The sequence below is a fragment of the Plutella xylostella genome, chromosome 22 (assembly GCF_932276165.1).
Source record: "Plutella xylostella chromosome 22, ilPluXylo3.1, whole genome shotgun sequence".
NCBI lineage: Eukaryota > Metazoa > Arthropoda > Insecta > Lepidoptera > Plutellidae > Plutella > Plutella xylostella.
Window position 1 is genome coordinate 11610557 of NC_064002.1, and position 72089 is coordinate 11682645.

A 72089-nucleotide genomic window follows, 5' to 3' on the forward strand; every position below is an offset into this window, starting at 1 on the left:
AATAATATTTAAAGTATTTTGTTAATAAATAATAAATTAAGATCGTATTTCGTGGCCCGCTTCCCGCCCCATCCATCCTGCGATTGCTTACTACTGCGGGGGTAGATTGAATAACGCCCTGTTTATTTTTGCTCCGTCAATCTGAACGCAAACAATACCTCGTCTTAACAGGGTTTTTTCTAGCTTGACAAAAACGAAAAAGAGCTTTGATGCAATTTGTACTGCATCAAGATAGAGTTGTGTTTAAAGCTTCGAACGTTTTTCGTAAGATAGATTGAACCCAGACTAAGATTAAAACGTACAATGCACACGACGCGTTGGCGCGGTTAGTAATCGTGCTAAATAATATAAGGTATAATTTCGAATCCATAAATACATACAGAGCTAGGGAATCAATATGATATGAATAAGATCAGATAATTAGTGTGTGTATCTGTTTTATAACTTAATTAACTTTATTACACTACATGAGTAGTTAGTGTATACTCTAAGGGTTCTAGAATAACTCAATTAAAAGCAATTTCAAATTAGTTTCAACATAATAAGCAACTTAATCATAATAATATTTCTCAGCGAATACATTAATAACTAATCCCAAGCCACAGAAATTAGCAATCAAACTCTTTTGAAAGGGGAGACCATTAATCAGAAAACTGTAAATTGTAGCTACAAACGTACAGACTTCCTTTTTGATCCCTTTTCGCGGTGTGTTCATTTATATTCCTATTCATAGACAGCGGTGTGACTCAGTAAGCGCACGCACTGGGTTGAAAACTCGTGGCGTTTTTTGGAGAAGACTGTAGCAATTTTTCAGAGCATTGTTACTACCCTACATTGGGCTCCATATTAGAGTTAAGTATGTCTCCCCGCCAGTAGAAGAATTTTATAGAATGTTGGTGATAAACATTAAACCTAGGCTTGTGTTGACACAGATGAGAGGTGTAAAGATTATCTAGTTAGCAGATTTAATAAAGATACAAGTGCAGAAAAATAGAGATAAAAGGTCGTGACAAACTGGCTTTGATGTACAAAACCATAAAAAACAACTAACCAAAAATTGTATTTGAATTAATAGTTATTGTATAAAAACCGTCGCGTTTTTTCCAAACCCGGGCGTGTGAACCATGAAGTGCGTTAAGAAAATCCTTAATAATATGTTCGTTTTACGGAGAAAATTGCAGGCTACATCACCGACTCACCGCCCGCTTTAGAGGAAATGAGGGGGGATGCGGACGTCTACTTGGAAATATAGCTTTTACATTTTGTTTGTGTTATTATTATTATTCAGTATATTATTATTATCCTTGTGGGGAGTGTAACTGGGGGTGCAATACATTCTAAGTTTGTGATTTGATGATTTGACGAACTATATGTAACTTACATATAGCGTATTGTGCAACTTAGGCTAAAATTGGACGGAGTGCACCACAACAAGTGCAATCATGAAAAAGACTCTAATGTTATATATAAATTTTTATATTAAGGCCTAGTTTCACCATAGTCTGTTAAATCATTAACATAGATGTTACATTGAAAGTGTCATAAAAAATAAAATTTTCATATTGAATTCTTGAAATGTGTCAAAACATAAGTAAACAAATAATCCCGTGTATGTAGAAGGGGTGTTAATGATCAAACAGACTAAGGTGAAACTAGGCAGTAGGCATAAGCACTGTAGTGCCTGTCCATTTATCAGATGCTTTAAGAAAGTTTGAAACTTGCTCTACCCGTTAACAACAGTCAAACAGAACTATTCTACTGTGAATAACAACTTAGCTGATACTTTACAGTAAGCTACGTGACCTGAAATAATGGGATTTGTTCGTTTTTTTACTCTAAAATATATTTTTTCCAAAATTAACTCCATTAGGGAATGAACTTTCTTCTATACACAAAATTCTACAGTTAGTTTGATCATTATTTGTATGGGGAGGCTACTATACGTTTTTTGTGAATGTAATTTTGTGTATTCAGTTAATTTTATGGTTATTTTATTTCAAGTGTTACTAGGTATAACATCTTAGGTAGAGACAATAAAAAACCTATTCTACGAGCAAACGCACTGTAATGTCTGGTAAAGGTGTCACTGTCAATGTTGTTCTTATCAACTTTGTAAGAGTTCTTCCGAACAACTTCATAACCAGCGTTGAATACCTATTGTATGGAGAACCTGACAATAATGCGTGTTTTTACCTCTCTTTGTATCTGCGTCGATAAATTACATACAATGACGGTTCATACAACTGTGTGCATTGTGTGCAAGCTACTGTATTTTTTTTAAACTTTCATTTAATTTACGAATAAAATTATAGATGTGTGAAGTCAGTCTCTAGCCTATAAAGAAAAACTTCAATAGATCGCTAAAAAAACCAAATTTTATATTCAATTCTACAGACAAGAAAAAACTTTAAATCCTTATTTTCTTCGTCACGGTTGTAAACGCAATTAAAACAGTCAACAAAACAGTTCTACGTGTATTTGTTCCTGCAAAAAAAACAGTGCCTTAATAACGTTAGCGCGGGACGCCCGGCGGCGGCGGCCGGCAAGAAAGTTAATTTCCTGAAAGTCACAAGATGTCGTCACACAACGGAAGAATCACGGCTTTATTGGAAACTGACCGTGTAGCCGACGTGTTTACACGGACCGCGTGGTACGTGACATGGGCTTCGTCCGTGATTGTGTTCGCTGTGTCCGACGGTTCGTTGGAACTAGGTCTTAATTTAGACTATACTTACCTATTTAGGTATCAAACAAACAAACATAACTACAAATAATTGGTTTTAACGTAATAGACCATACATAAATATTGTATTTAGGTATATGTTTATGTTCTTATAATGTAACATGGAACGAAAATGCTTCCAGGGCTGAGATTTCCAAAATCATTAAAGATTACCCAATCACAATAAAAGCTACTATTACGTGATAAGAGATAGGTAAGTAATAAAATATTCTAACCTAACATTAAGTATATACCAGATACAGTAATTACTCGTATAATAATAATATAATATGGTAAGGCCCCTTTTTGGTCTCATTTTTTAATAATGCTTAACAGATTATTCAATCCCCAAATATTACAAAGGCGTAATCCCTTAAGTGCTCAAACACCTGAGATTACATAGCAGAAAGCCTCCACCGAACATCATCAACAAACAGTACATTACCGCCGTCACGTATTTATAAACATTTACCACATCTTACACACACACATAAACATTGAATTCACAAAGTAAACTCATTAATGACAAGATTAAGCCGGTTTCTCAAACGCACGTCGACCGTCTTCATAAAAATCTCATAAAATGTTAATTTATGCACAATTCCGCGCTCAAACAAAAGATGGCGCTCCGTTGACATGACGTTTATGACGTCATAAAGGGTTTAAAAGCCGACGTCCGCCGATTGGTGCGTGCTTTGTAGGCACTAGACGCTGGATGTACTTTGTACATTACTATTTTAAAGTAGAAATAAGAATAAAATGTTTGAGAACAACCTAGTTTTGGCCAGCCAACTACATTTTGATTTTAAAGATTTTTACAATGAGATGAAGATAAAAAATGCACACACTTGAAGAGATAAAACAGATAAACAGAAAACACACAAACAATTGCTTCATTAATTATTATTATCGACGACAGCGTACAGTCGCAAACACAACGGGAGAACACATCCGAACGTTTCTATTATCCCACTCTAAACAAGCACTTGTATCGAACAAATACGTATTGTCAGTTGCGAATTCGGAACGTACGAATAGTTGAAACTAGAACAAAGCTAGAAAGGGCACATAAAAGTCAAAAATATAAATTGAGCCCGTATTGTTCCACTGCAAGGCACTTCCGTGGCTGGTAATGATTGGATGCGGAAAGTACTCGTAATAGGACGCATCCAGTGGCGTGCTTTGGGGGAGGCCTACGTCCAGCAGTGGACTGCTATATAAGCTGATGATGAGGGCATGGGCCTCATCCATGGGTTTTTGCCATAATTTCCAATGTCTGGGCAGGTGTGTAGTGAAGCTTTAATAGTGAAGCCAACAAGATACTTGAGTAGAATAGATAGTATTATAAAGTTATGAACATAATAAAAAAAAATTATTGAGGGGACATGTTTTTTTTGTTATGTTTATGCTTGTACCTCTTACATAATATACTTATTAGTAATAATAAATCAATTAGGTGTACATATGTGAGTTTAAAACTGGAATCCCAAAAAATATAACAAAACCTTAGCAGCTGTATAACAGTGGCAATGGGTAAGGAGTCGGTCACACTTTCAGCCAAGATTTAAACTGGTTGGCGCTTCTAAGGGATTCCGTACTCTGGTCATGAAATACGTTCTCAATTACAAACAGAACGCGCGCAAATAGTGCCCAAACGCAAATGACATCATTTCCGTAGCGGGAATAGTGGAAACAATATTTATAGACGCTTTGACGTTTTGATTGTGGTTGTACAGTTATGGTGTATGGCCTCCTGTCTTATGAAGTTCATATTTAGGTACCTAGGTTTATAAAAGCGATATTTTTTATACCTGACAGTAAGAATACCTAAACCTTCTTTAAGATTCAACATATATTTTTTTATAATCAAAGTCAATATATTTTTATTAAAATCAGCAATTGATATCAAAGATGGTATAAGTATACGTAATCTGTTTGTAATATTTATCATAGCGAGAAGGTAAGAATAAAAAGGGTTATACCTCGATAACGTTTTTACAAAGTTCATTCGAAAATAGTTTTTTATCAAATACACAAACTTAAAAACATTACCTATTGATCCTTCTAAAACAAATTTTAAACAAACCACTGACAATATTCTGTTTCATACAAGTTCAAGGGTCACTATATAAATAAAGGATGGTTATTAAAGTACCCTAATTAATTATCATGATACAATTTCAGGCCTCTGAAACGTAGCCTACTAAGCACCGACACTACGCACTAACTCTGACCCGACGGCTGAATGGCAGCTTATTACCACTGTGCTAGTTAGTCGCAAAATGGACGGCGAAGCGCGAGCGACCAACACTTATTTGGTATTCAAATATTAGCCTGATGAAGTGCTCTTCTGATATGCCCGAACATTAGGTTTGCTCTACTTTTCTGAAGTCAGCTGACGAACGATCTTAAAGCTCCTTGTTCAGATACATAGTTACCTAACTATATGCGAAGTTAAACTTGTAAGATTTTAACATTATATACTTACAAAAACTAAAGCAACTTCAAAGATCATTAAAATTGATATTAGACCGTTGTGGTTTCAGCTGAAAGAAAATGACACACCATGTTTCCGATTGACGACAGTCATGTTTTAGATTCGTATAGTGCCACTTTAACAAATATACTATTTCTGTTAAGCCTTTTTAATCTATATGACTGAACGTACTTTATTCTAGAAATTGCGCCCAGTTAAAACCAAATAAATCCATAGGTACTTTATTATGTTCATTTGCGATTTTATCACAAAACTTTTTTTTAATTTGCATTTTTTGAGATATTTTATTCAACCCGAACACATAACGTGGGTAACTAGCAATCAAATCAAGGCAATACAATCGATGTTATTGAATCGAGATCTCGATTCAATCGAATGCTATACCGATTCCCATGAGCACTGGGGGATTACTCTATACTGGAGAAAAACGAATGAACGAGAGCTGTCGTGCAATCGGCACGTTTAATACAACGAGATAGCGTCGTGGCTCGCGCAGCAGCGCTCTGAAACTTTATTTTTAATCATATAGAGTGACCCCCTTGGAATCGAACCCCGACAGTCCCATGTTTCACCGTTTGTGACACGTTTGTGAGTATTGCTCGATACGAGACAACTGCCATAGCTAAAAGCACCTATGATGATGACTGTTATACATACATATCTGGTCTTATAACGTTAGACTGAAATAGAGGTGTTATTTATATTAATAGAGTATACCAAGTCGAAAGGGGGTGACTCAAGCGGTAATTCTGAAGATTTTTTATTCTACGAGTTTGGACAAAATTACGAAAAAAAACGTCACGTGACTTTTATGTACTATGGAGAACATTTTTTCCCCAATTTTCCAAAACTCGTAGAACAAACTTTGTTTACAATGACCCCGGTTTAGTATACTCTTCAAGCTACACCCTGTTCAAAACTATTTAAGTTTAAGTACCTACCTACACCTACTTAGTATTTATCTCTATAGCTGGAAGTGGGTATAACGTATAACACCACTAAGTGCCCCAATATCCCAACTTCGCCGACACTGCCGTATGCAGCTCGCAAATCGCTCCATAAACCGTAGAATGTGGCAATACGCCGCTGCAACTCGATAATAACCGAGCCGGGAATCAAAGCCGCAACCTGCGGGCCGAGTCCGCTAATTTAAAGCTAGCGCCACGCCACTACAACGACACCGACACTTCTACTAGAAACGCTTGGCATTTGTGAAATGATCGTAGGGTTTTGTGGCCGAATGGAATAAAAGTATTTGAAGTTTTTTTTACACCTGCTACACGATTCGCTATAAATATGGCACTCTGATTGGTGGAACGCGCATTAAAATAAATTGTAGACGTTGATAACGGGTACCGGCCGCAGAAAGTCTTGGAAAGAATTTTAACCCTGAAGGGTGTCAGCCATCAACTTATAAAATTATAGTACCTATCACTTTAATATCTTTAGTTCTACGATATATGGTCGATTTGAAAAAAAAGAGAAGTTCTGAAGTCTATTTATTAAAGGTTTTGCTTTGGATGCTTATAATACATCGTTTATACAATATCATAAAAGATATATTATAAGCATCCAAAGCATCATAATCATGGCAAGACTTACATAGATTACATAGCATGTGCTGCTTGTATTTAGCAGACTCGTAGCCGAGAACCGAACCGGGTACCCGCAATCTGCAAGACAAGGCCCGTGGGACCGCGCATGCTAGGAATTGTCAGACGCTGCCGGAGCGCTAAGATGCTGCTCAGGTATTCTGATAATTTATTTTATTTTATTTTATTTTATTTTATTGAACAATATGGTACACAAAACAGCAATTAATCGTAACATGAGAAGAGGTATTCATATATAAAATTAAGAACTAGATTAACTACCTAGGTATGTATACACATCATGAAAATCTTAAGCTAACACAAGTTTATAAGTATACAGCAGCAATGCTTATACAAAATTAAATAATAGTAAATCTATATTATACAAGTAATTATTCAAGTTTTAAGCTTCGAACTAGCGTTTTAAATTTATATACTCTTGGATCGAAGACATCAACATCACAATCTTTAGAGCAGGCAAAGTCATTATACAGACGGCACATTCTTACAATTGGATTGAAAAAAGATATATTATTGTTACAACTTTGGATATGGAATGGTTTAGGATGACGGAGGTTGGGTTTTGCGTTAAATCTTATTAAGGAGATCAAGTTGGGAGAGTTTATAAAGGAATGTATAATTTTGTGAAGGTTTATTATATCATGCTGTTTCCGACGAATATAAAGGGGCGTTACATTAAATGTTGTCATTCTTTCATTATAGGATGACAAGCTACGGCCATAGCCCGATTTGTGACTTACAATCCTTAGCATTTTTCTTTGCACACCTTCAATCCTTTTGGAGTGTATCTCGTAATTTGGTGACCATATAGTAGAGCCATACTCAAGCGTGCTGCGGACAATGGCATTGTAGAGATAGATGAAGCTGTGAGGATTTTTAAAGCCTTTTGACGACCTAACTATGAACCCCAGCATACTATACGCTTTGTTAATTATGTAGTCATAGTGATCTCTAAATGTAAGTTTATTGTCAAAAAGGATTCCAAGATCCTTCACGACAGTTTTACGTTCCAAAGTCTGGCCCTCTATCGCGTAATCATATTTGATGTGACTTTTTTTATTAGTAAATGTTATAATGCAACATTTACGCACATTGAGGTGCATAAAGTTTGCATTACACCATTCTGATATCGTATCAGCGTCATTTTGTAGCAGGGTACAGTCAAAGTCTGTTTTGATGCTATGAAATACTTTTAGGTCATCTGCATACAAGAGACACCTACACGATAACCTATCTATGAGATCGTTAATAAAAATTACGAAAAATAAGGGGCCTAAATGAGATCCTTGTGGAACCCCGGAATCTATTAAAACGGGTGAGGATTTGTAACCCCCCAGAGCAACCAACTGGCTTCTTTTGTGTAGATATGATTTCACCCAACGGAGAAGGCTACCATGGACTCCATAACACGACAATTTGACACAGAGCAAAGAATGATTAACTTTATCAAATGCTTTTTTAAAATCGGTGTATATGGAGTCCACTTGTCCTCTTTCATTAAACGCTGAAGACAGGTAGTCTCTATACTCCAGGAGATTACTCAAAATGGATTTACCTTTAACAAAACCATGCTGCTGTTCATGCAAGTAAGGCTTAACGTGACTAAAGAATATATCATATACGAGCGATTCAAATAACTTGGCGATGCAGGATAAAATACTAATTGGTCTGTAGTTTTCACAATTGGTGCTATCGCCAGCCTTGTGTATAGGCACAACATGAGCCAACTTCCAGCATGATGGAAAAACTCCAATTTTAAGCGAGCGGTTAAATAGTAAGGTAAGGGGATAAGACAACTGATCACAGCAATTTACAATGAATTTAGAAGGAATGCCGTCGGGCCCTGCGCCTTTATTAGGATCTAGAGTTTTGATTTTATTAATGACTTCAAATTCACATAATTTAATTGTAGATAAAGTGTCGTTTATAATTGTTTTCAGCTGAAATTGCGGAATAGGTAAGTCTGTTTTTTCAAAGACAGATGTAAAGTATTCGGATAAGAGTTCAGTAATACCCTGGCTATCTGACGCAGTTTTATCACCAAGATGCATACTAGGAGGTAAAGTCTTTTTACCTTTTCTATTGTTAATGAACCTCCAAAAAGACTTAATGTTGTTTTCTAAGGAAGCTTCTGTAGAATCAATAAATTGTTTGTAACATGATTTAATTAATGTTTTAGCCCTGGTACGGAGCAAAGAATACGTATCATAGTCCCTTGGATTGCCGTACTTTTTATACAGCCTGTGGTATTTAAGTTTTTCATTCAAGCAGTGTTTCAGAGAAGGACTAAACCAGACTGGATATATGTGAGAGTCATCTTTGCTAAGGGGCGTATATTTGATAATGGTGTTATGTATTACTTCGTAAAAAGATTCTACGGCTGAATCAATGTCATCATCAGACAGTACGTCATTCCAGTCAATCGTTGCTAGTTCAGAACGTATTTTATTATAGTCTGCTTTTTCAAAATTTAAGCGAAATCGTTTTTTAGGTTTAATGCCTTTAGGGGGTAATGAGATATGATTTAATTCGATTAAAAGAGGGGGGTGGTGTCTATCTACTTTGGAGATTGGATCCGTTTCAGTGACTGTAACAGACTCTTCATTAGACAGAACCAGATCAAGCCATCGGCCATTTTTGTTGGATATGTTATTGAATTGGAACAAATTACAAAGAGATAAAGTACTAAGTAGAAGATTAGATCTAAAATCAGAAGGACTTGAGGGGTTTAATACATTTGAAGAATTTGACGCTGAATTTATTGATGATAGCAGCGAAACTCTAGTACGGAAAACCGTTAAGATGTGTCAGCTATGATGTTCGGAATTTCCTAGTTTTTTTTAATTCTAATGGCAGAATAATATTATCCTAATAGGTCCAAAGATTTTTTTGGCATATCCGAGACCCGAGAACAAATTTCAAAAACATCTATCTATTAAATAAAAAGATTCAAACCTGGGGCTTCATGTATAGGTTACAAGCTTTAGTTCTTATGAGTACTTTCACTTTCGTTCTGCGAAAATGTGTGAATTTTATATCTTTACTGCCGTGAAAATCTTAATGCTTCTGTCGTCGTTTGCTGCAGCTATATGTGATGTGAAAGTTGAAATAATGGAATAGTTTACGGTACTTACTCGGAAGATAATCTTTTATGTTTTCTTGCTATAATTTTCTACCCAGTTAAGTAACAGTAAACATTATTTGATTAATGGCTTTAATACTGATACAAACTTACATTATTTTATTTTAAAGACTATAACTTAAAACTTAATGACTTCCAAAACCTTCATCTTGTAATAATCTAGCACCATTTTAGCGCCCCAAACAACTGTATGTCCGTTTGTCGCTAGACTCGCTAGGTTTCAGCATCCGCGGTGGGCATTCAGCTTCAGTCGACGAGCCAATCCTTGCTATTTCGAATATCTGTTACTTACCCTGTAGATATATCTAGCTCAGTATGAATACTCCAGACCCCTTTCGTCTACGGTGAAGGATAATCGGTACTTAGTAGCAAAAGTACGACTTACGAGTTCAACTTTAATAAGTAGGTACTTTTTGCGACAGTTATAAAAAACGATATTGCTTTTCCATATTTATTTTATGAAATCTTTTTTATTTGTTACTCACGTGAATAGAATTTTAGGCAAGTAATTAAGTAGGTATTTCATAATTTTCAGTTTAGTTTTAATTTTTATGTGCACGTTACATACTAATTAGTACAGGTACATAACTAGTAATGCTAAATAGCAAATACACCTAAGTAAGTGTATGTAATACATATTTCTATTCATATTGTCTAGCGACACATAATGGTCATACATAACCTCACGACTATTGCCAACATTTGAGCACCGACATGGTTCAAGAGGCGGATTCCAGATTATTGAATGAAATGTTTGATAGTCTTGAGCCCTATTAAATAACCTAACTCATAAGTATACCCCCTTAAATCAATAGCTAAACTGTTCAATAACAGTTTTGTCCCCCTCTGTCAAGAACAAATTGTTCTCTGTCAGAGAGTGACAAAACAGTTCAATAGCTAAAGGTTCCAGTATTTTTTTTTATGAATAAGGGGGATAATGTTTAAAGTTTTTCACGAAACCTAGTTACCATTGGAAGCTATTTTCCCATTCATTCGGTCCCGCGGTTAGGTTCTTTAGCGTGGCTTTGACAAAATCTACGAAATCTAAAAAGTTCCATAAACAATAGTACCGAATTACTCTAAATGGAAAAGACTAGGTTTTAGGTTATTGACATCGTCTGCAATATCGAAGTACATTTAACAGGGCAGAAAACTAACTAACACCATAAATATTTTGATAAAAATATAAATTAGCCCCCAAATTCATAGAGCTTTTTGACACTTTACAATAGGTTTTAAATTGACGTTATGATATACGTATTTCATCTTTTTGACTGATGTAAATGGTCAAAATTCGTGTGATTCAATGTAAATTTTAACCTTGTTGTAAATTTAAAATACGGTGTATGAATTTGAGGCTAAATGTTTTGATAAATTATAGGGTAGTTTCGTGGTGACATTTTATAAGTGGAACTATTTGAATGCTATTTGACTGTAGTTCTTCAGAATGGATTTGTCCACGTTGAATCGGGACACTCCCGGACCACAGTGTAATATGGCCATCCAGAACAATTAGCTGATTAATATGCAGGCACGCGGTCCGTCTGTCTGTGTGTCTGCAAATACTTGCCTCGTCTAGAGCAGGCTGCGGACGCGAACAATGTCGGATATGTGACTTGCTTGCGCGATATGAGTGGAACCATCCGAGTCCGCGTTGTTCTATGAGTGAACTATTGACGTCGATTCTGGAGGCATTAAAATTTAATTTTACAATGTTAACGTTTTACTTTAGGTGGTACGTGGATACGATTAAAAAAGATACTTGAACAATTTGCATATCTTCCAATTCTAATACACCGATATCTTGACTGTTAGTACCGACGAATGATGATGATGTCGTGTTGATTCTAGGGTCTAATGATAAAGTGAAGGTCTAATACTTAGTTTACTTTGGAGGACACTACTAAATTCAATATACCTACATATTCGTATATTTATTTACTACTGACTCTTTTAGCCAAAGGGCGTTACATAATTAATAAGCTAACCCGTGTTTATCAGCGCTTGTTTTCAGATTCCCTAGTAGCAAGCTATTCCTACGTTATGTATATTACTCTTACGTTACTTTTAAATATAATAAGGACATAGTGACTGAAGTAAGTAAACTTTGTCTTAGCTATATCAGCAACATTAGTATACACTAATCTTACCTGCTACTATTATATAACATCTAATTACTAGTCCAGTTTGTTTGTGTTTATGTGGATCAGGCACACAATATATTGACAGCTAACTAAACGCATTTCACTAATGCAACCACTCAACGGCCGCACTGTTCCGTTCTCATAACACGCCACAAACACACACACACACATACACACACACACAGAGACACACAGCATACAGCCTGTAGGGAGTTCGATCAATCAATTAGCAAATTACGTAGACACTTACCGCCGACATCTCGGGACAATCAGGTTAGTAGCTAGGGGTCACTCTATATTATGACGAAAAACAAAATTTCGGAGCGCTACGCGAGCCACGTCTCTATCTCGATGTATTAAACGTGCCGATGGCACGACAGATCTCGTTCGTTCGTTTCTGTTAGTATAGAGTAACCCTCCTGCAGTGGTGTACATAGGTAGTCAGGTACTGGATTCGCTTTACCTTTTAGGTAGGGATTTGTGGGTGCTTACGCTTATTTGTGGTCAAAGATGGTTGGCAAAATTGCTATTATAAGTAAGTACTTATACGCTTTTTTCTCTCAGTATATCGCATTACCTATCACTACCTCCATAACGCCCTAAGTTAACTGGAAGTGAATGCTATTAGTATTAAGTTTACCTGAGTACAAATTATGTGCAATAAAGAATTTAATAATAAAAGTGGTGCAGTGATGGATTTCTGCCTACACAGCAATGCGTACCAAGTTAGTACCAAAGCGTAAGTATTTCTTTCCGTTATTATTTAAAATATAACATTGAGTTCAAAAATACTCTCCTCTATCAGATCCACTAAGTACTCAAATTAATCAGATAGCTTTTAATTAGAAAAGTTCATTAAAAACAAACTTAGACACAAAACTCCCATCACAGTTTTAAAGCTCACGATAAATAAGTCAAAAGATTACAATGATCTCATAAAATAAAGAGTTGATGATGATCCAAGGAGTTCACGTTCCAAATGCGGATGATATGTGGAAGGAGGTCTAAATGGTTCTAATTAGAAGAGGAGAGAGACAAATGTCCCCGTATTGGAAGAAAACTTTGAAGCGTGCGACGTGGCGGTGGTGCAAGCTGAGAGACATGAGTTGAAAAATATACCTATTTGAAAGAAAAGAAAGAAAGAAATACATTTATTCATAAAGTTCATTATGATATTTATAAAGTTTATGTTTCTCAACTTAATATATTATTACAGTTATTAACTATACTTAACTATATTTCGGGGTCCGCCAGAGGGCGCATACAAGTAAACAAAGCATCGTAAACATTTTTTATTTAAAAATAGTAAAAGTGCTTACATATCAGTTAAAGTGACATATATACAACTATAATGGCTTAAATATCGTGACATATCGTTATACGCCAAAAATTCAGCGAACTATAGAAAATTAAGGGATTTTAGTGAGTGGATCTTATTTTTCATAAAAAGTGATAAATTCATTTACAACTAAAACGTTCAATGTGCTCCAAACATAACGGAACCTGTGTGTAAAAAACTGAAAATAAGAGTTTTCAATAAAGCAGCCTTTAATGTGTTAAAATTTCAAATATTATTCTTTAACGGACAAAAAGTGTAGTGATCCGGACTTTAAAAATATCAGTGGTGACATCTGTTATTTTATATAGAAACTACCAGCCACCTAATTCGATCAAGTAACTCACCGACTGAGGTTTATATTGTACTGGCTTTTCGCTTAAACTTGCACAGCTTAAGTGGCGCACTGGCTAAGAGCGCATACTCACACCCAAGAGACCCTGGTTCAATTCCTTGACGATCACATTCTTTTTTTTTTTTTTTTTTTTATGTGCTATATTATATTCATTTGTGGTATAAAGAAATAGCTACAATGAATAACTCTTGTGATAATATCACTATAAGAAGGACACAAGTAAATAATACAACGGTTAATAGAAATGAATCCTTACTTGACATTAGCTATCAGAGCTTGCCCGAAACTGTGGGATATGACGACAAAGAACATTCGGATTTGATAGAAAAAAATGGTATCTTGACTATGAAACTAGAAACTGCAAATGGAGAAATTGATAATTTAAATTTGGAAAATTCATTGCTGAAGAAAGAAATAACTGATTGCCAAAATAAACTTAAAATATATAAATCATTGGGAATAGATGATCTAAACAGTTCCACCCCTACAAAATATTTATCACCGCAGTATAGAAGAATAAGACCGACAAATGTGCAATCCGGAATCCCTAGAACGTCACCGAATCAATTCACGTGCCGATCTGCAAAGTTCCTAACGGATTGTCGAGCGGCAACTGCGACAAACAACCATATCTTACAGGAATCATTTAAGACAAGTTCTCCTAAAGATAAACAGATGCCTACTCACAACAATAAAGTTTATCGGCCCGAAGATGACGTGGCCACTATCCGTCTAACAGAATCGCCTACACTGGACCCAAAACCTGATACAAGGCAAAGAGTTGCTCTGTTCTCTGATGCGGAGGGGAGAGGTATGCGACCATGTCTACAAAATCTGCTAGGAGGAGGATTCAAGGTGTGCTCATTCCTCAAACCAAATGCTACTCTGGACCAAATCATGGAAGGTTGTGACCACAATTGTAGAGACTTTACTAAAAAAGATTATATTATAATCATCACGAAATCAATTGACAAAAACCCTTTGAAACTTCAGTCCTTTCTGTATTACTACCTCAACATGCTTCAACATACAAATGTTATCTTTGGTCAAATATGTACTAGTAAGTTTTTAAATGAAGCTAAGCTCAACAGCGTCATAAATTTAATATGTAACAACTTCAACCACGCCACCTTTGTCGACTTCCAGGCTGCTGGTATCCGGAATAATAGTAAATTGATAAAATGTAGAGTATTGTTACGAGAAATCCTCAAACAATGTTATCATCACAATTACACAGAATTTAAATCAGCTAGTAATGTAAGTAGTGCAGATAAAGGTACTCAAACTGTTAACAACGCTCTAAGCTTAGATGACTGCAATTGCAATGAGATTGTTGAAAGTGCTAATGACAATGGTGATAAGCTTTTTCGCTAGTACTTGCACTACTGAGCCGATGATTAACGTTAAAAAATGTTCTAAAGAGTTACATAGAGAAGTTCACATTTTTCATCAAAATGTTTGTAGTATATCTAATAAAAAGGATGATTTTGAATTATATATTAGCGGTCTAGACAAGCAACCTATGTATGTATGTATGACTGAACACTTTTTAAATAAATTCTCGGCACCGCTTTTTAACATGAACCATTACTATATGGCCGCATGCAATACTAGAGGGATTAAGTCTAGAGGTGGCTCTCTCATATTAGCTCACCAAAATTGTAAATGTGAAGAGCTAGAAATCTGTAAAAAGATGTACAAAATTGACAGTTTTGAATTATGTGGTGTAAAAGATAATGATACAAACTTAATTATTTTGTGCTTGTACCGCACACCTACTGAAAAAAACTTTGTTGAGTTTATTACTAAACTGGAATCACTGCTGGAACACTTTTTCAGCAAGAAGGTTATTCTTGTGGGTGATTTTAACGTAGACCTACTGACAAATAATAGATACAAAAACGATTTTTTAAATATTTTGACATGTTATAATTTTCGACCACTATTTGACGAAGCAACGTTCATTCGAAATAATTCACTATCATGTATTGATAATTTTTTGACTAATTTACCCACTGATGACATAACTAATATTGAAATTGACCACAATAATCTAGCTGATAGACATGCAGGTATTTCTGGCACCTACAAAACTACACTCGTGTCATCAAACAATAGTAAATTTAGTAATAATCAGGGTATTTACAAAGAACAAAGAAATTATTGTAAAAAAAACAAATACACTTTCAGAGACAACATTTTAAACCAAAACTGGCATGCATTAGGTGTAAATGGCTTTCTATGTAAATTCACTGAAATATTCCATTGCAGCTTCCCAAAACGTAAAAGAAAAATAAACTCAAATATTGAGAACAAAAATCGTTGGATATCAAAAGGCATAAGGGTCTACAGTAAAATGAAGCGTTTTTTAAGTTCTGGAAATAAATCCAATACCGACGCTTCTATTTTGGTTTACAAGCATAATTATATTTCCCAATACCGTAAAGTTATTAGAAGTCTAAAACGGAATACTGTCATAAAAGAACTTGTAAAAACTGAATTTTCATCGAAATCAATATGGGTGAATTTCCCGCAGCCAAAAATTGCGTGGCATCAATGAAATCGGTACTAAAAAACCAAGTTATAATTTTCTAATATTTTTTTCCAATTAAGTGAAATAGTTATCTATGTGTAGCACTAAATATTGTATTAAAAGGATTAATGGATATTTAAAAAAAAAAGATTAAAGCTCCAAATCTTTCATTGCCGTGTCTGTCCCCACGTCACCACGTTTTGTATTATTCTTCATTGATGAAAAAATATTGAGTATTGATAGTTAAACTTAGTTTCATTTGATACATTAATAGTTAAAGTATTGTCACGGAATAAATTTATTGAAATATATAAAGAATATAACGAATGGTAAGTGAAAATTCATGTGTCCCAGAACTTTTGTTCATCGCCGTGTCCTAAACATGATCAAGGATATTGTTTTACCTATGAACGTGGGTGCCCCCCTCAGTGCGCTAATCGTTTCTTACAAGTGTCGCCTAACTGCTCGACGTGGAAGGAGGTACATCGGTGCCCGCGTTTTTGCGCTACAGTGAAAATCAGTAAAAATTTTGGGGACTGGACATTTTTTCTTTCATTGCCGTGGATAGATATAACTTCTTTAAAATTAAGTTTGTCTTCTAGAGTAAGCATTCAAAAGAAAGCTTTTTGAAAATATTTACCTTATAAAGTGTTTATTTCTTCGAATAGTTAATACTTTTTTAGTTATTTATATTTAATGCCTTAGTTTTCATCGCCATGCTTTCATTTCCGTGGCTTCCGTGGCCAATATTTGCTATGGCAATGAAAAAAAAGCCACGGCAATGAAAAAAAAATCATTGCCATGTCTTGTAAAATAATTTGTATTCATTGCCGTGGTTAGGTTATTCATTTCCGTGGCCAGGTTATTCATTTCCGTGACTTATGTTTTCATCGCCGTAGTATGGATGATTAGGCAAAGTAACATATCTTTACCATCTTTTACCTGTAATACAGGTAATACCGATCACTGACATATTACCTACAGGACTAGTCAAATTACCTCTTTTTGCAGTGCGTTAAAACGGGTGCGTATCGCGATGTATAAAAACGAAATATATAATATAACATTAATAATAACAATCACAACATAAATTATAATGAACGTTATGTATAAATAAGATCGGTGGTAGCTCAGTCGGGTAAGCGCCCGCTTCCCACGCCAGTGATGCGGGTGCGAATTCCGGCGCTGACATGTACCAATGTGTTCCTTTGAATTTTAATACAATGTATACCATCGCTCTTACGGTGAAGGAAAACATCGTGATGAATCCTGCATATCTAACTATTGATTTAGCACATCTAGATAATATGTGAACCCACCAACCCCCTGTGGACCAGTGCAGCGTGGTGGAAAATGGTCCAAGCTTAGAAAGGCAGCTTAGACCTTGGAATAGAATATTCACATTGCACAAAGGTCCCATTCGAGAGAGCCAGGTGCAGGTACTTACACCTCCCACAGATAGTAGAATAGAATATAATAGAACATACATCTCTGCAGGAACTCAGCTGGATGCTAAGTGACCTTAATGCTGCTTGCAACGTGTAGGCCTCCGTATGAACTTGGGCAAGACAAAAGTCATGTAGAATGTTCACATAAAACTGGAGCCGGTGATCGTTCGTGAGACAACTATCGAAGTTGTGCAATAATATGACTACCGGAGGCAGACTATTCGGCTAGGCAGAAGCATAGAATAAGGAGACTAGCACTTGTACTTGTTATTCTATGGCAGAAACAACTTCGACAAGGAGGCTGAATGGCGCATCCAACAGTCTTCAACCATTGCGCCCTGCCAGTTATGAAATATGGTGCAGAGACATGGACACTGATGGTGGGACTGGTCCACCGATTTAAAGTCACTCAGCGTGCTATGGAGAGAGCTATGCTTGGGGTTTCTCTAATGGATGGTACCTATCAGAAAAGAGGTTATACGTCAGAGGACTAAGGTTACCAACATAGCTGTCAAAATATGCAAGCTTAGGCAGGTAGCCGGTAGTGGCTGGATTCGGAAGACCGAGGACCGAGTGTTGTGGCGCTCCTTGGGAGAGGCCTATGTCCAGCATTGGATGATTATAGGCTGATGATGATAACATGTACATTTCATATTATTATACCAATTAAAATATACTATGATTTAGCATAAAGTTCATAAAATATTCTATCATATCACATAATCTGTGTTAAATTACACAACACCATCAAAACCTCTAGCACCACAACCTAAAGATAGGTGCGATGACGAGAAAAGCGAGGAGGAGCGGTTAAGTGCACATGTTCATCAAAAGCGAAGCGGGGCTACATGGGGAGACGCTCTATGTTTAGGTTTTGGTGCAAGGAGTTTTAACTGCGTTATTATTATTGGCGCTATGTAGGGGGACGCTTAGCTGACCAACATGTGCACTTAACCGCACCTATCTTTATATTTTGGTGCTAGGTGTTTTGCCGGTTGTGTTATTCTGCACAGATTACGAGTATGTCATATGTATATTTTATGAATTTTACATTAAATAAACAGTATACAAATTGGATATTATACCTTATGAAAATATAGATGTTATAGGTAAGGTTTATGATCAAGGTTTGTGAACGTTGTTAGTGTGAAATGAAACATTTTGTTTTATACGTCGCAATACGGACCCCACAATGCTACCTAGAGAATTCCATACTATATTCTTATTTTTTATACATACTGTCGTTCTTTCTTTCGTCCCAATATCTATCCAAATATTTCTGCCATACATACCTGTCTAAGTTTGCGTTTCCCTCACAGTCTTTTTAAAAAATTGCAGTGGATTGATTCTTTCATTTCCATTGTATACAGTTCTTTCATTGCCGTGGAAGTTTGTTTCATTGCCGTGGCCCTTTGTTTCATTGCCGTGGACGCTTGTTTCATTGCCGTGAACGCATGTTTCATCGCCGTGGCACGAAATTTTTAATCATCCGTATCTCGTTAAGTTTTTAACTTATCTGCTACCCATTTAGTAAGAACACTAACATTAACAAAAACTTTAATAAAAGCGTTTTTCTAATATAAAAAACCTTAAGATAAAAAAGTCCACGGAAATGAAGATTTTTTAGGACTTGTTGAAATCCACCCATATGGAACGTGGTTAACAAACATCGTAACAAAAAAAAATGTAAACATGAAAAAAAGCTGACATTAAAACTTGAAAATAGAATTACTGATGACCCAAGACTTGTAGTGGACACATTTTCGAAACTTTTTAATCATAGCGAAATTGCTACCACAGAAAATTTTAACGCAGCTCATACTATATTGACAACCAACACGGTAAGAACAGAAGACTGTATGTATCTTAAAGCTGTTACACCGGCAGAGTTAGTAAAATTAGTAGCTAGCATGAAAAATAAGAAATCGTTTGGATTTGATGAAATCCCAATCAATATTGTGAAAGAAAATATCGATGTATTGGCAGAACCATTGTCATTTTTCTTTAATAACTGCATGGAACATACAATTTTCCCAGAACAGCTAAAAATTGCGAAAATATTACCGGTTTTAAAAAAGGGATCAAAAACTGACCCCAAGAAGTATAGGCCTATTTCGCTACTACCAACCTTATCAAAGATTTATGAAAAACTTCTGAAAAGCAGACTGACTGTTCACCTTAACTTGAACAAAGTATTAAATGACAGACAATTTGGCTACCAAAAAGGTGTAGGTACAAGTGATGCCATTGACTCTCTAGTAGATGACATCGTCAAAAAACTCAATGACAAGAAAAAGGTTGTTGGCCTATTCCTTGATCTGAGTGCCGCTTTTGACACAGTGGATCACACAATATTGCTCGACAAACTAGATCACTATGGAGTTAGAGGACAAGCTCTTGAGATATTTAAAAGTTACCTTCAAAACAGATATCAATTTGTTGAAATAAAATTTGAAGAAACTGGCGAGGAAAAGGTATTTAAATCAAACATGAGTAAGGTGACAAGAGGTGTTCCACAAGGATCAATTCTGGGACCACTCTTTTTTATAACTTTCACAAACGATCTGATAACCTACATACACAACAATATACCAAATATAGAACTGGTGGTATTTGCGGATGACACTAATGCTGTTCTATATGCTGACGATATTGAAACCCTAAACCAAAACGTTACTGCTGCTCTAAATGCGTTCAAGATGTGGTTTAGTTGCAATAAACTCCATCTTAACCCAAGTAAGACTAGTGCTATGCTCTTTAGAAACACCGCTAGGAATGAAGACACCCTTAATATTCATTTTGACGGAGATCAGATAGGTTTAGTGGAGACAGTTAGGTTCTTAGGTATAAATATAGATTCGTTTTTAAACTGGAAGCAGGAACTTACCGCAATAGAGGGTTCAATCAGCTCAGCATGCTATGCTCTCAGAACTTTAAGAGACGAGCTGACTTTGGAAAACCTTAAAATGGTATATTACGCATTAGTTGAATCCAGGTTGAGGTACAGCATCATGTTTTGGGGTCAGAGTCATGACTACAACATGAAAAAAGCATTTACCATCCAGAAACGGGCCATCCGTACAATGGTTCGGATTCCACCCTGGGACTCGTGTAGGGAACACTTTGTGAGGTTAGGAATATTAACTGCCCCTTCCTTGTATATTTTTGTACTACTCACAAAGTTATCAAAAAATCTACCCAGATACGAATCAGCAGATCTTAAGGAAGCGCGAAATAAAACAAGGAGGAGAGATATTCGCATTAATTCTCTGAGCGCCAGACTCAAAATTGCGGAACATAGTGCGCGATATCAGGCTGTGTTCTTATACAATAAACTACCAATTGACTTGAAACAAATTGACAAAATAACTTTATTTAAGAATTCTTTACGTGCCTTCTTGTTGGAAAAGTGCTTCTACTCAGTTGACGAATTTATTAACTTGCATGTGCATGACCTATTTTGAATTGTTTTTTTTTTTTATTATTTGTATTATTTTAGTATTTTGTTTTGTATTGCATTATTTTAATCATTGTGTAATTTTATTGTGTGACATTCAAATACAATGTATTATTGTGAAAGAATAAATGAAATGAATGAAATGAAATGAAATATAAGTATATGAATCATTTTCGAAGAATTATTATGTCATATTTTAGTTAATATTCCCTTCCATTGTTGCAGTTGAAATATTTGTAAATTTTCTTAGTTTTAGGAACTCTATCTAATTTTATTATAGGTTAGGTAACGTGTATAAGTATTTATTTGGTTAAATAATCAAACATTTAACTTTGTCTTTAACCGCTCTTTAACTTTAACGCTCCCGCTCATTCCTTGACCCATCCAACCAAACCGTTCGCGTTAACTAATGAGTAGATACCGAAATAACATCGTCTTTGATTTGTTACATGCCCTGTAATGAGATATGTGGATGCTGTTATTTGATGTTAAAAGGGTTAAGGAATTTATGGACATTGGGTGGTCGGCCCTTTAACTGCTCTTATTTCAATATCTCCCTTTTAACGAAATCGGGGATTTGATATCTTTGAGTGCTTTAAACAAAGATACTTTTATATTACAACGATGGAATTATTTATCAACTATACTACACGTGAGTACAAGATCCAGTAATTTTATGGTAAGATTATTTGTAGAGATTGATAAAATAATACAACAAATAGTTCAATAGTACATTTATTACTAGAATTATTAAAATATAAAATATCACAGTCTATCTTATCAGCTACATTAAATATTAATGTTAATAATAATTTAGGTAAAAGCTAGAATAAATCGAAATGTTAGTGAACACATTATTAGTCTTCTAAACCGGCAATTTACAAAGTTTAAATGGGTGAAAATACTTATTATAGAAAACAAAAAAATCGAGGTTTGTGTGATTGAATTTCAAAAACAACAGGTTTTTGTACCTGTTTGTCATAAAAACTCCAAAACTCTGTTTTTGAGTTGTGTCTTCTGGCTCAAAGTTTGGGATCGTTTCCAAAGGTAAACATTTCTTGTGGAAATATTTTTTTGTAACAGTCGATCGATATTCAACAGTCGTTTTTTTACAAGTTTGAGGAATTTTAAAACAAACAAACATGAACGCAGTAAAATGCCATAAGAGATACCTGAATAAAATTTTAGCTGGATAATTTGAGCCTGTATGTAGAGTCGTAGACAGTAAGATCAGTCAGTCACCAAACGTGACGAAGCACAAAAAGGCCACTTTAATAAATACATACTGGGGGTCACTCTACAGGATGTTGCAAAAAGGGTATACTAAGCCGAAAGCTACATGTGCAGCATGGTATATCTAAGCCCGAAACTGAAATCAGAATTTCAAAATTCGCGAAAAAAAATATATCATAGAAACTTAGTTGGTCACGTGACTTTTTACTATATGGAGAATGAATATTTTTTTTCGCGCACCCACTTGTGCACTATAATATGATCTGCGTATCGGACTGCTTCTGGATAACGGACTCGGAATCGACAAGACCTGCGGCGATGAGCAAAAGTAGAGAGGTTCGGTTGTGATGCACACCGGGCTTTGTCCGATGCTTGCACGTAGGCGGCTCAGAGAGAGTGGTCGCTTTTGCGCTGATTGAGGTGACAGCGTGAGCTCGGCAGCACTCTGAGTGTCCAAGCAGCCCTATTCAGGGAAGCACTGCTTGCCCCACACGGGGACGGGACTAGAAAAGGTGTCCTAAAAATTGCTCGCCTCAAAACTACAGGGAGGTAGTAACCACGGCTGCCTGAGCATCCCTCCAATCGTGGTCGAAAACGAGCACATTATAACACGACATCAAAAATGACATTTGCTGCATGGAACGTACGCACACTGATTGATCGCGATACCAACATTTGCCCTGAAAGAAAAACCGCTATAGTGGCACGTGAACTTCGTCGCTATAATGTGGATGTAGCCGCAATCAGCGAGACCCACCTGGCCGACGAAGGAGAACTAGTGGAGCACGGTGGCGAGTATACTTTTTACTGGAAGGGGACTCCTGCATCCGAGCCAAGACGCTCAGGAGTCGGGTTTGCGATCAAAAGCGCTATTCAAAAATCAAAAATCAAAAAATCAAAAATGTTTATTTACATAACACTTAGCCTAATTTTGACAAGTGCGTGCGGTATCCCCATTTAAGCTAGAAGGCCTGTGTTTGGAGATACCGCTCTTCCATAATAATAGGTTACTTAATAACTAAGAATGGCCGAATGGCATACATAGCATAATCTTAAGAAAAGAAAAGAAAAGAAAAGAAATTTAATTATTGATAAAGGTAACTAAAGGTATACATAGTCAAGTTAAAGAGCTATGCGTATCTATGTTTACTAGTGCGTGTATTTATTTGCATGTGTAGTTAGTTTGGTTGGTGTGTGTGTGTTTGCGTGTGACTGTGTGTGTATGTGTGTGTGTGTGTGAGTGTGAGTGTGTGTGTGCGCGTATGTGTGAGTGTGAGTGTGTGTATTTTGTGTTGTGTGTGGGTGTATGTAGTGTGTAAGCTTGCGTGGGCATGTGTGAGTCTACTTATTCGCGAATGTATTTGTATGTTTAGGTGTTACATATAAGTAAATTCTCTGTTTCGTCATAGGTCAAAGTCTGAATGAATTTTATCACCAAGTTTTTGCACTCTCTGAAGTTTTTATTATATATATAGGTTTGTTTATTTAATTTATTATATAGATATGCCGACCGTGTGTTGTATTGTATACTGGCAAATGTAGTTCTGACAGTTGGAAGTTTCAATATTATGTCTTTTCTTCGTTTTTTTAACAGAGTAGGGTCAAATGGAAGACATTTATGAGTTTTGAGTATAACAGATAGAATGTATAGTTTGCGAACTGAAAGTAGGTTGCTAATGTTGTAAAGCTTGTCAGTGGAGAAAAGTCTCTTTTTGAAGTACATGGTCTTTATGAGGTTTCGCTGTGATCTCTCTATGTTTAGGAACTGGGTCTTTGCCGCGCCACCCCATATTGATATGCAGTAAGTGATAACTGATTGGGCCAAGGTTACATATATTTGGTTAAGCAAAAGTTTTGGAGAATCGTTAGGGTTGGCAGGTGTATCAGGTATCACATGTCGAAGTGTTTTAAACAGCCATGTGAGTTTTCTTATTCTGTTACCAACATGCTCCAACTGAGAATACCATGATAGTCGCTGGTCCACGAAAACGCCTAAGTATTTGACTTTGGAAACTTTATTTATGGTTGGACAATCACAAATACCTATACTGCGATTTACGTCGTCACAACCTTCGCTATGGATTTTCATAGTGAAGTCGCCCTGTGGTTGCGAACTATTGTAAATACCAAAGCAAATATAGTTGGTCTTACTTGTGTTTAACGTAAGTAAATTATGTGTAAGCCAAAGGGAAACCTGGGCCAAACCCCGCTCAGCGCATACTTTTACTTCGGACCAGGATGTACCAGCAAAAGTGATAGCAGTGTCGTCCGCATACGACAGGATTTGGGCGTTGTTGATCTTTATTCCGCAGAGGTCATTAATATATATAAGGAACAACGTTGGGCCTAGCACACTACCCTGTGGTACACCGTAAGACACCAGCTCCTCTCCACTGATACAACCCGGTAATTTAACTCTTTGCTTCCGCTCAGACAAGTAGTCAGTGAAAAGTGAAAGTGGGACCCCTCTTATTCCAATCCTTTCAAGCTTGCGTATTAAGATTGGAATGGACACCGTATCAAACGCTTTTTTCAGGTCAAGGAAGACCGATAAGCATTTGCGGCCACTATCAAGCTGTTGTGTTACAAAGGAGCTTAGCTCATGGACTGCGTCTTCAGTCGATCTTCCTTGCCTGAAACCATATTGAGCTGGGGATAGAATGTCGAATTTATTGAGGTAGTTCATAAGTCTGACATTGATTAGTTTTTCTAATATTTTTGTTGCTGAGAACTTAACTCTATTTATTTTTAACATGAGGTGGTCTAAGCAGTTTCGTTCCCTTGTTGGAAAGGTATGACCTGCCAGAATACCGTAGGCTGATAACATATTTAAGTAGCTCATTCTATTTTTATATTCATTTGAAGGCTCTATTAGTTTAGGTCGAATATTTATATTTATATCACCTGCAACTATTATACTGGAGTGAGAAGGATAATTATCTAAGTGGGCACCTAAGGAGTTAATAAAATGTTCTGCGTTTGAGTTAGACGGTGATCTGTAAATGCCGAGGATTGTATTGTTTAATACATTGACCTCCAGACAAGAAGCATGAGTAAGATTAATTTCCTTTACTGTATGTCTAAGAGATTTTTTCACATACGCTACTACACCATCATTTTGATTAAGGAGATGCTCGGTACGGTATGAGGCGTAGTTGGGTAGTTCAGGTATGGGTTTATTTGGGTCAAGTCGGCACTCTGTTAGGACAATGACATCTGTTTTAAACGAAAAAGTTGACAACGTAATGAGGAAATCGTCTAGATTACAATAGATACTATTTATGTTTTGAGCAATAAGTGTGAAATCGTTGTTATTAATACTGACGTGTTTTTCAAGTTCATCAGCAGAGCATTCCAGTGATCGGGCTATTTCAATATCATCTAAGTCGTTCAGAGTTTTGAGAGTGTCACCCATTATTTGTAGAGCATATGAAATTAGTCATTATAGTGGCGGCAATGGTTGTAAGAGTAGAAGGTGGTGTAAGGTGTGTAGAGCTACATTTTTTTGAGTTGTAGTGTGTGAGTGAGTTCTTGGTGAGAGGTGGTATACCTGGTAAAACGTTATATGTGTTAATACGTGTTTTTGTTTTCGTTTTTGTGATGTAGAGTGTTAGTGAGTGTGTGTGTGAGTTTTCGTTGAGTAGTAGTTTGATTATGAACGTGCAGTGGTTGTGTGTTGTTAGAGTACATAGCTGAATAATCATAACGCACAGCAAAAAAATTATGAGTGAAAGATTTACTAGCAAATTTACAAGCAAAAAATTGATGAGGTGTACTATGTGCAGAAGAATGTATAGTCAGTCTTGATTATTAAGCAATTGTTGAACTTGTTGTTCACTTTTGATTTGAATAATAGGCGATTGCTCATTCTTCCGCACATAGACCCTCCCATAAGATGTCCACTCGAACTTATATGACTTGGATTGACCGAGGTCACGAGCCAGGAAATGTAGGCGGGCACCCTTCCGTGTCAAATTCTCAGAGATAAAAATTGGCGTGTCCTCTTGTGTTTTAAAACCCAAGTGTTTTGCGCATAACTTATTTGATTTATTGCGAATATTGTATGACTTTGCCAATTTCAGTAGATCAGTTTTCAGAAGAGCAGAGCCAGTTTCAACCACAATCGGAGTGTTACGTTGCTCATGATTCTTGCCTTTTACTCTGTAAATGTCCTTAATATCTGATTTACTTAGTGTACAGCCGACAGTATCAGATAGCGCAAGGACCATTTCCACCAGGTCCTGTTTGCTTTCTTTCTCCTTCCTAGGAACACTCTTCAGCTCAAAGTTAGTCTTGCGATAACTAAGCTGTACTTCCTCCAGCTTTTCTTCCAGGAATAAAATATATTCCCGGTTCGCTTTGGCTACGGTCTCCAGCTTGCCGACTGAGGACTTTAACTCCTCGTTTTGGCTTGTGACAATTTCAAGACTTCCCTGTATGTGCTTTATGTCCTCCTGCAGTTCTTTCATAGTGCTCCTGAGTTCATTTGCTGATTCCCTTTGCGATATCATGAAACTCGATATTAACTGTCGCATTTCCAGTTTAAATGACTCGAAGTGGTCGCGCTCCTGCGATACAGCGAAGTCCTGCCTACGACGGCGAGTAGAAACCGCCTGCAAAGGCGATCGGTTCTCTTCCGATAGGCAGATAGACATATCAGGATCCGACATACTTCTGTGCATTATGTTTCGCAGTGAACGGCCAGTCAAAGTACCAGGAAAGCAGATATCGTTAGGAGTGAGTCACTAGCTCAGTGCGGTATCGGGGCACAATAGCAGTGGGCGTGGCTTAAAGTGAGGGTACAATAGCGACGCAGGCGACGGGGCGTGTCCGTCGAGCGCAAAGGCCAATTGTGAGACAGCGGGGCGTGGCTTAGATGGTGGTGACTCGACTGGGCGGGGCTTGCGCGTGGGCAGCGTTCAATTAGCACAAAGTGGGAGGGGCCAATGCGGGGTGTTTAAGATGGCTACTCCTGCGCACACCCTTGATTGGACAGTCCTTAGAGTTATTCAGCACTTACGCCAAGCGCGGGGATTGGATGACGTCACAGTCAAGTTGACCTCCTTAGCGTTTCTGCACTCCTATTATTTCACTTTGATTTAAGTTTTACAAAATTTTGATTAGTTTTTTGAAAATAATCTGCGCGGACTAGTTAGCACGAGTACACCATACGGCGGTCCGGGGGGAAGAGGAAGAAGGCTGAAGAGAGCTATTGTGAAGAAACTGGTTGAATGTCCAGTGTTTATTTCCGACCGCATTATCACTTTGCGCTTACACTTGGAAAATAATCAGTACCTCAACTTGATAAGCGTTTATGCCCCAACGATGACCAACGATGACGACATTAAGGAGCGTTTCTATGAAGAGCTTGCAGCCACCCTCTCTGGTATTCGACCGGTAGAGAAGATCCTTCTGCTTGGTGACCTGAATGCTAGAGTTGGCCGTGATTATGAAGCTTGGCCGCGTGTTTTGGGTCGGCACGGTATAGGTAACATGAACAGTAATGGCCAAATGTTACTCAGCCTCTGTGCGCAATTTGGCTTGGCTATAACCAATACCTATTTTAGATTACCCATTAAGCACAAGGTCACATGGATGCACCCGAGGTCCAAACACTGGCACCTTATAGACTACGCCATAGTCCGGCAAGCGGATATTTCGCAAGTCCTCGTCACGCGGGTTATGCGAGGGGCCGAATGTTGGACGGATCACAAGCTTGTGGTGACTAAAGTAAAACTGCGACTTCGCCCGCCCGTCAGATCCAACAGAGTCAATTCAGCACGTCTTGACGTAAATAAACTGGCTAGTATGGAAACTCGAAACAGTTATTGTCATGCTTTGAATAACGCAACCTCAACAATTGACACAGATGGTGACTTACAAATGACATGGGACTTACTATGTTCGCAAATAATTGATTCGGCCAAACACATGTTAGGGAAATTACCCCGTATTAACGAAGACTGGTTCGACGAGAACGATCAGTCATTGACCGATGCGATTGCAAAGCACCGAGCCTTGTTGCGACGTCACCGTCGGGGAAGACAATCTCGAGAGACGCTGGAGGAGATAAAGAAAAGCAGTGCTGCGCTTCGTTCTCTTACTCGGGAAGTAAAGGACCAGTGGTGGAAACAGAAAGCCGAGTTCATCAACTGGCTTTCCCAGTCTAACCGGCTAGGGCTGTTTTATGCTGAAGTACGGAAACTAATCGGCAGTGCGCCCCGTGTCAATGTACCACTTCGATCCTTAGACGGGACGCAACGGCTAACATCTAGGGAAGACACTATGAATCGTTGGGCTGAGCATTTTAAATACCTACTAAATGTAGATCGATCAGCTGATCTTGAGCACATTCGAGCACTCCCAAAGTTCCCCGAAAAAACAAATTTGTGTGATCCGCTCACACTTGAAGAAGTTATTACAGCCATAAGACAGCAACCAAACGACAAAGCGGCTGGTGTCGACGACATTGTTGTAGAACTTTTGAAGTATGGAGGAGAAAAGCTGCACAATAACCTGTGGAAATTGTTTTTGCGCATGTGGAACGAAGAACAAGTACCAAGCAACTTTAAAATCTCTCGTATTTGTTCCCTTTACAAAAATAAGGGAGACCGTTCCGACTGCAATTCGTACCGAGGTATATCTCTGCTATGCATCCCTGGAAAAATCTTCGCCAAAGTTCTTTTAAATCGACTGATTCCCTTGTCCGAAACTCTCCTGCCAGAGAGCCAATTTGGCTTCAGGCCTGAAAGAGGAACCTGCGAGGCTATATTTACTTTGCGCCAATTGCAAGAGAAAAGTAAAGAGCAACGTCAACCGCTCCATCTGTGCTTTGTGGACCTTGAGAAGGCATTCGACAGCGTACCTCGCGAGGCCTTGTGGTTGATCCTGGAGAAATATGGCTGTCCCGACAAGTTTATTAGGTTAATTCGACTGCTTCACGACAACATGACATGCTGTGTAGCAGCATATGGTGAACAGACTGAGTTTTTCCCCGTTACCTGTGGAGTCAAACAAGGATGTGTCTTAGCTCCCACCCTGTTCGCCCTGTATTTTGCTGTCGTGGTTCGTGAAACCTTGCTAGGCACTTCAGAAGGCATCGCTATCCGCTTTCGGACAGACGGAAAGCTATTTAATCTAGCTAGACTTAAGGCCAGCACCAAAGTTTCTTACGACATGATAACGGAGATTATGTATGCGGATGACCTATGTTTTGTGGCTAATTCACCAGGCGGTCTACAACAGCTGATGAGCAAGCTCGACGAGGCGTGCTGCAGATTTGGACTGAAAATAAGTGTTAAGAAAACCGAAGTTATGTCTTTGGACACACCGCCAACGGCCGACTCTGCACTGAATATTCGCCTGGGGGAAACTACTCTTAAGCAAGTAGACAAATTCCGGTACCTGGGGAGTACCTTAACAGCTAAGGGGGACCTAGACGCCGAAATCAACAGCAGGATTGGCGCGGCTTCCGCAGCCTTTGGAAAGCTACAGCTGAAGATGTTCCGCTCACACGACATCCGGAGGTCAACTAAGATCGCTGTGTACATGGCTATAGTCCTCCCAAACCTTCTCTACTCAGCCGAAACGTGGTGCTTGTATCGACGACACATCCGGACACTAGATAGGTTTCACCTCAAGTGTCTCCGAGAGATTTTAAATATAAAATGGTCAGACCGTATTCGAAATACAGAGGTGTTGCGTCGGGCTAAGGTCGGTGGCATCGAAGCGTATCTTATGAGACGACAACTGCGCTGGTGTGGTCATGTCTCCCGCATGTCCGATGACAGGCTCGCGAAACGCGTATTCTATTCGGAGCTCCGTGAAGGCACGCGCAAGCGAGGTGGCCAGTTCCTTCGATACAAGGACGTAATGAAAAGGCACATGAAGAGATGCGGCATAGACCCGAACAGCTGGGAGGAGACTGCAGCTGAACGCCCAAAATGGAGACATCTTGTGCAAGGAAATGTCTTCACTTTTGAGGAGCAGCGGCGAACAGACCTGGACACAAGAAGAGAGGAACTAAAAGCCAGACCACCTGCGGCAATCGTATACAATTACGAAAATGGTTCACTGAAATGTGAAATGTGCGGTCGAACATTTACCGCCAAGATTGGCTACATAAGCCACATCCGGGCACACCAACGAAGCCTAAATCTTCATTAGCAGTCGCCGTAGCCGTATCGGCTTGGAAGACATCATCATTTTTTTTCGCGAATTTTGAAATCCTGATTTCAGTTTCGGGCTTAGATATACCATGCTGCACATGTAGCTTTCGGCTTAGTATACCCTTTTTGCAACACCCTGTATAAATCGATGAACAAACGAACGATAATTGTGTCGTTGAATTAGAGAGTAACCCCCCTGAATCGAACAGATATTTCACATGGCAGTGATTAACAATAATTATCTACAGTACAATAATATCGCAAGAACATACAGGCTTACTTCACAACAGTCAAACAAATTTTATCTCTATAACTTGAATCCATAGGAACCCCGGGCAAGGTCACGGCTACGTTGACCTTGGATGAAGATGGAGGGGAAGTGGACACCAGCTCAGCTAGAGGTGACGTGGAATAGTCACTGGATCTAGACGTTATTGTTCTAGCTGTAAAAGAAACGAATAATGATACATCGTTCGTATAATAATCGTAAAATTTTGCAATAAGTTAAATGTATTATTTATCTATATTAATCTTCAACATAATTATTTTAAACACATTTTATAGGTAACAGTTAGGTTCATTACAATCATCATCATCAGCAAGTAGTCGTTCACTACAGCTGAACATAGGCCTCACCCAAGAAGCGCCACAAGACTTTGTCCTTGGCCTTCCTCATCAACAACTGGATATACCTCAATCAAAAATCAATATTTAAAATAATGATCTAAAATAACCTAGTGAAGATTGAAATATAAATAATAAAAGGACACGAGAAACTCACTATAAGTGCAGGAGCTGGACCCCGACTCCGCTGAAGGACTATAAGGCTTCATCTCGTAGTGGTTGCTGCCGCCGGCTGAGGGCGCCCGCGACGCGCTTCTGTGGCCGAAGGGGGAAGAGTAACTGGATGAGAGAGAATATATTTTATTGTAACCAAAATAGGAGATCGCCAAATGACTTATCAGCTGTACTTTATATGAGTCGGGCGCACCTTGAACAGCCAGCGTTACACTACGGCGGAATACCATCATTCACGCATACGCTAAGAAAAATATCAGAAAGGTACCTATATAAAACTCATAGCTTTAAACCATATTTTAGAAGTTCTGAATAGAGACATCGTTTTTATCAATCAAAATTACGTAAATCATAAGCCTATCTTATGGTTACAATATTTCTTTGTCGGTATGGTTCACATACTATTGCTCAAAATAGGGCTTCTTTAGCACCTACATATGTTAGTGTTGTAACTAGAACCATTGTTTTTCATTAATATGATACCTTGTTAAGGTACACCTAGTAAATCAAATTAGTATAGTATCGTTACCGACAATTCTCATCATTATCAAGGTGGTGAGTGGCCCTTATTAAATCTATGAATTATTAAAAGAATACACACAACACTTGAGAAGTTTAGAAATTAGTCATGTTATTAGATAGCCATCGAAATCAAACACTCTTTTTTTGCTTCCCTGTAGTTTGGTAAAAAATGCGGACCAAAACCAAAACTTAAAGGAATTTGTTCAATCGATCATGAAATTCTTCAAAAGATGAAATGGAAGATAAAAAATACTTCTAATACTTATCAAACAAACCTTCATCACACAAAAAATCTTCTATATCTACCTTCAAAATGACCTTTAAAACCGTCCAAACAAGGGCTGAGTAAGAACATTTTTTCTATGAAATATTAGAACAAAGTAAAAACGTCAGAATCAATTAGTCACCTGTCTCGGACGTGGGGCATATCGTAGTGGTTATCTGACGACATCCAGTATTCGTTGCAGGACCTGGTCAGATCTGGCGCGGCGCCCTTGTCGCGGCCGCTGTACGATTTTGGAATTCCTAGACAAAAAAAGTTTAATAATAAAAATCTATAGCCCTGTTTCACAAAGGCTGGATACCTTTGTGGGATAAAAGACATGCTGTCGCTTTCTGTGAATATGTGTTAGACAGTGACAGCATGTCTTTTATCCCACAGGTAGTCATTATCTAGGCATTCTGATCCAGGCATTTAGTAAGTTATCTTCTAATCCTTTGTATCTATGAGTAGTATTATTATTATATTGTTATCGTAGGCAGATATACAAAAGCACATTGGTATTGTATATGACCAAAGAGCAATACACACTTCAATTTAACAACACACATCCTTCATCATCCTTTTCGTTCAATATTGAAAGTTTCAATATTGAATTGTTTTTTAAAAGAAATCTCTACGAAGTTGATTTAGAAAAATAAAGGTAGCAGTAGTGTAATGTCTTACCAGAACTAGCAATAGTGTACCCAGGCCGTCTGACGTTCCTGCCACGGCACCACACACACAGCAGCGCGGCGCCGGCGGCCAGCACGGCCAGCGCCGCCCCGAGACCCAGCAGGATAGCCGCCGTGTGCTGGCTCACTGGACAACAGACAACTAGTTAGTCATCATCGACCCATCACGTCCCCACTGCTGGGGTACGGGTCTCCTTCCAATGAAGGAATGGTTTAGGCCTAGTCCACCACGCTGGCCTAGTGCAGTTGGTAGACCCCAACACAAGCTAGCTTGTGCTGAGAGAGTTGTCGGGTAAGTGGGCAACCCGACTGTCAGATGGCTCAATAGCAACTAGTTAGTCACACTAAGTACCACCTATAGTATCTTAGATTAAATATACAAACAAGACGGTGTTTCACAATCACATACAAAAACAAAGCAAAAAACTGTCCGCATTTTGTTAACAATTTCAACCTTGTGACAAATACTTATGAATAATGTCACAAATCTTCTAACCGAACTAATTAAAAATAAGTGCTCATTGGTAGAATTAGGGTGATATTTGTAGAGACGTTCTTTTGCACTAGTTCGTATTAAAATATGGTTGTTAGTCATACAAAGTCCCACCCGCAGTCTACACTACGCTAATGATATTAAAAAGAGCCGATGCCTAATTAGCGACACAGCACAAAGCAGGTGAAACGCCGCATGATAATTTATAACCAGTACTTTGTAGTTACATACAGTTACCACCTTTCAAATTATAATGCGGCTCCACGGTTTCAGACCATAAAGTTATGAAGTAGCGGATAATTGATTCTAATTAGCAGTTGGAAAAAATCTGGTTTTCTAACAGGGTCTACGGGTGTGTCCGTTTCAAAGACTAGTAGCAGAATTGTATTATGTATGTAGGTAAAGCATCAAATATTTACTTCTTTCCGAATAACGTTTAGAAATGTAGGTACGTTCATATTTTGAGAACCGGATAGTGTTATAGTTGTATGATGTGCGTGTGAAAAGGAGGTTCGAGTCTGCGCTGGGGTAAAATTTTTAGAATTTAATAATACCGGTCGAAACTTTCCAAAACACTAACGAAAATTCTACTAAGTACCTCTCCATAAGTATCTCTCTCAACCACATAGAAGTTTCAAATGTATACTAGGTACTTATGTGAAGCTATAAAATTTCATTTAATTCCAACTCAATTAGAGGCTACTGCTATTCATCATCATTAATAAAAACTTTTGGAGCTTATTAGACCCCGTGACTAATTGTAGTCCCATCGTAGATGTCGTCATACCGAGCCTACTATTTAGAAGGTTTCCACACGCCCATTTCTATTCAATGAGTCACAAAGACTCGCAGGGAATAGGAAGTCGTATTAGTGAAGAAATCGATAAGTTACTACTAAATTATGTGAAGAGGGAACGTTCCGACACGAATATCTTGGCTATTATGGACAGAATTATTGATTATGTACTTTCTTTCTTTTCTTGAGAATTTTTAAAGCTTTCTTGGCCAAGATAATTTGACATTCCACAATCACCACGTTTATTAGTCGTTTCAGAAGCAGTCGTCATTATAAGTAACAACGAAAACTAAGCAATTATGTCATTTCTGAAAGCACAAAAATTTATATAAGCGATGTCAATCTTAAGATTTAGCCTAAAGAAAATGAGACTTACGGATAACCTTATTTATAAGGAGTCGAATTAAAAAAAAGAATTTAAGGTTTTGATAGCACTAAAATTACAATTTGTGTACCTATATAGAATCGTTATCAATATAACTTATACAGGCTGGAATTTTATAAGGCACGTTTTCATTGCTCGGCTAATGTATCCGACATCTCAACAGTCATCTGTAAATGACACATAGACCGGAATCTTAACAGTCATCCTGTAAATAACACAAAGGAAGGTCCATAAAAGTCATAAGCCACTAAACCAAACTTCTAGAACTCAAATCTCACCTGAACTGTTAGCACAAAGGCCATCGACACAGGCCGCGTGCTGGAGCGTGGGGCCGGAACAAGTGCCGGCGCACTGCCGCTTCCTCACCCGGAGACAGTCGGCGGTGCAGGAGGACCACGGTCCCCACGGAGACCAGACTCCTCCTGAGGAGAAAGAGGCTGATGGAAGAAATGGTGATGTTGATAGAACAGGTGCTTTGGTTAGGGTGCTTATTTAAGATTGGAGTTTTTTCGTTGCATGATCTTTGCTACAATTATAATCCGCAAGAGTTAACTTGGGACCTGGCCACGACTAAAGCACGATAATGTATTTCAATGTAGTACTTATCTAGTTGACTCCTGCGGCTTAAAGCTGCCTTTCAACCTGCAGTTTCGCCGCAGCTGTCAATAAGGTCAATACCCATCACACCAATCCGAACCTCCAACCGCATACAGCAACTCACCGCTCTGACACTGCAAGCAGTCCTCGCTCCTCTGATTGGCTGAGCCGCGGCACGGCGCGCCGCCATTGGCCGGCGCGGGCTGCGTGCAGCTGCGCGTGCGTCGCTTGCCGCCCGTCGCAGTCCCACAGCGACATGGCGACCATGGTGACCAGTCCGACCAACCGCCGTTTACTATGGGTTTAATTAAAGTGTTAAAGTTATTACAATCATGAGACAAGAAAAAGTTCCAGTAACATATGTAACGGCAATGTAAGGTGGAACTTTTTCAATGCTCGCGGGTTGGTTTGTTTAGTGTTAGTTGGCCACACTACACTGCAGAAATCCAAGAGTATAGGTACTTACTACTACTTACATTTATAAAGAAAGGTATAAAATAACAAAGACAAAAAAATGGTCAGGTTCAGCTAAGCTTATTTTAAACTGTATCCTTTATGACATTGGATATGCACTAGGCCTTACACGGGGAAAAAAGTTGCATAACATGTATCATACATGTATCATAATCAGTGTCTAATTGTAAAGTAAACCAAATTTGAGATATAACGAGTGAAAATGTGCCGACTCCCAAAAGTAAACATTTCAAAAAGACCTGTTTCCTAACTACTACTTCGGATTAAGTGGCCAAGTGCTCAACAACTAAACCAATAAAGCATTACTTATTTATTTTATAACAAAAATACAAACTGTAATATTTCAACATGTCAAAATAAATAATGACTTGGTCATAACAACTCGCGAATCTCAATATAGAGCCATAATCATAAAGTGCGCTTCTTGGAATCAAAACTGCAACATCATAAATCAGTTTTGTGAGTGACATGACATGGCTTTAAGAGCCACCGCATAAAAATAATTATGATTACAACAACAGGTTGCAGTTTTTAAATAAAAAACGATTATATACTTCATTAACTATATTTAAGGTATTTTATTAGTCGAACCCAACTGTAGTGATTGTCATCAACACGCAAAGAAAAAAATTAAGCAATCACAAAAAGTGATTTAACTCCAACCAAGAAGGGTGGTGTTATAAAGTTTAACATCTCATCCTGTATAAAGAGTCTACCTGTATGAAAGTACATCATTAGTGAAGCACACACAAAAAACTTTCTTATTATTATTTTTTATACTGACAAGTATTGTCGGGTTTTTTAATTTTTCTTTGGTAGGTATCCCATTGTATTTGATGATTTCGAAAGCGGAAGTTTAAGAATATTACCCATTGTTTAAGACCACACCGTAAAAAGACTTAAGTTTACATTAAACGATAATCTCAATTTTGATAATGAAGATACAACACACGATGAGAACGATAAGAGCTTTGTAAGAGATAAAAGATATCTGTGTTGATCTGTATTACTTAATGAACTTTCACAGACGGGGGTCTACAAAATATAATTATGTATCTATATTTTCGTATAAATAAGTACTTATTATAAATCAAATTCAAATATAAAAATGCAAAAAACATTTAGATAAGAAATTATTAAGAAAGCTATCTGAACAGTTGGTGATTTTATAACAATCATAAATATGTGTGCAGTATGACAAACTTATGTATTTGTTCCAGTGAAAGCGGACTAAATTGATCCAATATTTCATTACCTACTAATGAATTATGCAGTGTTATCGATGACATGGGTTTACTAACACCGAATTGCTACTGTAGGAAAATTTTAAATCTAAAAGAATGAAGAGATATAAAAGTTTGTGGCACTGTAGGTAACTAAACCAAACCGGCCGAGGAAATTACTAAAAGCAAAATATAGAATAATAAACGTCTAACCCAATACCACCCTGCGATAAACAAACATATTAATTAAAACAAATGTATAAATTCTTACCATAGACAGTTAGCACAGCGGGCTCAGATTCCCGTCGGCCGGCGATGTTCTCCGACAAACAGGTATAATTCGCCATGTCCTGGAGACAAATGTATCCATTAAAGGCAATTTAAATATCTTGGCTGAAAGGTAAAGTTCTAGAATTAAAAGGCTGGACAGTGGACAGTGTCGTGAATATAATTATTACTATATTCTGCATGTGTCTCCGTGGGGGTCTATTTTTAACCGACTTCGAAATAAGGTTGGATCTCTTTAAATTATGGATTATGGTCTGTTTTATAGTTAAGAATTTAAAAAAATGGTTCTAGCCACCCCGTGGAGGTTACAATTAAGAATTTGATGGACAGCTTGATATAAACCCTACTCAAACCAATTATTTTGTTTTCGAAATTAATGAAATAATTGGGACCATTAAAAAAGCAGTCAAGCGTGCTGATGGCGTATGTCAGGATAGATTGGCATCATCAGTCACAGCAAACAGGGTATAGAGTTAATAGTAGAGTCAACTAGCATACTAGGTACCTACTGTAGAGCTCCAATTATTCTAATTAAATAGGTTTAGTAGTGTAGCATTTTTCTTTTATTAGAGTTTCGTACATGATAAGGCTAACACAAAAGCTTTATAGGATCTCTATAATTTTCGAAGTCACTTTCGGAGGCTCCTACCATTTACCTATTAGAAAACTTCAGCAAAATGTACCAAAAAATACACACCACAAACAATCTCACAAAACCCATAACAACATAACTGTCAAACCAAAAGTATCGGTTTTGTGGGAATGGTATTGTAATGGATAACACTGGAATGTTTAATAAATAATACACCCTCGTGCAAAGAAACAGTTCCAAAATGTTTCAACCTCAATTGTTTTTAAACAGCTAAATTGTTTTTAAACATTTTATTTAGACTTTGTTTAAAATATTTACGTTTTAAGTTGGTAATTCTAAATTTAATTGGCATTCTATTGCGTTAAACATAATGATTTCAGGTTAGTACGATCTCGTAAGTTACAGTTTGATGATGAGTATAGCTTTCCATAAATACTTTAACGTTCTATATGCATTTCAATAAGGTATTGCGTTAAATGTACTAATGAAAGATTGCAGAAGGCATCATTAAAATTATCTTTTTTCCGCTTAGGAATAATTGGTGCAATTCTCACAGGAACTTTTTCATTGCCCGTGAGTGTAATAAAACCACAACCAACCTGCAAGCTGACCCGTGGCAGCACCAGATTCTCGTCCCGTGCCTCCAGTGCCAGCCCATTCCGCAGCCAGGTGAGGCTGGAGGGGGGGGCCGAGGCGGGGGGGACGCAGCGGAGACTCACGCTGCGCCCCACCTCGATCGAGGCCGACTGGGGGGCTATGGTGAACTGCTTCTTTATGTCTGTAAAGGTAAGGGTGGTTATAGTAAGGCAGTTCTAGATTTTCCGCTTCATCTTCACTGAGGTGGGCTGGGGGGCTATGGTGAACTGCTTCTTTATGTCTGTGGGGGTGATGGTGGGTTTAGTGGAGGTTGGTGGGGATGGGTTTGTTGTTAGAAAATGATAATAAATATAGCCTAGTCTTAGTAATCCAAAAACAGCCGTAAAAAAGAATCCTTTTGCATTTTTTTATACCCATGAATCTATCTTATTTTATTTCTAGTTTTCTGTTTTAACTAAAGGTGCTAAGTGTTATCGATTATCTCGCAATATATTTCAGTCAGGGGTTATATTTTATTCTACCTATTGAGATATACTGTTCCTATGTTGTTGGAATGTATAAAAAGTTAAATTATTTGCGATTGGATAATGGATAGGTAAATAAGCTTTCAAAATTCCAAACAAAATTATTTTAGGCGTAAAATCCTCCGTTATTTTTATCAAACGTGTCATTTCATGAAGACCGTCTGCCAAAATATTAGGTATCCAATTACTGCAGTTACAAATCAACGTGAAATTCAGAGCAAAACAATCCGTAGACAATTAAACGAGACGCATTGTCTGTCTGTCTGTAAATACACACCCCTCGAAAAATGCTAAGATAGGAATATTCCGAAGGCCCGTCGTCAAAATGAGATCGTCTTTATTCGTCTTCCGTTTATAGGCTGTCGCGACAACAATGTCGGGGGAGTTTAAAACGACGCTGACGTGCCTTTATTGTGAAAATAATTGGAGGCGACTTCAATTTCTTACAATAATTTAAAGTTTCGTGAAAGCTAAAAATATTTTACCGAAATGAGTTTGAGAAACTACTGATAGATGATTGTTATTAATTTGGAACTAGAAATTGAAAGTATTGATGTTGGATATTGTAGGTAAAACAGTGTTCTTAAATATATCGTAGTCTTATCGTAGTAGTAGAAAGTACTACCTATTATCCAACAACATTTTTCTTTCGTAGTCAACAGGACAAGAGAAAGCATAAGGTATATGGCATATTGCAAAGGCTGGAATATTAGCCTCCTATAACTAACAATAATAACATAAAACCTTCCGATTAACACGCCTTACCATATCCAGCCCAACAAGGTACATGTTAATGGTCTCTGTATCAAATGTGTGTTACAGAATTTCTTCAACATTGTAGTCAGTAATCGTACTCTTATGACTACCCTTATGTTTCTCCGAGGGCTCGCCACGCAACGGAACCATTATGTAAAGGAAACATTATTTCCGCTCGTTAACTCGAGCACTTTGCTATTTGATAAATGCTTACTAGCTTTTATTCGAGAACTTTTGGGGTGCTATAGATCGGGGTATTTGATGTGCCTGAGAATCATTAGCGGAAGGATGTAAGAATTGTGCGGTTATAAAACGTTTGATTGGTTGTTAGTGGAATTGCTTATTAGGTTTATGGTTATTGGACGATTACGTTGATTTGGTTTTAGGGATGTTAATCGTAATGACTGGTTGTTCCGTCGTGCTAATAAATACAGACCTAATATTGGTCAGGCCTATAAATAGTTCATCAGCTAAATTGAACATTAAAAATCCCTTTGATGACTTATAAGGGCAGGGCCTATTAACGACAAAAGCGATTTTATGAAACATACTATAATAATGATGTCGATTTTGAAGGCGGAAATTCTAATTTTAACGCTGTCAAAACCTTAATTTCTCTATTTAAAATTCGACTCTATGAGTGTTCCCGTAAATGTCATTTTTTGCTAGCAAAATTTATAGTTTGACAGCGTTAAAATTAGAATTTCCGCCTTCAGAATAGGTACCAATATCTAGGTAAGTAAGTACACCGTAATATAAGGTGTTACCAAGTTTTAACCTTGTTTCATATTACTGTGTAAAAACTGTATCTAATATAATTATTATGATATCACACAGTCGCTTGTCATATTGGAATTTATAAATGAAACTAGGTAAAGATTAAATCCGAAACAAAATGAAATGAGAAATATTTTTAACGTTGGAATTATAAGTAATTTCTATTGAGCCGTCCCTTTTACATTTATTGGGTGAAAAATATAGGACAATCATTATAATTATTTACAGGGAAAGAGTAAAAATTTGTCAATATTAACCTATTGTAAATAAAAAATAAAACTTACAAGCCAGTTCAACAAAAACCCCTTGACTCCTGATATGACCCTTGCTGTTCCACGCGAAGCATTCACAGTTGTACCTCCCACTGCCGAAATACTCATCCAGCTCATTCCTAGTCACGTTGAGCTCCGACTCCACCACTCTCACTCCATTCTGGGGGTCTACGTGCTCAAACTGGGCAGTCTTATCTATCCTCACCCCATTGCACTTGAAGTAAACTTGCAAAGCGTTTGCGGCTCTGCAGAGTAACGTCGCCGGTTTATTCTTGAGCACGTAAGAGTTCTTAGGTTCTATAAGGAATATTGGTAAGCCTTCTATAGTTTCGTGGTTGTCGGGTAGTGGGAGGTAGTCTTCGTCTTCTTCGTCTTCGGAATCGTTGTCTTTTGGTTGGTAGTCTTTGAGGTAGGGGTCCAGGTTTTCGACGCCGTCAGGGTGAATGTATTCGGGTCTTAGTTCTTTTGGTTTTGGTGTTCGCGTTTCTGGAAATTTATACGATTTTGTAAATATGGTAGGTACATAAGTCACTAAAAGTAAGGTTAGTACTTACTGCAGATATTCAGTAAAGGAAAATAATATGTTAATATTGCTAACTGTATCTAATGTTATGCCTGAAAATGTATATAGGTAGGTTCCAAAATCTAAATGTGCAGAATTTCCTCTTGCGTATGTTTTATAATACCTACATTATTTAAAAAAAAATAACAGGTATAAAAATACTTTCTTGCTTCTTTTATACTTTTAATATCTACTCCATTCATAAAACAATTAAATACCTGTATTCCTCACTATCCCGACGTGCATCACCATTGTCAAAACGATAATCCATCGCGAACTCCCCAACAAACACATCACCGGCAACACTTATAACATCAACAATCGCTTTCACTACACAATGTTCACCACTGACTTTAACTTTACTTAAACGTACTTGTATATTTACATAAATAAATTTAGATATAATATTTTATTGCTTATTTTTTCGTCTGTATTTCTCAAAACACGTGGTGGCGTTGGCCGAAACGGTTACAGACGTCTTTTGCGCGTCGCGTCGTTTACAACACTGAGGGATTTCCTATCCTATGGCGTTAGCAGACATATGTGAGCTTTCGATAGTATCTTTTTATAAACTATTCGGTTGCTGACGTCTATTGTTAATTAATTCGATTCGGAATATGTTATTGTATTCACGGTTGAGTGGGTTATGTAGTGTTAGTTGGTAAAAGGGGTGAGTAGGTCCTTTACCGGTCACCGCTTTGATAAAACGTGATACAATTTTTTTATTGTATTCGAAGCTGGGTATTGTTGTGTCGGTTTATGTAGTTAATCATTTAATCGTATATATAAAGTTATCAAGTGTGTACAGGGTGTTAGGTTTTACCATATCTAGGAACTTATAAAGTTTATCGTATTTCAATCTTTTAAAAACCAAATAACTCGATAAGTTAAATTCTTAAAAAATTTAGTAATAAACTAGAACCAATTAAGACTTTTCGACATTTGACCTATCTTTGATCGACAACATCCGTCCGTTTATTGACCGGAACATGAGTCCTTAAATTAATTCCTCCGATCAATTATTATCTATTGATTTATTAAGTAGTTAACTACCTACGTACAACGAGAGTAGTTTGTAAAAATTTACGTTCATCAGAAAATGTTATATTTATACGATGAATAAAAACATTTTGACTTTGACTTTGATAAACTACACCTCCATTGAAATATCGCTAATTACTTTTTGAATTTACAACAAAAAATGTACTGAAAAATAATGATCTGTTTAGAGGTAAGTTAATAAGGTTTTGTCAGAGATTTAATAATAATATAATACTAAAATAGTGGGTAACTTACCTAGGTATGTGTCTCCCAGAGGAGATTCATTTCAAGTAAAGCGGTTTAATCAACCTCCTCCCCATATTATAGTTAGGCACTTTATTTAGAATATTGATATTTTTTGAATAGTGAGTTCTATCTAACCTTACCTTACGACCGACCGCAACACATTGTAAACTTTCTCATTTTTTGGACTTCTACTGACATCTGTATTATGGTAACAACAACGTTTGGTAGATTCGAACACCACACATACACTCCTTGCGTATTTCCAACGCCCTTTCTCTACCTACTAGCGGCGCTGTCCTTTCAGTTTAGCGTATAAAATATAGATGGCGCTGATTCTCATGGTGGAGGAATTGCAAACTTCTTTAACCGCAGGCATGGTATTGACGGTATAGGGGAGGACAAATATCAAACACCCTTATATTAAAGCTCTGACGTAGTTTGTAGATGTAGCAACAGATGGTGATACTAGTTAAGTCAATCCATCACACATAGTCTCTATCAACTTGGGGCGCTGCACGGACCTGTAAGGTCTGTGGGGCGCTGCTTAGGCTAAAGACAGAGAGACATGATGATTTATTAAAATTTGAATGAACACATAATTTTTAGCTGTATCGAGAACAATAAAATTGCTACTGATAAATTAATGATAAATTAATAAAAGTACTTATCTACCAACAAGAATCTCACATAATGTAAAGGAGTTTTATAAATGTAATAAGTAATCAAAATTAAATATTGTAACTTATAGATTTGTAAGTTTATTTCATTTATATATAGCCCAAGAATCCCAAAATTGAAGTTGCAGGAAAAGTGGCTACCTACCCACACAAGAGCAAGCAAGCATCGCTGCAACATTGAATATTGATTGCACAAAAGGAGTTGAACCAAAGCGTATTCCAAATTTGAAATTATTCCGTATCTACCGATTCCTTTTGAAGCTTCCAAAATATGTAAGTGGCAGAATTCGACCGTCACATTTTTATATTCTGAATAATATTCTCAGACCCCACTTCTTTTGGTTACATCTATCGTTATGCTCCGGTTCGGAAATTCAAATTTAGTGGCTTGCTCGCCTTTCCGATCGGAATATTCCGGATAATGAGGTGCGAAGGTTGCTCAATCAGAGAAGACATTTTATTCGGAAAAGAAAATACCTATATAAAAATGTCCATGTTGCAAGAGAATAATAATCTTCTACGACCCAAATAGACGAAAACTGAACTATGGTACTGAGCTACTGACATACCAAATAAATATAAACAACAAACGATTTGAATGGTTAACTGGTAGAGAATGATTAAAACATAGAAGCCACAAGATTGAACTTACATTCAAAATTAGGATTCGTAAACTTATACCCTTCTATAGGAGGGAAATACGAGGGGTATTTCACCCATCCTGTAAATAGCAAATTAAGATATCTTATATTTAAAAATCCAATAAAATTATAATATTGCATCTAACTATGACTGTAGGCCTTAACATTTTTAACGAACGGTTGAGTACCTACGAGTAGTACGAAAGGTCTGAGTCGCATTGTCCAGTTTTTATTTACACTTCCGTAATGTCCATGCTGAGTAGTACACTATCACTGCATCCATCCTCTCCAGTCTGGCCAAGTTGGCAGCTTAAAAATTTTTATCTGCTTAGTAAACTCTGCGGCGAACAACCCCTGTAAGTCCGTATTTCTATTAAGTGGTGAAATACTGCAAAAACAATCACGGGAGAGACTAACGCTCAGTAAGCTCCTACTGGGCAACGAGGAAAAGACTTTTAGAACATGCGACTAAATAGTAATTGAATTTGACCCAATGTGGTATTACTGTAAATTTTATGTAAGTATGTAAGTATTTCACGCTATTTACCAATGCAAATTAGAGTGACATTTACGAATAGAATGAATTTAATAAGAGTAAATTCATTAAAATAATAATAATATTAATAAGATAAAATTATTTAATGTAACTAAATTTATTTATGTAAATGCTAAGTCCTCGGAAATTGCTGTGCCCTCCCGGTTCCATAATGATCGCTTGTTTATTATTTTAACACCTTATGTAAGTAACACTAATTATGGAATGCAATAAAGATTTGAATTTGAATTTGAACTGTAGGAAGCTGTTACCAAAAATATAATGTTTGCAAATGCAATCAATGTCTATACACAGTTACACATAAGTTCTTGGTTTCGTAACCAGGTAATAAGGACTTCAGATAAGTACCTAAGATTTTTTCTAGAGTTAATTGACTAACGATTTTAAAAGTTATAGGTACTTATACTTTTAGTTACAAACACGCCCAAAACTAAAATAAAGATTTTATGAATATGTATTATATTAGGTAACTATGTAGTAGACAACGCTATGATATGAATAAAACAGTTACAAATATATTCTGAATTTAATTTAAACGATGCGGCAAATATTCCAAAAGCCCATCAAACGAATCGCAAGAAAACGCAGGATCTAAACACCCCAAATCTCAAGCACCAACTCTTTAACCAGCTCACGTCTCCAACAAATGAGGACACGGCGAGCACTTGTGCCGAATGAAGCTTTCCGTCGAATCTTGGACTCTTCAGCGACACTCCAAATCTTGGGCCTTAACTCGATAACTACTGGGCTTAGACAGTTTAGTCTCCAGGCAACCCGGGTTTTGGATCCCTTCGAGTGTTTCTTTTTGTTTCGGGACAGAAATAAGCCGCTATTATTAGCTTTGTGTTGTTATTGCCTCGTGTAACTTATCTATATGTTTATCTATGAACAGATTTCCCAAAAATTCCGTATTATTTAGATCTTTTCAATTTAACACGTAAAATTTGTTGTAGGTACATCAAAGACTTATTTAGCGAATATATTAATAACAGTTGCCTTTTTATTATTAAAATTAAAATTGCCCATGCCCATGCCGTGCGCAAGTGTAACATTTCCCAGCACACAACGGTGGCACTTTATTAATATTTTTACTGCGGTATTAATACTTTTATCTGATTATCTTTTGTTGGAAACGAATCGTTTTTTTACGTATCACAGAACAATATAAAATGATGATTATATTCTACGTAAGCCGCTGCCTGGAGTTTTTCATTTAACGCTGCAGTGATTTTGATTTTTAGTGCTGCAACAGTTTCTTGCACAATGCATGTAGAGAACTGTAAATGTAATCTAAAATAAAACCCATCCATGGACGAAAATTTCATACTTAATTATTTTGAAAATGTCAACAAGTATGTATTTTAATTTTCCACGGTAAGTATTGTATACATTTACTCATCTACAATACCATAGATTTTTTACAATGTTCTATTTAATTGAAAAAAATGTTTAAACGAAAGGATACTCACTTTGTTTATTAAATAATGCCACAAAGACCTGTGAAGTGTCTGCTATGGTAAGCTAGTATTTGCTATAGCAACACCTGATAGCATCCGCCGCTTAATCTCTGAGCGTACACATCGTCACCCTTAAACCAATACGTGGCCAGCGTCACAGATGTGAGAAGAAATAAATAAAAGCAGGGGATGTGCTACATGAAACTGAATTCACCAGAGCTGTGCAAGTGAGACGGAAGATGTGTGAGGAAAATTATGTTATCCACCAGACGAGAAAATAAAATGATCGTCACTAAATACTATCCCTTGGTCTTTAAGGGTGTTGGAATAAGGCTACGTGGAAAGGAGTGAGTGAGTCTGGTCAATCTAAGCAGAATTTGGCTCTCCATACCTAAACACTTAGCACGTTACGAGACTTTTGAAGACGGGAAGTGAAACAAAACGTCACCTATTTCAAATATGTACTTGAATAACAAAAGTTGAGTTGAATCGCTTCTCTATTTACATTCAGTGAATGGCTATTTGCCGATAATTATGTATGGGCAAAGAACATTAAAAAAACAGCTCAAAAATGGCTTATCCAATTCAACTAGCTCCTTGCCCACTTCGCCAGGGTTGTCGCAACTCCCCGCAATCGGCTCAGGGTGCGTTGTGGCGTAAAATTGTGTTTGTCGCCGGACGCAGGGCCGTCGAATTAACCGGCTTAGGACTAAAGCCGTGTTATGATTTTAGCCGCTTTCTCTACTGTACTGTTTAACGGTATGAAGCTTAAGTTTTCACGGTTCTGAAATAATCTTCTGATTCTTTGTGCGGTTTTGAAATTATTTTATGTACTCTATTTATGTTACACATTGGAATTAAGATTTGTGCCTTTATATTGGTACAATGGTTATCATTAAGATCAACTTGAAATGGTTTGGCAGAAATTCTATTCTATTCTATTCTCTGTGGGGGTGTAAGTACCTGCACCTGGCTCTGGTTTGGCAGAAAATATTTGGTATTTTTTTTGCTTGATTGTTATATGTGACTCACTATCTTTTTCGTATATTGTTAATCTAAGGAAATTAGCGTTTACTTTTCCCTGCTCGAAAGCTTTAAAATTCACACTCCGAATGCAGAAAGTACATTTGGCTCCACTCGCAGCAATACTAAGAGCAATACCCACTGCTCGTTTACTGGATTCTTTTTTCAAAAACCCTTTAAATTCCATTTCCGTTGCCAGTCTGCAGCCATCCCCCGTCCCCCGTCCCCCGTCCCCCGGGCCTCGGGAGATTCACTAAAACGTCGCTCTCATTTCGCGTTGCTGAAATCATATTCTGGTAAATTCGTTATGTCCGCGCCTTATCGCGCTGACCTGGCACGCGGCGGGATAGCGTGGATACGCCCTTGCAATTGTGATTGTGGGGTTTAGTGTGAGATGGAGAAAAGGGATCGGTGTAAATGTTAACGTTATCTTTATCTTCAAATATCGTTAATCATTGCACTGCACGTTAACTCGTTTATTGCGCGTTGCACCAATCTATTAGTCGTATTTATGGCGAATAGAGATATATTGACGTTTATCTACGTTGATAACGAACCTATGTAGCGGCAGCTGGTAGAAAACTATACCTGTTTCTTTATTTTAATGGTGTGTCTGTGATTAATAATATTAGGTATGTATATATTGTACCTACGTGTAAAGTATATGCTTACTCTGAGATAAAAAGAAGTATATCTTACTTCCATATCCACATTATTCCGTCTCAAAGTTCGCTGTGAAAGCAATACTGTATTGAGTTTTTAGCTCCGTCACATCGCATGGGGCAGGCGGGTTACTCTATACTGACGAAAAACGAACGAACGAGAGCTGTCGTGCAAGCGGCACGTTTAACACAACGAGATAGAGTCGTGGCTCGCGCAGCAGCGCTCCGGAAGTTTGTTTTTCGTATGTAGAGTGACCCCCAGCAGGCGTCGCGGGTGATAGTGCCAAAGATTGGGTCAGGACATTTCACTTACTCACCCATTTACTTCGCAAATACAATTTTCTATAGCCATTTAGTTTTGTGACGTCCAATTTTTATTTTGTCAGGAGACACTCAGACGTGCTTATTAGCTGATGCAGAGGATATGTTTTTAAATACAACTTAGGTATTGTACTGTATACTTTTATAGATATTTTATCTAATAATTTTTGAGGTACACTATTATTTTGTGAAAACTCACAAGATTAGAATTATATATGTAGGTAGATGTTTTGAGAGAAGACCTAATGATAAAATATGACATACACTCCCGGGCAATGAAAAAGTTCCACAGAGAAAATCACCAAATTACTCCTAAACGAAAAAGGCTAGCTTAATGACTCCTTCTGCAACATTGAAGTACATTTAATAGAGCATCAGGATATTACCAACTAAAAACGGTAATAGTTTGTTAAATTTTTTAATGAAACCTTTGAAAAATTTTTGTTTGTTTGGTATCGGTATTTAGTCAGTGGAACTATTTCATTGCCCGTGAGTGTATTTTCAAAGATGTAATTAAAAATTGATATAAAATATTACCGTTTTTAGTTGTTAATATTCTGATGCTCTGTTAAATGTACTTCAATGTTGCAGAAGACGCCATAAAGCTAGCTTTTCCGTATAGAAGTAAATTGGGTCTTTTCTCAGTGGAACCTTTTCATTGCCCGTGAGTGTATTACAAAAAATTGTTTCTAAAGTTGCTGCTCAATACTTAATTTTAAAACTCAAACGAATTCAAAATAACTGCAGCATTCAACGCTAACTCGGTGATACTCTATACTTCGTAGAAACCAATCGACATCAACATTCTCACAGGAAAAATTGAACAAAAACCACACTCGAGCCTCAATAAAGAACACATGACGAAAAATTTACAGAAAAACAATGAAATTACTTAAAAACCCAGTGATGCGATAGCTTTAATTATATTAAAAGATTTTTTATTAGCGAACGTATTTTGACTCGCATTTTTGATCTCGAGTCAAGTGGATATCGCGTTGCGTTCAACAAGGGTGAAAGCGGAATTCGAAAATTGAAATGGCCTTTGAGAATAGGCACCTATGGGGAGAGGCACTTGATAATACTGTCAAGTGGTCGATTCTGAAATATATCGCATGCAAGATGTGTGGTTTAATTTGGTGGGAATGACCATTGGTGGTGCGAAGGGTTTCGTTTTTATAGTAATTATTGTCTCGCATTTCATTTTATTTAATTTTGATAATTACCTATTATGTTAGCTGTTTGCAATTTTTATGATTTATGTAAAGTTAATGTACTTATGTACCTATACTTTGTTTTTACATTCTTAACTTAACTAAAAAAACTCTTACTACTTTTATAATTTCCCACAAAACAACAATTCAACATGCTGCGTTTCATAACCTTAAAACAGATTCAGTTTCGCGCCAAACGACTGCGTCGGCCATTTTGTCTTCGTGACGATTTCAAAATGGCGTCGGTCTCGGGCGTTCAATTTGAATATAGAACAGCATACGTCTGCCGCGCGCCGCTAACTCATCGGATTGCGGGAGATGGGCCGAGAATCGTAAAAATATACTTCTTAACTTGCATAAGGAATGTGTGGAGCTGCTTTGTGCTGTGTTTTTTTCTGCGACTTAGGTTGTATTATCTGCTATAAGACTTTATTGATTAACCTTATTTTAAGATTGGCTTTTCAAATTACAATGTGTGTTATAATTTTCCTTAATACGTCAATTTTCTTCAACAAACATAATGTATGTTGGTCTGTCTTAGTTAGATATTATAATGGTCAATATTTAGATACAGCACTATCACTATCACACTGTATCATCATCTTCACGCTTAACAAAACCCTTTATTACTCGGTCATAAATAAATAAATATTTTAAAAAAATACATGTAGTAAAAAGGACCTAAAAACGCACAATTTAAAACACCTCTTTTTCCCAAAAACATTTTATATCTCAATAGAGTCTCCACCCCACTGAGCTGAAGCCTGTAAGAATATGTCGGTGCGACAGCATGGCTGGCGGAGATAAGGCAGCAAGCCTGATGATGCTCATATTTCCACCACCCACATAATGCTGTTTGACCCGCAGCCAGGGTGTGAACCTTCACTGGAAATTACTTGAAATATCGACGGCCAGTGGCGGATTAACGTATAAGCACAACAAGCACGTGCTTGGGGCCCCGGGCCTCCAGGGGCCCCCATCCTCTGCTGCTGTTTCATTTTATATCTACATTTTCTTCATCTACAATACATATGTCCGATGTAATCACAGAGTTTACTCTGATTAAAGGGCCTACCACAAGCGCATATATGCACTCACGACTGTAATCCCCGAAGGGGTAGCCAGAGGTGGCTCACAAGCGAGCCACCCACTTTTCGCAGCACTTTTGTACTCACGTGATAGGTTGCGAACCATATCGCCGTTTTTGGATAAGTACAATGCACTTAGGATACACATCTAGAATCTAGATGTGCAGGTTTCCTCACGATGTTTTCCATCACCGTAAGAGCACGTGGTATTATTGTACTTAAACTCCTTAATTGAAAACACAATTGAAAGAATTCATTGGTACCGGCCAGGATTTGAACCCACGGCCTCTCGATTGAGAGGACGAGGACGAGGCCTTATCCATTACGCCACCACCGCTCCCAAAAACCACACGCGCAGGTATCATTTATTATATATCTATATCTATATTTTTTCACGAGCAAACATTTAAAATATAACATCAGAGAAAATAGTTCCTTATTGGGAAACATTATCCTGTAGGTTGGCTGGTAGAAAATGCTCTTAGCATTAAGCCCACCTTTTGTGCATTTATGTCAATATTTGTGCAATAGATAATGAAATACATAAATAAATTATTTTCACGCCGACGATGTTGAAAAAATGCGGCCAAGAGCGTGTCGGACACGCACCTGAAAGGGTTCCGTAGCCTTAAGAGGGGACGACCGCTTGAAACAAAACCACTAAAAAGTAAGAAATAATTTAAGGTTTACACCAATTCTATGCGACAGACAATACCTAAGCTGCTACGATTCTTTTTTGCTGTTGGTGCGGTGCCTGACACGTGTCGTGTTGAGAAATATGGCACCAACTTCAAAAAAGAGAGCGAGTCCGCTATAGTTTTAGTTGAAAGTACTTACTAAAGGTATAAAGCAATTTTTTTCAAAATTACTGTTATAGTAATTCAAAATTTAAGGGGGGGGGACGCTCTAATTTTAAATTTGTATTAATATATCTCGAGACTGGTGGTGCATGTGGATCAAACATGGTTTCAAGGCAATTTTTGTTGTATTTAAAGATACCTTTTTAATGATACCCCACACGATAGGGTAAGTCGATTTTTTTTTCGACTCAACTTTTTATGTATGGGAGGGGTGGTAAAAAATATATAATATTGTAATTTAAAAAACCATTTTTTTTATTGTCATTATATATAAGTATCTCCACCAATTTTCGTGGCAATCGGTGTTAAAACGGCGGAGAAGGAGCCAGGACGGACGGACACACGGGTCCGACCGTACGGACAGACATGGCGAAACTATAAGGGTTCCTAGTAGACTTACGGAACCCTAAAAATGAGGCTCGCGCGTACTTAACTTTGCTGTATGGTAGCTCCGTCCATGTTTAAGTATATTACCACACTTTTACCTGCGCAGTTGTAACTGTGGTGATACTTGCGCGTGTGGCAGGCATTTAAGGCAAGGAAAAAATGTCTTAACTTTTACCAGCTTATTCATAGAAAAATTATATTTATAGCTATAATTTTAGCTATTGAACTGTTTTGTCAAATGAATAAATTGTTCTTTGACAGAGAGGGACCAAACAAAAATAGTTCAATAGCTAAAATGTTCTATAACTTTTCTATGAATAAGGGGTTAAAATTACACCTACTACACTTTCTATTTTGATGAACTTTCAGTGTATAATTTCTACCTTCCATTTCATTCCATCCATTTTCATTTATACAATAGAGGGCCTCCACAGACTTTGTGCTTAGGGCCTCCGATACTCTTAATCCGCCACTGTCGACGGCAGTATTGAAGTTGCGAAGTTGTATTACACTGGACTAGTAGTTAGGCTTAATGTAGGTAGTATAGTGAGGTTACCACTACCGAATATTAGAAATTAACAATTAACAAGTCTGACGTAACTTGTAAGGATCTGACAGATGATTGACGGATTATGGATGGTTAATTGCTCATGTGTCGGTGATGGTACGGTAGCGGTTAATTCTGTAGACTTGTAGAGTTTTGATTATCTCATCTTCGACGGAAAATCCTGCGTTATGATTTGACGACTGACGGACGGCCGACCAATCACAAAACAGACGTATGGGAAAATTCTGATTTTCTCGTAGAGTAACGACTTTTAAACGTGGTATATTGAATTTATATTATACATAGAGAGAAGTATTATTTAACTTTATTTATTAAAAATCCCCTTTAAAACTTGAAGAACTACAAATTATATTACTCAGGTAAATAATAATAATATATGAAACGGTATTTTTTTAAAACAATCTTCGTCGTTACATTTAAAATTCCTATATGAAACGGTATTTTTAAAATACAATCGTAAGTCGTTTCGAGCTTTTACAATATTAGTAGTAGGTATAGGCCCCCCCTTATCCGAACGGAGAGTAATTTGTAAAAATTGACGTTCATCAGAAAATTTTATATTTGTACGATGAATAAAAAATTTTGACTTTGACTTTTGACTTTATATTCAATTTGGTTTCTTACTCATCATAAACAATAAAACTACCACACAATCCAGACATTTAACCAAACACCCAAAAAAAACAATTAAAAAAGCCTTGCAATATTTCACGCGATATTCGTCTTAGCGGCCGCTGTCCGGCGTGCACCACAATAAATTATCCCGTGCGGGATTAGCCGGACTCTCCTCGCAACTATCTGCTACCGGCACTCGGCAACCTTCGCCGCATCGGCCGGAGTGACGTGGGGGGTAGTTTGCAAAAAAAACAATCGTTTATTTAATTACTAGGCTTTTTACAGCCATGGTTTAATGATGATGATGATTGGTCCGACCGATTTCGGCCATGGCGACCAAATGGTCTCCAAACCAAATCTCTCTCTGCATATTCTAATAATAGGTATCTATGTGGATATCTCACCCACAGCCATCCGACCCCAGACTAGGCAGAACCTACAGGTTATGGGTACCGGACAGTTGATATATCTACACCGATACATAATGATATTTACAGACATATTTACACCAAAGAACCGAGCACAAATATCTGTCTTTCGGCCGGGGATATCGCTATAGCAGTCCACTGCTGGACGAAGGCCTCTCTCAAAGCACGCCACTGGATGCTAACTGTAGCTTTCCGCATCCGATCATTACCATTACCAGCCACCTTTCACAAGTTGTAAACCCATATAGCCCTTGGACATACCGTCGTACAAATATATATTAATGTATTAATGTATTTAAATCTGCCGTTGCTGACGCTACGCGTCCGTCGGCAGGACGATTAATCACGGCTTATCGAGTGCTAATCCAGGTTTAAATAGATAACTAGTTGAGGAGAGAGCGCCATTGTCACCGCTAGGGTTGCCACATTCGTGTTTGTGAATTTTTAATTTAATATGCATATTGAAAAATCACAAATACCTACGTATGAAAAATCACAAATACGTATGTACTAACTAACGGTTACACTGTACTAATAGAAGCAGACACTTTTTTGACCTAAAATCTCATCTCACGTTATCGTATTGATGATACTCATTAGGTACTGCTAAAAAAACACATTACTTTTTAAGTCTAAACAACAATAATTATGGTACTAATACGAGACAATAAATATTTAAATTATGTTGTCTACAACTTTATTCGCCGCTCCCTAGCGCTACCGGCACCCTTGTCGCACTAACAATGCCTTCAATTGTTTTTCATATTCAGATATTCTCTTTATGATGTTTGTATTTGACCTTTTATCAATACTTTTTTTTATTAGTGCAACTCAAATGAGCTTATGAACAATTTGAGATAGCTTAAAGCGATAACACCGTTTTGTGTCCTATGTAAGTTGTAATTATTGTAACTAACTTTATTGTACATATAATCAATGTACGAATAATAATTACACTATCTATTTATTAGCAACCACAGTAAAAAACGTTTAATAAAAAAAACTATAGCATCGCTCTGCTACGAGCTACGAAAGCTGGCTACGAATGCCTACGACTTGCTACGAATTTTCGTAGGCTTTTAATTTTTTTCAGTTATAATCAGTAATTGTAATACTTTATTGGTATATTACAAATAGAAATTTAATAAACTTTACAATAATACACCATAGCATCAAACTATGTATATTGCGTTACTATTCACTTTTCTTTAAATCATGTAACAAACTTTCTCATAAGGAATCAAAAAAGATTAATTTTCTTTAGCACACAAATCGTGCAACCGCAACAGTAGTACCTACACCTATCCGTCAGGGCTCACAAACCTCAGCGGATAGTCAGAGGGTCACTCTACTTTGTAGAAAACCAAGTTTCGGAGGACCACGTTTCTATCTCGTTATATTATGAGCTTTCGTTCCTGCCAGAATAGCCCTCTAGTGCTTGGATAATGCTCACATGTTTATTCAAGTAACAGCGCGCGACAAACCCACAAACCTAACACAGTTTTGTTCTTACAATACCTGGTTTATTTTATTTTTTACACACATTCACTTTGAATAAATTATAACGTATTCTAGTTTCATGTTGTAACTTCATAGGCTGTTGAAAAAGCGTAAAACGTAAAAGTCTCACCAATAACCCTGTTTATTAATAATTTAAAATTGAATGAAATTAGTGAATAAATGAAATGCCGTCATAAAATAATTCCTTATAGTTCAAATTGAAATTTTATTGTTATGGTTTTGATAGGTATTTTGGTTTTAATTTGCTTTCTCGTTACGGCAAAAATCCACATTTCATAATTATATTTCGTCGATAAATGTTAGCGCTACACCAATTTTCATATCAAATTACCATCCAAAATACCTACACAGAGCATCCGCTCTATGCATAAACATCCAAATATGCCGATTCCGTCCCAGATACAAACTAATCTGCTAATATGAAGGTACAGCAGCTCAGAGCCGTCTGTATAATCTCCTCGGATTATAGCGGAGGTGCAGTCCGCCACCTGCGGGCAGACATGTGGTTCCCACCAGAGTTTACATAATCTATGTCTTGTTCTGGTATGTAGTGTGTGTATACTCTATGTTTATGTCTATTTTGGGTAGGTATGATAGTATTGGGTCTGTTACATTTAAAAAACATATTTTTTAAGTTCGAGAGGCTTTTTTGGGATGCGTATGACTAGCTGTTAATTTTTCATGAGACATTGAAACATATTCTGAAAAATATAAGTAATTGAAATTTTTGCAACTTTTAAAACTTGTCGCAGCTAATCACAGCGCTGAAAAAATAAAATTCGTGGTTTTCCATAATTTTACCATTATTTTAATAATGTAACACATTATTATTTGAACATTTGTGGTTCGCATTTGATACAATAATCCATAAACTAAATTCAATAACCTTTAACTACATTATAAAGTGATCTAAAAACGCAACAGTGACCAATAGAGTGTGGCTAATGTCAATATTATGATAATGATAAAGCGGTGCCAACTGTTGGAAGTTTTTAAAAAAACATTACATTCAAAATAATACTAGGTAACCCACATGTTAGCTTTTTAACATTTAATAGCTATAGTAATAGAAATACATTACGTTATTCTAGATAAATAGTAAAACATAATTAGGTAGGTATTATCATTTTTATTATAAGTTCTGGAAAGCATAGAAATTTTCGGTGGTTTACTTGTCTAAGGTCAGCCCCTTTCGGCTTATTATGCATTTGAACCCTGCATAATTCAATTTAATTTAATGAATATATATTATTCATATTATGTAGAATGTGTAAATATGAATATATGTGTTAATATTAAGTTCTAAACTAGTTTATAAGGAAATATTGTTACTATTAACACGTTATATGGATCATGTTATCTGAAATAAATAAATAATAATAATAATAAATTATCTATCTCATATTAGTTATTCATTATAATAGTAGGTATTAACTATAATGCTAATTAATGCAAATCCTATAGTTGAGACTTTATAACAATCGTGTATTTAAAATCATTTCGCGGAATAAATCATAAAAATCTCTATCACTGCTGCAGCATGATGCTAAGAGATCAAATCTACGAGCACATAAATTTTAATTTTGAATTTCACCCTTTTTATAATCCTTGCGAATCGTAAAGTTATTACTAAGTACTCGGTGGTTCGAAGTTGCGAATGAATCACGAGGGTATTTGTTTTAAGTTTTTAGATATATTATGGTGGTTAGTTCTTGTTGATTATTTGTGATATTCGACAGGGTCAATATTGTATATGATTGAAACAGCTTCTTATGGATTTATCGTTTATTTGCACACGTTAACTGATATTGCACTGGTACGGTCAGGTGCAAAGAAACCTGACCCCCCTCTCATACTAACAATGCTTCTGAGGGGGGTAAGGTTTATCTGCACCTTACTGTACATAAAATGTAGTTAGGAGAACTTTAGTTGAGGTATTTCTATTTTTAATTAATTAAATGTTATGGAGCTTAATGTTACGTTGACACACGACACAGACGATGTGAGAGAGAGATAGAGCGAGACAGCTATACATGAAACCATAGATAATAATTTAGTGAATACTAAACAAATATTTTTGTGCTTTATTTACCCTGTGTTTTTATAATATTTTTCATTTATTACCTACTTTATGTCACAACTTTCAGGGCTCATGAAGAAAATAGTTTAGGTAAATACTGTCAGTGTCAAATAAAGTTTTTCTTTCTTTCTTAATGATGATTAATTATATTAATGGATCCAACCTACGCAGCAGTGTATTGTATATTCATGGTATTGGGAGGCTACCAGCGACGACTTACCATAAAAATCACGTATCTTTATGACTAGCAACGACTACCGCCACCTTCTATTTTCAATAACCAAAAAGCTGTGTAGCGCTGGAGCAGTCCATTCATTTTAGACTTTACCATAATGAAGTTAGGGTGGAAAATGTAGCGTTGTTTTCTACCGCTTAAAGCGCTGTTTTAGCAGAAGCTTTAATAGAATTTGGCATATCTCACTAATGGAACGCTTGGAGTAATGAAATAAGGTATTTTTTGTTCCTAATGGCGAATGTTACCCGGCGATTTATTAAAAAATGCCCATTTTTCAATATGCAGTAGAGAGAGTTCGATGGAATCTGCTATTTTATGATCATTGGCTTTCGGACAAAAATACGGTTCATATTTTTAATGGTTTTCTTGACTACGGTACCGTTGATCTGTATTTTTTTGCATGTGTTGAATAATCCAAGTGGGTTTAGAAAGCTGAATCACTAAACCGTTAGTTAGCTGATGAGCGGTCAAGTAAATACACTATTTAGTTTTTCGAAGAAAATCATTATTATTTGTTTTCTTATAATAATTTTGGATATTTTTTTATCCGTGGATCCTCTATTACATACTTTAATAATTATAATATTTTATGGCTACACAAAACTGCAAAAAACTGGATTTAAAAAAACAGCTCACTCGAATTATCTTAATCCTCCTCCATACAGCAACTGTCAAGTCTTAGGAGGAGAGTGAAAAAATAGCACCTTATCTACATCTCCCCCCTCCCGCCAAACAAAAGGGGAAGACCGGATATTTAGCATAATGAAAGGCATCTACTAAACGTTTAGGCTGAACGAGACGCGTTTATCTCGTACAGCGGTGGAGTGAAAGAGATAGCGTTTAAGAGGACAATATCGCAATCTTGTTTCTGGGCCATTTCCTTTAATTAGTGGTAAAGGACAGCAGGCAATTTACTTCAGTCGGCTTGTCTCTCTGTCGCGATTGCATAATGAGCTAGCTGAAGGGTTGATTTGGGCGTGGGATGTTCGTGGTGTTGGTCGAATCGTACTCGCTATTGTTTTTGGCGGAATTTACACAGAAATCTACCCGGTTGACGGATTTTAGTGATCTATTCGAAGGAATTTAAATATACCAAGCCTATTTCTTAAAAGGTTTCTGTTCGGTTATGTTCGGTCACAATACATCAAATGTTAATTTATATTCCTGTATAGGCTCGTGTTTAACTCCATGGAAATATCAACGAGTGCTGTATGGAACATATTTGAAAACCCCAAGAAATTAATATTATAAATAAGTGGCACATTTATCCGGTAAAACTAGTGCCAAAAGCTAGGAATTAATTAGCACATCGTATTCAGGCTCAGTGGTTATAATGTGAGAATGACCTAAATGTGTAAAATATTCAACCCAGCATACGGAATAGTCGAAAAATGGCCGAAGAATAGAAGCAATAGTTAAATTTTCCACAAAAAAACTATTTTTTAAAGATGTAATACCGATTAGTTTACACCGATAGCTCGGTAAATAACTCTCTAATACATTAATTAGTGCTTTATTTAGCTACATTTAGCTACAATAATTTAAAAATTTAAAAACTTTGAACAAATTATGCACTTAAAAACTGAAAAATAAATCAAATCATTCGCTCAAAATCTCCATCAAGGTTGCATATTTTTCATCACCGACGCTGCAGTTTTCCTCCAGTCATTATTCAGATGTTTCTGGCTGAAGGATAAATGTAAAAAAAACCGTTCATAAATCAAGTTGAGGCAGACGGGTGTCGGCGATGTGGACCACCGGACTCGAATATTTCACTACCTAGTGAAAATGTTATAAGTTTGAAATTTGAAGTACATACATACTATTGGATATTTTACACTCATGAGTCACGAGCAATGAAATAGTTCCAGTGACATAATTTTTTCCATTGCTCGTTAGTCGTAAGTGTATTATAAAAAAAACCACTTAACTTTTTTCAAAATTTAAGAGTGTGAAAGACTTGACGGTGGAACTAACAACCCTACAAATAATATAAATAGAAAATGATGATAGTGATAACTACAAAGACTACCATAACTATGAATTTTAAAAATGCAGATTACAAAATTGGACCATAATTAAAAAAAACTTTATGTTCTTTTATTCAAAACCAGAAATCAGAGGTAATACAGTTCTAAATAAACAAATTAAAAAACAAAACTTTGCAGCACCGCCAACCAACAAGGAAAACAATTTTCCTCGCAAGTATTTGTTTCCAAAAAATAAACAGCTAATTCCCGGGTTGTCCCGGTGTTCGGCTACAATAGCGGGCGATTACTCACGCGGCACTTCCGCCCCCCCCTCCCCTCCCCATCCCTCCCGCCGCGGACACTGCCTCCGCTCACCGAGAAATTTTTAACTTCACTTTTTATTTTCTGCTCTTCGCACAGGATTTCTTGATCCCATATTTCAACCTCATATTGTTGGCCATTTGCATCCCGCCCCGGCGCGCTTTGTGTAAGAGTTTTTTGTTTGAGAGAAAATTTCAAGAAGTACCTTCCTTGGTTGCAACATGATTTGTTTTTTTGTTCATTGAACTTTGGCGACGGCTTTGTTCTTTTTATTGCGTTTAAAGTCGCATATTTGTACTATATCTATTGCTTTAATACGGTTTATGTGTGGCTTTCTTAATAATGATGATTAGGAATTAGGATAAAAGCCCTTCTCACGATACAGCACTTACAAAACAGAATGAAAACATTAATATTCTCATAAATATTTCACGAACAACTCTAAAATCGAGCGTCCTCTCTTCAAAGTCTCCTGCACTACATATGCCGAAGTGGGATATTATAATTAAGAGCGACTCTTTAGGGTTACTTAATGCAATTACAGTGGATTTTTTCGCGACATATGGCCTATGAAACGCCGTGACTATGAGTGAAATGTGTTTGGATGTGGTTTTTGTTGATTTTTATAATTATTGTGTTTCAAAATTAATATCTAGTAGGTACTTACTTTATGTAACAAGAACTTAACTTAGTGACATTATTATTCTCCTTCAATTAATACAATAATAACATTTTACCTATGTAAAAACCTAGTAAATAACTTACCTACCTACCTTGTGCAGCAGTCCACAAACGGTCAATCCCAAGAAAAACATGTTTCATTCCTAGTATTTCATTAAATTCTTCCAAAGCATCAGACACTTTACTCTTTACACTGATTCCTACATCGAAACCATCCTCATCTTGTCCATCGCAATACATTTCTACATTTTCATTAACAAAAGCCGATCCCCAGGGCCGGCCGCGGGCTCCATATGGCCGGTAAATGCACATTGTATAGCCGAGACACCCTCTCTCGACTCAGCGAGTGGCTCCTTGCAGGTCGTGTGTGCAATCGTATGCGGTTTTAAGTCAATCTCGTTTGTCGGCCGATCGATACGAGTACTGAGTGCTGGATTGGGTTCCGCGTGGCTTGAATTTTTAGCAGCGTTTGTGTTGGTAGTAAAAAATATTGCCATACTTAGGTAAGTTTGTAGGATGCACTAGCAGATAAATACTTCAAAATTAAAGATATTTAGAAGTGCTGATATTAAATATTTAAGTAAGTAATAGTATACTCTGTATATTTCATACACAACACAAGTATATATAGATCTAAATATTAACACAACTATGCACAAAACACAGTAATTACCTATCCATTAAAGTTAACATCAAACAAGATACTGTACTGAAAAGACCTACCGCCATAAGCCAATACAAAAATGATTACAAGAACCTGTCATCAAGAGAGAACCATTATCAGAGCTAGTAAGTGAATTACGATGATCAAACTAGATCTCTCAGATTACACGGGGAGATAAATTCACATGTGCTTCAGAGGCCGGCATTAGAGTCATTGTGATCAGATGGTAGAATACCACTAGCGCATATGTTGGCCGCTTTTACTATTGCACTGCGACTTAGTGGTTTTGATACCGTGAATTATAAATGTTCAAAAATAGTCATTTGAAAATAATTTACCTATCATTATTTATGGGAGCAAAACAAATTTTTTTTTTTTTTTTTTAATAGTCTATGTGTTTTCCCACTGCTGGGCAAAGACCTCCCCTTTAATTTTCCACTTCTCCCGATCCAATGCGGCTACCTCCCAATCCGGCAAATATTTGACGAGGTCGTCCCGCCACCTCCTTCTCGGCCTGCCTCTCCGCCGGCGCCCGTCGCCCGGCACCCACTCGGTCGCTATCTTGGCCCACCGGTCCGGGTGCATTCGGCAGACGTGGCCGGCCCAGTTCCATTTGAGCTTCGCGGTCTCGACACCAACATCGATTATGCGGGTTTGGGAGCGTAGTGCGGAAACAAATAATAAATATTTTTGTATACTTACGGTGATTATAGTTTAGGGCAAGATGGACTTGGAATAATGCATCTAATTTTCGCATGCACTACTTAAACTATAAAATCGTTATTTTACTAAAAAAAACTACAATTATAAGTAAACAAAAATCTGCACCTACAATTTACATACAAACTCGCAGCAGCTACATAGTATCAAAACTATGCCAGCCGACTGCAGCCCTCCGCCGAAATAATACAAAACGCATTATTACATCGGGATTGCACAAATAAAATATTGTTTATTTACGCACATGCTTCCATGAAATATTGTATGGACAAATGCAAAGTTGGTGAGTGCGCATCCGATTATGATTTCATTAAACAGAATGGTGGAGTAGAATTGAACATTGTTGTTGCAGTCGCGATCATTCAGCTTGTATTGGTAATGTGTAATATCGAGTGAAGGTTCATTAAATTACCTACTAGCTTTTCCCGCTAGTTTTGCCTTAAAAAGGTTTCTTACAGGAATTTCATAAACAAAAGTATCTAGTCTTTGTTATATTCTGATGTATGTTATAAATCAGCAACGATCCAGTTAAGTTTTGTCTGAACCCGTTCTGTAATTTTTGCGTTAGACTTTCCAACTGTCGGTTTTTACAAGTAAAGTAAAAAAGTATTGTCACCAATGTGGATAATATAACTTGTTATAGGTGGAAACTAAACGCAATGATATTCAAATACAGTGTAGTTAGTACCACTGACAATACGGTAGCCCGTATTACTCTACCACCTCAGCATTGTGAATGAATTTACTGACTTGTATTTGCACAAAGCATCAAACAATTTTTAAACAAATCGATCCATCATACGAGGCCACTGACTCCTAATACGATTCTTTTGAAAATGCATTTAACGCGTCCCATATGTTGATGCGGTACTGCCATGAGGGCCCATTGTGAAAGCTTTTACACCATATGGACCAGAATCCATAGACAAGTGCTCACTAGTACGGTAGTACCCGCTGGGCTCCGGTCAAATTTGACCAAAAGTTTCAATGTGACCAGACCTTAATGTTTTATATGATTATGTGAAATTCGCGGAGTGATAATTTTGAGAAAAGACTAAGATCTTAGAATCAATGAAAAATCCACCTTGATGCGACTAGGGTACGTAATAAAATCAATAATAGCACCGAAGCAGCAACGAGACCTGTAGCTGTACTCAGTGCAACATTTAAAAGTGACGGAAACACTATAAACGTTGATGTTACAAACTATGCACATCAACAATCGACTTTACCCTCTATTTCCTCACGACAAAGTTGAATTCTGAACAATGATTGAGGCAAAGCAGTTTTTGACAATTAATAGGGTGAATGATCTAAAAGAGAGCTATTGAAAGGGGATGATTATAGAGTGAGCAGGGTTCGAATGGTGCTGCCATTGTTTGTGATCGGCGCACCACATGTTCTGTTTGTACGGCTTTGTACTAATACTGGGGATTTGGTTAAGCATATTTTAATATAATGTTTACAGTCGCAGGTGCATGGTAAAGTACTTGTTTAGGATTATCGGTTATGCTAACAGCTTATTGGTTGGTGATTGGCTTGTAAAGGTGATGAAAACATATTACCTCTATTTTGTTGAAGATTACTATTCCTCTAAATATAAATCCACACAGTACCTCACACACTTAACCAATCAAACAAAAACTTCTCTTACAAACAATGGAACAACTAATCTGTCCTGAACACAGTTGATTGGTCAACCCTCAGGAGAGATCGAAGTAGCAGCCAATCAAAGTTGCAGATGTGGCCTCTGACTCACACTCATCAGTCAAAGGTAAGGGTCTATCTTCTATTGGATAACGCCGTAGAAGAGGTAATTAATGAGTTTGATAAAGAGCATCAGCAGCATCATCGTGATATGAATAATTTTAAACAACAAGAACATGGTTTGTATAACAATAAAATTAATATTTCCATTATTTCTTGAATAAAATGACGACCATGTACACTGTACACCGCTGTACAGCCTCTTTGATACTTAAGTTCGATTCCCGGCTGGGGCAGATATTTGTTTAAACACAGATATTTGTTCTCGGGTCTTGGGTGTTGATATTTATATTTAGTATCTATCTATCTATGTATTTGTGTAGATATATCAGCTGTCCGACACCCATAACACAGGTTCTACCTAGCTTGGGGTTGGATGGCCGTGTGTGAGATGTCCCCACATATTATATTATTATTATTATTATTATTATTATAAGTCATGCAGAACCAACCGTTACTGAGTATAACACCACATGCGTAACTGGCGTACTTTCTAATTTTCATAAATAACTATCCCTTACATACTCGTAATAAGTCATACAAAAATAATTGGCGGTAAATTACTAGTGCCCCTTATTCGATCAGAAGTTACAAAAGCGATTGTACCGTCACTGTCAGTTCCCAAGACACGAAAGCGACATTGTTGTTAGCTCGCGCCAACATGGAACTATCTAGAATCGATCAATCTTTGTGTCCAAGTGACATCTTATTAGCTGCTGGACAAATGGAAACGTCTATGGACATGTTTCTTTTACTACCCGACAGATGATTGGGCCAGAGGATCTTAAATTTATTGATCGTTTCCACTTCAGTATCGGTAAATTTTGTTGTTTGCTTACGAATCATCGTTATGACTATAATTTCAGGATAAGCAATACAAAGTACCTACTTACATGAATGCACACAGAATACATATTATATAACCCCAAATTTCTCTTACTATTTATCAAAGCCTAATGATGATTAAACTTTTCATTCCGCAATAACTTAATTATCTGTGCATGTAAAAACAATAATTCGCACACAAAAACTTCATCCCTTTATCGGACGAGTGCAAAGGCCATTTGTTTCAAATATAGCAATAAATCCAAGTTATCATATCTTTCTTGATCGCTTTTGTTGATAAGTAATTGGTCACACGTGGCGTGGATCATACCGCGGTGAGGGGTGGGATGTGGAGACGATATGGTAATGACCAAGTCTTGATCACACATCACAACAACACATCTTGATAACAGATTTTTATTGCAGAGGTAGTTTTTTGGCACTTTTGATTTTTATTTTAAAATGTACCTCTGTTTAAGTGATTCGAAATTTTAATATACAGAAGAATAAATAAATGATGGTGAGTCTAATTCATGTCCTCGGTTTATGTAAAAGGGGCTAGAAACTTTGAACATTTTCATTAATAGCATGGTGAATATTGGGAGAGTAAATATTTTATTCCAAAAAGTTCTCGCCAAAATAATCTCATTAACATAGCCAAAGAATAAATGGAACAGATTTTCATTGAGAGCAACCGAATGGTGAAAAAAATGGCCTAAACCTGACAAATGGGTTTCCTTTAACGTCTGCAGTCTGCACCCATCTTATTATCGTTACTGAGTACCGAAAAGTAGAGTCATTTGGGGTTTCTTCTGCAACTTTTACCAAATTAATTTTATCCTTAAGTTCGTGTATTAGAGCTCAATGTTATTTGAGAAGCACATGAGTGTTGAGTTGTTCCATTGTTAGAGGAGAATTTGCTTTGTTGTCAAAGTTATAAGGGTCAGTTTCGGTTGCGTAGTCGCTGGCCAGAATATCAATTTGAGAAGAAGCGTCTGTGTTAATAGCATTAGTCGCAATCTCGTCCATACACTCGGGGGTTAGACGGCCTATGAGAGAAGTATCGTTTTTTTATGTGACGTATAAAACATATTTATGGAAATGATAATCGACGGAGTTTTTCCTAGTTTCGTTTCTGTATCTCATAAAAGCTCATAAATAACAATGTATTGGGGTGAGTCTGAAGTTTTATTTGAATCTTTGGGTCTTGTTTACTTCTTTATTTCAATAGTTTTTTTAAAATACAGTTGGTCTAAGTTTAAATAATTAGTCCAAAGTCAAATTATCATAGCTTATTATTTCTTATATCACACATTTAGAGCAAAGTAATAGAATGATATTAAATTTGTCTTGTGTAAATTAAGATCATCAGCTGTATTCGTAAAAAACATACAATATTTGAAAATGTGGTTTAAACTTAATTACAGTACCGCATATCTTTATTCCTTTTAAAATTTATAATAATTTAATCTAATTATTCTTAATTATATAAATATATAGGTTCATATAAATGGATTATATGAAACATAAAAAGTATTTAAAATCACGAAGAAAACCAAAAACAAACTTATCAACTACCACAGGCATTAAAATAGAACTACTGTTAAAACCATACTTTCGTCTCTGACCCTACAACGACCCAATGCGCTCTCAATTCACAGCAGTTATTATTATCTTGACCAAGTGATTGAGCCACAGCTACCTCCAATTCACTGAATAGAGCTCTCCTGCTCTCGATCAACTCTCTCGTCGCTGATTGGTCGACAGTTTTCTTTCACGCCTCCCGCGCGGCGCTGGTTGGCTCACATCGCCACGCCCCCCTACTTCAAAGGGTAGCTCAAAACCCCACTTTATATATTTTTCACCCTTATGTTGAGCTCGCATTCGAAAAGTAGCTGCCGCATAGCACGCACGCGGGTCATCAAAATAAACCGACGATATAAGTGTGAAGTTAGAAAAAGTTTCAGTTAAAGTGATATTGACTAAATGATCAAACAATGACAATGGACGTTCAGAAGAACTATCAAAATTATAAAGAGACATCGCCGGGCTCTAAAGGAGCGAATTTAACTATAGAAAGTGCAAGAACCTCTCAACATTCTAAAGTGGAGATGCAGTCAACCGCCGTGAGTTCTGGAAAAACAGCAAAGCGGTCGTTTGACGTGGCCTTCCTCATGATGCCGGATGAAAAACTTCGCCAGAAACAACCGGAGAAACATCTGCGTGTGTCGAAACAACTTTTCAACAGTGAAGAATGGGATCAAATGCCAAAAAGAACTCCAGAAGTTTACAAACACAGTGAGTACGCCGGTGAAACCTCATCTGACATAAAAGACGAAGACACAGATGAAAGAATCCGAGTTAACAATAACATATCACCGAGTTTTAGTTCAGATATTAACATCGACGTCGGCACAGACGAGTACCCGAACAAATCAGCGTACTGCAGTGATTCCGAAAACTCAGATCGTTCTCGAAGCCGCCCTAACTCTAATGAAAGTGCGGCTCGGCCTAAATTCTTCCCGGAGTCCCCGTACAAGAACAAGATCTTCGATGACCCCAGTCTGATCAGCATGCAGACACGGGCGAGGTACGACAATAGATTTATGGAAAAGTCTGAGATTTCTCCCAAGAGCGCTTTTACAAAAGTTGCCAATTATTCACTGCGATCGCCTAACCCGTCAATGAGCCCCGACAATCTGCTGTACCAGAACTCGATCAGCCCTCCATTATCCGCCGCTAGTCCACCTTCAAGTTCCTTCAACAAATCCTTAGGATTCAACCATTTACTAAATCCAGCACAGCTACTGAACGGCAACCACTTCTTCAAAAACCAAAACGGAGCTCCGCCGAATTACTCCGAACCAAACCAGATGCAGACCCGCTCAGCGACGTTCAACAAAACGGAATATCACGAAAAACACTCTGAACCTAAAGGTCAACCAAACATGGCGTCGAATAAAATGAACTTTCTGCCGTTCAGATCTGAAATGCCTCCATACCTGCAGCCTGGATCTTCGTACCCATTCGCGGTGCAGAATTTCCAGCCTCCTAACCAAGAGTTCATGAAGATTCCTGGTCCTCCGCGGGAGCCTGTCAATCCTTTGATTGTGAATCCTGCTGCTGCTATTCTCAGCACGCTGCTTCCGCCGACGTTGGCCGCCTTCTCTCTGCCAGCACAAAATGTTTGTGCTAAATGTAATATCAGTTTCCGAATGACATCCGACCTGGTGTACCACATGAGGACGCATCACAAGAGTGAGTCCACTGTAGACCCGAGCAGGAGAAAGAGAGAAGAGAAGCTGAAGTGTCCAGTTTGCAATGAGAGCTTCAGAGAGAGACACCATCTGACGAGACACATGACGGCGCATCAAGATAAGGAAGGAGACATGGACGATGTTCCAGCTAACTATAATAAGAAGAGTAAACAGTTTTTCGGACATAATAGAAACTCTCTAGTTCATAAATAAATCTCTACACTCTAAACGGATTTCAATTATAAGTAGGTAATACACAATAATTTGTAGAGATATTCCGATAAAAATTATCAGTTTTTCGGACATACAAAAATTGGTTTAACCTACATAATGGCTTAGATTATGTAAATCGTTGATGTTGTTATTTCTTATTTATATAGATTACGTTATATCTTGTGCAATATTAGTAATAAGCGGTATATTTGTGTAAATATTGTAGAGTATACTTAGTAAACCATTAATAAATTATTTGAACTTATTCTTGTTGATATTTTATTTACTCCTGTATAAAAAATATGCATAGGTAGGTACCTATTACTTGACCTGATAAATATAGTATAATAAAAAAGCCTACACTCAAGTTAAACTCATAAATATAACATAAGCAAAATAAGCATACTATTATTTAATTATTTTTTTTCCTTAACGTAATATTAAATTAACTCAAGACACTTAGAATTTATTTGTAAATTATTTCCGTTGTCAAACGGTCGGCCCCTCCACGCCACTGGTGCCTGTAAACTAGATTGTCGCACATTATAAATAGGACTACTGTGTACCATCGGGTCATAGTCTAAGTATGTGAGCTCCTACACTACACACCTCATTACCAAAAAATAAAGGTAATGAGTGAATTAGTAATGTCTAAGCGAAACAGATCCCACCAAGGACAAAATTCGTAAGCACACACCTCCACTAGGGAGACATAAGAGTGTAACAAAATTATATACAATAAAAATATTTCTATTCTATTCTATTCTATTCTATTTCCGTTGTAGGTACCTCATAGCGAAATTACTCAATTTCTCTAATCTTTATGACTGCTTAATAAAGGTAAATTAATATATAAACAGGGAGCGACATAGGTAGAAAGCGTAGGCTAGGAGCGACATAGTGGCTGCGCGACATGATGACACTAAACCAGCACTAAACCCTTGCCGAATCTTGGTTACAGGTAAATATAGATAATTCTGTCATAGTCTAATGTACTTGCACTTATGTGACTTTGCGTGTTAACATACGACTGGCCAGTTACATGTCTTAAACTCACACAGGCCTTTTGGTAATCGCTAATGTGTCGATGGTGGTAAAGCAGCTGCATCTTAAAACTTTGAGTGATAGCTACAAAGTCTTGTTCAGTGGGGTTATCACCACCAAACATTATCAATTAACAATCCTTAAGCAGCGTCGCTCGCTTGTCAAATCTGACATAACTTGTATGTATGTGACACATGTTTGACCGGCGAGTGTCCCTGCTGGATTGTTAAAAAATTGCTAATGGTGGTGGTACGGTATCAGCTCTAGTTTTTGTTGCAGTTCAGTAAAATGTTATACGGTCACGGTGCAAAATTGTACCTACACTTTAAATGGAACTTTATGACTAAGTCTTGGGTGTAAAGCTCGATTAATAATTTCAGAGAAGCATAGTGATGAAAAATTTATAAAATGCCATCATTATCCTTGATTTGTACGGATTTGAATGAGAAAACTTAGATGTTTACAGTATTTAAAAAAATACTGTTGGGACTTTAATTCAGTCGCGGGCCAGTTATAAAATGATCATGTTTAGAGTCTAAAAAAAATTACTTACAATATTATTTTTAATTTCATTCATTATTTACTACCTACACTACACTAAACACCAAATATTTATGTCCGAGTACTTACCACATTGTCATAACCAGCTTCAGTTAGGGATCAAATAGGAATCGGGACCCCAGTTCCCATCCCTTGACTCGCAAGCGGAACGAAAGAACCGGGACGAAAGGTCTTTTGCGAACCATTCAGTTCCCATGTAATCCTATACGCTATACTCTGTGGGTGGATGACTTCATTTCTGCTCTATTCCGTCCAGTTACTTCACCCTTGCATCCAACTCCAGCTCTAAAGTTAAGTCCTCAGGGTGGAAGTTCGTTTGGAAGGTTAATTTTGTCAAATGTGTTTAGGTTAGTTGCTAATGTGTCGGACTCATTGGCTAGGCAGCCGTTGAGAATGGCTATGGGAATTAAGTTTACAGATTGATCTTGTTTTCGGGGTGTGAAATTCATGGGTGTCCTATAATTTATTGTATTAATTTGACGGTTGACGATGTTACCTACCTAGTTACCTAGTTAGTTCCGAGTGAAGTTCCTTGCTAGACAATGTTTGAAATCTAACTTCATCTTGAAGACTCGTCGAGTTGGAAGACTTTTGAGATGAGGTATGATGAGCTTTCCGATGTTGCCATTCGACTTCAAGATCTTGCAACGATAAATCACTCTTTCATCATAATAGGTACTTAACTAACTGAAAAATAAATTCCATATTTATATACTTTTATTAAAAAAACTATCTATACAGTGAACTCGTATATACAATAACTAGTAAAGCTCATCAAAATGCTAAACGACAAAGAAACTGCACAATTTGTCGCCAACAAACATATTTATCCAAAGACGGGGCCGCAAGGCGATCCAATAAAAACCACACAAGACCTTTCATCCACACTTACGTACAGTCGTAAAGAAAGTTTCCACAGAACGTCCAAAGCAAGTGCTTAGGAGGAAAACAATATTTTTGCTTGCTCACCGAGCCGTGGATAATTCAATAGAAAATATTCATATTGGGGACAGTGTTGAGAGGCGACCCTCGCTGGCGCTATACAGGGTGCTGCATTTTACTGCTTACTGTATTTTCACAAATAACCTTACACATTGTTTAAACAGTTAGCAGTTGTTAAAAAAAATATTATAAGGCGTTTGAGAGCGCTAGATATCTGTTAAACAATGTCTAAGTGTCTGTGGTAAGACCCTTACAATTTACTTTACAAATTCATATTGTGATAATTTGTAACTGTGTCTTTTTTTTGTAAGAGTAGGAAATTTTATTATAGATAAGTAAACAAACATAGATTGAACATTGGAAAGAGAAAATTAATTATAACTTATGTAGGTATTTAGGCAGTAACTCTGGATATACAATTAATTTCGATTCAGTAATTATCTTCTTCAATCTATCTCATCATTTATCATCCATCCAAGATTTCAAAAAGAGTCAGTCATCCAGAGAAACAAAATGTTACATATTGAAATATATTATGAAAAACAAAACACCCTGTATGTAAAGGAGTATGTTTGTAGATACAGCGCATGACGGATGTGACCCGTAATACTGAGAGAGATATTTTGAATATTGCGAGTTCACAAGTTCTTACAAATATCTCTGCCAAATCTGAGATGTGGCAAAACTTTTCGGATATTGCAAAGAGAGAAAAACATGCAAGTAGTTCAATATTTGGGATGGTAACTAATGTATTTTATGCTCATAATAGTATTCACACATAAGAGGTAGGTACATTGATCATCATTTAACTACTTTTGCTAATTCATTTATATAATGTATGCAAAATAAATAGTCATTAAAGTAAGTATGTGCATAAAAATATAGAAGTCTATACTGATTACATTCTAAATGTACAAACATGATTACAAATTGATTCATGGCCGACATAATTTAACCACCAAACGCGAAAAACATTCGACGGCATGCATAATCAATGAAAAGTTCAATATTTCCGCTCAAACAGCTCCGAATGTATAGATATGAATTTATTCTCTGATTTAGAGATTACAATATTAGCGCGCACACGTCCTTACTCTGCCACGGCGTCATTACGAATGATAAATAGTCGGCACACTTCGATAATCAAATTCAAATTTGGAATCTGTTCCCTCCGCGAGTCCGCGCTATTCTTCTTTTTTTGTGCGAGCGAGGGAGTTTAGTCATACAGCCAGACATTTTGTATTGTGAGAATATTGTGACGTTATTAAGCGTGAAGGAATCTTCTCTTTAGCGATCGGTTCCGGTAGTCACGTGATCCGTAACCGATTTAGGTTCAGCAGCGATTTGTATTTATTTATATGTAAATAGGGCTGGGGTGAGATAACAGGCGTGGTTTGGGGGACATTTTGATTGAATTAAGTGTCTTGTCGCTTAGCGAGTATTATGTTGTATTAATTTTGATTTGTGTTTAAGATGCGAGTGGTTTCGCTGATTACAGTTTAATGATTGGGTTCCTATTTTAGATGGTCGAAGTTTATACAATAAACATGTATTATATCTACAACTAACTAACTGCTACATCATCTCGGTATTACCTATTTAAAGAACCATAGAAAGAGTTACTTCCACAAACAATGTAAGAAGACGGTGACTTTTATAGAGCTTTCCCACACTCAGCGAACTGGTTGTTTTCCTTGTTTTTGGTTTCCATACTCTTATTTCCTTACTTGACATCTCTACAAAATATTAGTCAATAGTATTGGCAATATTTTATTGCTATCAGCATAATGCTCCGGTGGGTTTACGACTGCGGAAGGCGTTGCTTGAATAAATTTACTTGAAACAATATTTTGCTGCGAGATATTTTGTCACTAAAAGAATAATGGCATACGCTGTGTAGGAGAAGCGGCAAAAATTACAATGATATCGGATGTCGTCGCTATAAGTACTACTATGATTTCGGTGAAGTATGTAGTAAGAAGAATAAGTGGGTTTACAGTGTCTGATGTCAAAAACTACATAAAATTGTTCGAAAAAAGATATCAACTCTTTCAATATCTATTGTTGCCACCTAAGAAGACTTATGTAACGTCCACGACATCAAAATTACATAACGAAATTAGAAAGCCAAACTAAGGGTCAATATTGCTCTGTAGAGTTAAACTTGAACGTTTTATCCCACGATAATTATGACACCTTGTAATTAATTAACATGTTTTTGATAAGTTGGATTAGCTACGAGTATTCCA

The 72089-nt window shown here is 37.0% G+C and overlaps 3 protein-coding genes across 3 annotated transcripts; 2 read left to right on the top strand and 1 right to left on the bottom strand.

The window, feature by feature from the left end:
- Positions 1 to 14643: 14643 nt before the first annotated feature.
- LOC125490303 lies at positions 14644 to 21487 on the top strand. The gene is made up of 3 exons (XM_048629137.1): positions 14644 to 16330; positions 19443 to 19631; positions 21473 to 21487. The coding sequence occupies exons 1-3, from the start codon at positions 15119 to 15121 to the stop codon at positions 21485 to 21487; spliced, it is 1416 nt and encodes a 471-aa protein (XP_048485094.1). The 5' UTR covers positions 14644 to 15118.
- A 9207-nt stretch (positions 21488 to 30694) lies between these two features.
- On the bottom strand, positions 30695 to 41943 carry LOC119690496 (netrin receptor unc-5). The gene is made up of 10 exons (XM_048629181.1): positions 41477 to 41943; positions 40709 to 41182; positions 38370 to 38548; positions 37162 to 37240; positions 35318 to 35488; positions 34875 to 35018; positions 32915 to 33049; positions 32376 to 32493; positions 31430 to 31551; positions 30695 to 31091 (listed from the first exon to the last, which is right to left on the bottom strand). The coding sequence occupies exons 1-10, from the start codon at positions 41550 to 41552 to the stop codon at positions 30925 to 30927; spliced, it is 1665 nt and encodes a 554-aa protein (XP_048485138.1). The 5' UTR covers positions 41553 to 41943; the 3' UTR covers positions 30695 to 30924.
- Positions 41944 to 65735: 23792 nt separating this feature from the next.
- On the top strand, positions 65736 to 67510 carry LOC105391507. The gene has a single exon (XM_011562987.3). The coding sequence runs from the start codon at positions 65821 to 65823 to the stop codon at positions 67291 to 67293; it is 1473 nt and encodes a 490-aa protein (XP_011561289.3). The 5' UTR covers positions 65736 to 65820; the 3' UTR covers positions 67294 to 67510.
- Positions 67511 to 72089: the final 4579 nt, after the last annotated feature.

Excerpts from the sequence above, each read along its gene's own strand:
- LOC125490303 (XM_048629137.1), top strand. The coding sequence starts at position 15,119 with ATGACTGCAATTGCAATGAGATTGTTGAAAGTGCTAATGACAATGGTG. Across the intron at positions 16,331-19,442 it reads TTTCATCGAAATCAATATGG|AACGTGGTTAACAAACATCG; the intron begins GTGAATTTCCCG and ends CCACCCATATGG.
- LOC119690496 (XM_048629181.1), bottom strand. The coding sequence starts at position 41,552 with ATGTGTTTGTTGGGGAGTTCGCGATGGATTATCGTTTTGACAATGGTG. Across the intron at positions 32,494-32,914 it reads GTACACTATTGCTAGTTCTG|GAATTCCAAAATCGTACAGC; the intron begins GTAAGACATTAC and ends TTTTTTGTCTAG. Across the intron at positions 31,092-31,429 it reads GTCCAGCTCCTGCACTTATA|CTAGAACAATAACGTCTAGA; the intron begins GTGAGTTTCTCG and ends TTTCTTTTACAG.
- LOC105391507 (XM_011562987.3), top strand. The coding sequence starts at position 65,821 with ATGACAATGGACGTTCAGAAGAACTATCAAAATTATAAAGAGACATCG.